This window comes from Acomys russatus, chromosome 10 (genome assembly GCF_903995435.1).
Source record: "Acomys russatus chromosome 10, mAcoRus1.1, whole genome shotgun sequence".
In the NCBI taxonomy this organism is placed as follows: domain Eukaryota; kingdom Metazoa; phylum Chordata; class Mammalia; order Rodentia; family Muridae; genus Acomys; species Acomys russatus.
In genome coordinates this window covers 13,595,593-13,667,216 of record NC_067146.1, presented here as the reverse complement: position 1 = coordinate 13,667,216, position 71,624 = coordinate 13,595,593, and the positions used below count along the sequence as shown (strand labels likewise).

The following is a 71,624-nucleotide window of genomic DNA, read 5'->3' as shown; positions in this document are numbered from 1 at the left end:
CGCAACTGGAATCATGAGCAGCAGTTGATGGTGCCGTGGTCATGTTTGGAGATTGCTTATAATGTGCAATGGGTCAGTTTGTTTTGGTCAGTTCTTGGCTCACAAGTCCCTCCCCAGGGCAGACCACTAAAACTCAGTAGGTCAACAGATCCTCACACCAGAGAGCTCTGATTCCTGTCCTAGGGGGAAGAAAGCTGTCCAGAGGCCTCAGACAGGCCAGCCTTGCTGCCTCTCCCCACCATCTGCAACAGTCATGTCTGTGAAAACACTAAAGGCCTGGGTTCAGGAGCTTCCAGAAGGCCGTGTGTGTGTGTGTGTGTGTGTGTGTGTGTGTGTGTGTGTGTGTGTGTGCGTGCACGCGCAAAAGCTCTGAGCCCTCCCCTAATACCTCATCCCCTGCATGTCTTCATCCGTGTCCTTTATAATATTTGTTTCAGTAAACTGATAAACTTTTCTTTGAGTGTCATGAACCTCTCATGCAAATTAGTGTAACTCAAGGCTGACACTGTGAGAACCCTGACTTACAGGCAGTTGATGGGGAAAATATGGTTTGAAAAACAAAAAACAGCCCTAGGCTTGTGCTTCCCATATGAAGCTAAGGTCGGGGGAGGGTTCTCTGAGACTGAAGCCCTGATGTGAGGATACAACACTTTCTCTAGGTAGATCCTGTCAGAACTGAGCGGCTGTTCAGAGGACATCCCCCTGGTGTCTATTGAAGGGTTGTTTGCTTAGGATGTGGCAGAGCCCCTCCCGCCTCCTGTGTCAGAAGTGATCTGTTCTGTGAGTGTACAGAAGGAGACAAGGAGTTTATGTCCGCTTTCCCTTCTGTGTCTTGAGAATAATAGCTCAAGTCAACAAGTTGACAGGGGACCCAAGGGATATATTTAGAAGTCTGAACAAAACAGGGGATGTGTGCTCCCTTGAAAATCATAAGAATCATTTTTCATTGACACCTTGCAGTTTCATTTTGTTTAGAGTTTGCACCACTGAAGCTGGACGCACATCTACAAAGACGAAGAAAACCAAAGAGGAGCTAACAGTGATGGTATTTTAGAAGCTGGGAAGGAGACTGGCAGGAAGCTACTGGCTTGGCAGAGGGAGAACTCCATATCCAAACAGACAGTGATTGGGTGGGATGCCCTCCCCTGCCACAGGACCCTCAGAGGGCCAAAGAACAGGCAGGGCTAGCTGCTCCTGTGGTGGGGAGTGAGAGGTGGGATCAACTGGATTGGCAGCCAGGAAGCATCGATGCCACTGAGGCAGCCCACCACCGAGCAAGCAGTACCTCACCCTGCTCTGGCAGAAGTCTGAACTAAGAGAAAGCAGCTGTGAGGGTGTGAAAGGGGTACAGCCATTGAGAAGAGTCTTGAGCTAACGCACACTTCACAGGTGCTAAAACCAGTTGGTCTTCATCCCCACTTCCCAAGAAGAAAGAGCAGCTACGAATGTGGGTGTGATGGGGCATGCCTGGAAACCCGGCACTTGGAAGGTGGATGCAAGAGGATCAGGAGTTCACAGTCATCTTCGGCTCTACAATGAGTTTGAGGCTAGCCTGGGCTCTATGAGACAGTGCCTCAAACATACAAACAAGAAAAGAGAAAGATTGTCTGCTTGCAGTAGGGTATACCAGTCTATTTACGCTCACACCATCTCGCTTCCTGCCCCCACCCCCTCCACCCAACCCACATGGCACACACCTGTGCAGCTTCCAGTCTGAGCCATGAGCTGACAACTAATGACCATGAACATCTGAAGAAAAGACCCTACCACACACCAAAACAGTGTGTGAAATATACGTGCGCACGTGCATGCGCAGAGAGAGAGGGGGGGGAGAGGGAGAGGGAGAGGGAGAGGGAGAGGGAGAGGGAGAGGGAGAGGGACAGAGAGAGAGAGAGAGAGAGAGAGAGAGAGAGAGAGAGAGAGAGAGAGAGAGAGAGAGAGAGAGAGAGAGAGATACACTGCAGGCACATGGTTTACCACTGAGCTACAGCCACAGCTGAGTACTCCTGAGCTGAGAGCAGGGTGCGCTTCTGTTTCTCACCGACAGGTGGAGCAGATCCAATGCGGGCGCACACTCGGGAGTTCGGTGCCATGGGAACTAAGGGAGGGGTGGGGAGTCGGTGGGGGATGGGGAGGGGGCGAGGAAGGACATCAGAAAGGCATCAAGGAATGCTGGAGCTGTATGTTGTTCTGCTTCTACTCAGCTCCCCTTTGAGAGAGACACTGACTCTGTGCAGCTGCTAAATCTCAGGCGCTCTGGTTCAGGGGCTCCTGGGAGTCAAATTAGAAGCTCTGTACTTGGGAGAAGCTGAGGAAAATGACAGAGGCCAACATCCTCCAGCAATCTCTGCCGGACCCTTCACTCTGCAAGTTCCCAGTGTCCATATATTTTAATCTTTTAAAAACGTATATTACGTTTTACTCATTTGTGGATGGATGCATGTATGTGTAGGTGTACACATGCCTCAGAATATGTGTGGAAGCCACGGGACAACTTTGGGGAGTCAGTTCTCTTCCTCTACACTGTGGGGGTCCCTAGGGATCCATCTCAGGTAGGCAGGCTTGACAGCAAGCATCTTTACCGTATGAGCCATCCACCAGCCCACGCATTTTAACTTCAGGGAAGTTGTTTTGTGGATAGGGCTGAGGTTTCTGGGTATTGGAACTCTCTACCACGAATCTCATCTACCCGATGCTGTGGCCCAGAGCTAACTGAGATCAATGATTCAGAGGGCTGGCTTCTGCACTACCTGACAGACAGGCCGGAAACACAGAATTGGCACAGACACTCCAAAAGAAAAACAGCATGCTGGGTTTCAGATCCTGTCAGAAGCATGAACATCAGAACAGACGGAGCACAATTTCTAATTAGCCTCATAAACACAGATAAAAAAAAAAGATATTAGTAATAAGAAGCAAAAACATGAAAACAAAAAGATCCAAGCAGCAATGCAATGCTGCCTGTGAACATGTCCTGGTTGGAAATAAAATATTAGATATAAAAAACATAGCTGTTGAAATAAACAAGACAGAGCTGTGGTGTAGGTCAGTGGTAGGCCATTTGCCTAGCACGCACCAAGTGTTGATTTTGAGTCCCAGTACCACAAAAATGAACCAATAGGATAATTACAAGCTAAGGAGCTAATTGGAGGGTCAAATAAGGAAATTCTTTAAAAGAAACGAAAAGGGAAAGAATGGGGGAGCCCTAAGAGAGATGGGAGACAGGAAACCTAGGCCACACCCAAGAGAAGGGAATGGGGTTCACTTTCTGAGAGGTATTGAAGAACATGTAGAGGGTCTGTCTTCTGCACTGACAGTAGAACTTTCTTTTCTTTCCTGACCTCTACGTAGCCCTGGCTAGCCTTCGAACTTTCTATGTAGGCCAGGCTAGCCTTGACTCACAGAGATCTGTCTGCCTCTGCCTCCCAAGTGCTGGGATCAAAAGTGTGCGACACCCATGGCCAGCCCTAGAATTTTCTTGATGTATCCTGCCTGGGACAAATGAATAACAATGTCTAGTCTCAATTTTAGAAAATTCTTAGCTGTTATCTCTTCAGTTCTTTGCTCTTTTTCTCCTCTGAGACTATTATCAAACATAAACCAAACTATGCCATTCCTAGTTTTTATGTCTTACTTTGTGCTGAAATATTGCTATTGTCTTCTATTTCATTAATTCTCTCTAAACCCTGTGTGTGTGTGTTGTTTTGTTTGTTTGTTTGTTTTGAGACAGGGTTTCCTCTGTGTAGTCTTGACTATCTGGAGCTGGAGTTCAAGGCCAGGCTGGCATTGAACTCACAGAAATCCACCTGCCTCTGCCTCCCAAGTGCCAGGATTAAAGGTGTGGGTCACCACCACTGGGCTATGTTTTTTTGTTTGTTTGTTTTGTATTTGTTTTGTTTGTTTGTTTGTTTTTCGAGACAGGGTTTCTCTGTGTAGCGTTGGCTGTCCTAGATTCGCTTTGCAGACCAGGCTGGTCTTGAACTCACAGTGATCTGCCTGCCTCTGCCTCCTGAGTGTTGGGATTAAAGGCATGAACCACCATGCCTGGCTTGTTTTTTCTCTTTTTGAATAAGGCCTTGCAGTAGCCCAGTCTGGCCTTGAACTGTGGCCATCCTGCCTCAGCCTTTCAAATGCTAGAGTTACAAGCATGCATCACCACACCTGGAAAACTGTTAGTGACTTACCTGGTACTCACCACTTCCTCTTTTATTTTAATTCTATTTTTACATTTATAGACTGTATAGGGGTTTTAAAAATATTTTTATGTATGTGCATTCATGTGTGGGTATGTGAACATGAGTGCTCACAGAACCTGAAGAGCGTGTCCCTTGGAGTTACAGGCAGATGTGAGTCACCTAGGGTGGGTGCTGGGAATTGAACCCAGGCCCTCTCCAAGAGCAGCAGATGTTCTTAACCACAGAGCCATCCCCACAACCCCCAGAAGATCTGCATGCTGATACATGTTTGTTGGGTCTTCCTGGCCACTTCCGCAAGTCTTTCAGACCTCACCCACTTCTGGGATGGAATCTTTCTTTTTTTGCTTGCTCCCTATAAGGTTATGTTATGCTTAACTCTGACGATGCCTCTGTCTACCGTCCTTGAGGGCCTGTCTCTGTTGCTAGCTATCTTCCCTGGCTCCCTCAGTGAGTTGTTTCCTAATGGTTTTGGTGATTAATGGGTGTGAGTTCCCGTTGGTAGCTGTTAATTTGTGGAAGTATCTGGCTGTTATTAGAAAGACTTTGTTCAAAAAAAGACCCCTCTTCCATTTTCAAGGTGTCAGGTTTTATGCTAACCTGAATGCTTGATCTCCGGTGTACCTGTCCATTGCAGGGGTCTCCTTGGTGCTACCTCAAAGCTTAGTTGTTGTTTTGTTTGTTGGTTTTTATGATTTATTTTTATCTTTAGGTGTGTGTGTGTGTGCGCGTGCGTGTGCGTGTGTGTTTGAGTGCAGGTGTCCTCAGAGGCCAGAGATGTTAATCCCCTGGGGCTGGACTTACAGCTCTGTGTGAGCTGTAAGGACATGGGTGGTAGGAACCAAATCCAGGTCCTCTGCAAGAGCAGAAAGAGCTCTCAGCCACCGCACCATCTCTCCGGTCCATCAAAGGCTCAGCTTGCAAAGTTTGCCCCACTGCATTTGTGAGTGTGGACATTTACACACAGGGCAAGAGCATCCCAGTGGTGTGGTTATGACTTCCTCAGTATCAGCACACTCGGTCCCTCAGAGGTTTCATTTACTTGCTGCCATTGCAGATGTGCAAGCAGAACCGTGTTTCCTGCAGGTTAGACATGAGCATGGCAAGACTTGTCAGTGTGGCTTAGCGGCTACTTCCAGAAGCGGAAGAACCGAGAGTCCTCGGTGGAAGAAATACGCCCTCGTGGGAGAATCTAGCAAGGTTTCTGAGAGACGTTAAGAAAACCAATGTACACAGCCAGTGATTACCAGTTAGAAAACATCAGAAAAAAAAATCATTGTGGCAATGGACATTAAGGTACCTGGGACTAAATCTAACATAACCTCCAAAGCTTTTTTTTTTTTTTTTTTTTATGCAGCAAAAATCACAAGACACTGAAGAATATAGGAGATCTGGATAAACAGGGTGTTTTAAATGCCCATGGGACATATTCCTGGGTTGGAAGATACTGTTGTAAGAAAAAAGTCAGCTCATCTCAATTTAATCTATAAATTTAAAGCAATACAAATAAAAATTCCCTCCAAATATTTGCAGAACTTCACTTTCTTATTCTAATATTAATATTGGAAGAGCAGGAAGGCAGGGAAACAGTGGCGAAGCTTCGGAGGCAGAATGAGGCTTTCCCTGCCAAGGAAGAAGATGCATTACTGTGCTATTAGGGAAGGGACAGAAAAGTAGCTGGTGGATTAAAATAGGCTTCTGCCTGGGAAATAAGCCCACTCAATTTGGAAACTTAGTGTCTGAGAGAGGCCCCATTACATTCATGGGGGGGAAAGAAAGACTGCTTAATAAATGATGCTGAGCCAAATTGTTTCTTCTATGGGGTAATAAATCTCCATAGAGACCACATCGAATTTTGCATGGATTAAATATGAAAAGCCAAACTTTCCGTTTCCTAGAAGACGAGAAAAACACAAAACAAAACAAACTTTTGTGGTCTCAAGTTGGAAGGAGAAGAATTTTTGAAGCAGAATACAAAACTTCCCAGTTCTAAAAAAATAAATAACAAAGTTGCCATCCTTTAAAATCAAGAACTGCCAGGCCCAACTACCAGATGCACAGCATTTGTAAAGCCCCCACCCAGTTCACTCTGCAGCACTGAAAAAAAAAAAAAAAGAAAGAAAGAAAGAATTTGGTGCAACAAAAGACACTATCAAGTTTGTAACATTTACTATTTCTCTATTCGTTTATTTACCTATTGTCCTGTGGGCAGGTGCACAGGCCACAACACCTGGGAGTGGAGGTCAGAGACAACTTGTAGGAGATGGTTCCCTCTTTCTACCATGTGGGTCCTGGGCCTCCAACTCAGGTCTTCAAGCTTGGCAGCAAGTGTATATTTACTGGCTGAGCCAGCTCCCTGGCCCTAAAGACACTATAAATACAGTCAAAGACAAGACACAAACTAGTGGGAAAAAAATGCAGCACTGTGTATTGGCATCTATAATATACTGAACAGTTTACCAAACAAAACTTTTAAATGACACAGTTAGAAAAAAAAATTTTGTTTGTTTGTTTGTTTGTTTTGTTTTTTTCGAGACAGAGTTTCTCTGTGTAGCCTTGGCTGTCCTGGACTCACTTTGTAGACCAGGCTGGCCTCGAACAGCGATCTGCCTGCCTCTGCCTCCCGAGTGCTGGGATTAAAGGCGTGCGCCACCACGCCCGGCTCCAAATTTTTTTAATGGTGCAAATGGGCTTTGGCAGAAAGGAAATCGCTAGTGGCTGGTTAACCAACTGAAAAAGTCCTCGACTTCAATAGTAATAAATAAAAAAATCACGTGTTACGTACCCACCAAAATACCATTGCTGGGCATTAGGCATTTAACACTAATAAATGTTTGCACTTTTAGAAGCAAAAGACTGTAAATATTTTTAAAGACCGATTTGACAAAATCTAGCAGAACCATGGGCCTGACCCCCAGCCATTCTTTTCACTGCCGCAGTCCACGGAGAAGGTGCCATACGCACAGAGACCCCGCACAGGATGCTCTCAGACCACGGAGAAGGTGCCACACGCAGAGACCCCGCACAGGATGCTCTCAGACCACGGAGAAGGTACCATAGGCACAGAGACCCCACACCGGATGCTCTCAGACCACGGAGAAGGTGCCACACGCAGAGACCCCGCACAGGAATGCTCGCCATTACCCTAGCACTGCTTGCAATAACGAACAACCAGAGTCACAGGAGGATGGATAAATCATGGTAGATCCAGCTGAAAGGATACAGTGGAGCTTTCGGAGTGAATGAACAGTGGCCCCGTATATCAACGCAGACGTCTGACTCCACAGCGCCTGAAGAATGTATGCTGTGCAGTGCCATTTATAAAAAGTTTCAAGCCATGCAAATGGCTCTTTATATTGTTTATGGCTGTGATTACTATACGTATAAAACATGGATGGGAAGCAAACACAACAGAACGTTAAAAATTGATAATGCCGATAAAGCGGGCGCATGGGGTGTTTTATTATATTATTCTTCTTACTTGTCCCGAGTTTTTTTTTTTTTTTTTAAGTATTTCATTTAAAGAAAGCACCCTAAAGCTATGCGGAAAATGGAATAAAAGGGAGAAATACCTATGGGTGGCTTTTGCAGTAGAGTGTACAAGTGGTGGATGCTGTAGGAGGGAGGCACGGTGTGTAAGTTCCCTTTTGTTACTGCGACGGATCTGAGGCAGAGTAGGCTTGCGAAGAGAAGAGGTCTGTTTAGACACAGTCTTGGAGGCTGTCAGTCAAACAGCGTGATGCAGGCCCTGGGAAGGTTCAAGTCCCTCAGAGGCACCGCCTCGCCTCACGGTGGGTAGCGAAGGCAGGGGCACGCATAAAGGAGGCAGGAGGCCAGGGAAGTAGTCGGGGATTTAGCTCATTTTTATAACACTCTTGTAGGAAGCCAGGGGCTCCACGATTCTTAATCACTTCTGAGGACTACAGCTTGCTCGCTCCCAAAGATGTGCCCACGTGTGTGTGTGTGTGTGTGTGTGTGTGTGTGTGTGTGTGTGTGTGTGTGTGTGTACACTCAAACAGCTGCAGAGAAAGTTTGGTCCTTAGGTATCAGTTTCTTGCTACTTTATCTTGGTGTTGTCTTATACAACTCCATAAATGAGAAAGCTAAGTTAAAAAGTCTCAGCACATGACCATTTCAAGTATCCTCATCCTGGAGGAGAGCCTGGAAATCAGCCTGGTGGCTTTGTTGGTTATTTGTTGACAGCTACACTGCTGTCAACTCCATGTTGACAGCTGGTCAATCCCATGCAAAGACAGCACAGCGGAAAGCCATGTCCCTCCAGGAAAGCTGACTAAACTCACCACAGGGCCTCCTTGGCATGCCTGATCCCTTAGGCCTTTGAGAAGCTGGTGCCTGGACACCTCCTATGACCCAGAAGCAAAACAAGGGTGTTCTTTTAAAGTGCAGTGAGGGGCCTGGAGAGATGGCTCAGTGGTTAAGCAACCACATGGTGGCTCACAACCATCTATAATGAGATCTGGTTCCCTCTTCTGGCTGCAGGTGCACATGCAGGCAGAGCACTGTATACATCATAATAAATAATAAATCTTAAAAAAAAACTGAAGTGCAATGAAAAGTTAAGACCCTTTAAAGCAAATGCCTAGAGCGTGAGCACAGTCGCAGCCACCCCTTCCGCTCCTCAAGTCTCGTGGACCCGCGAGTGGTGAATGGCAACATTAGTACCGACATGTGTCAATCTCGAGAAAGAATCATGTGTGGAAAAAGAGAGGTCCTGAATGATGTGTACAGCATTGGGCGGATTATGTAAAGAAAAATTGTGAATTAAAGCCATACATTTCCTGTCGATACATTACATACATAATTTTTTTGGAGGGTGGGGGACAAGGTCTCATGTAGCTAAGACTGGCCTAGAGCTCTTTTTTTTTTTTAAAGATCTATTTATTATTTATACAGTATTCAGCCTGCATGTGTGCCTGCAGGCCAGAAGAGGGCACCAGATCTCATTATAGATGGTTGTGAGCCACCTTGTGAATGCTGGAGATTGAACTCAGGACCTTTGAAAGAACAGCCAGTGTTCTTAACCTCTGAGCCATCTCTCCAACCCTGGCCTTGAACTCTTAATCTTACTACTTCAACCTCCCAAGTGCTGGGTCTACAGCAGTGCAGTTCTACACCTTTTTGTACCATAATTAAAAGGTTTGTTTTAACAGGTCTTACTGTGTATTCCTGGCTAGCCTGGATCTCACTATGTAATGTAGACTAGGCTGGCCTCAAACTCAGAGAGATCCACCTACCTCTGCCTCCTAAGTGTTGGGGAAAAGGATGTGCCACCGTCAATAGTTTATCTTTTAAGAGGGCAATTTTGATGCTTTCCTTTCTAGAGTTACCAGTGAAATGGGAGATGGGTCCCAAAGCTGATGACAGGGGAAAGGTCCTTCCTCTGCGGCCTCCAAGGCTGTTAATCACTTGTTACCGAACAGGTTTATTTATTATGGGCTAGCTGTTGAGGCAAGGGACGCGGTACTATTTAATGCATACACTTTTCATGTATAAACATAAGATATAAAGCAGAAAAAAGAAGAAGAAGAATGCCAATATGTTGTCTGGAGGTGATTTCTTGGGTATAAAATATATAGACAATGTCATCATTCTGTTTGTGTGCTCCTGGTGGTAAGGATGGAATTTGAAGTTCCTTTTCCCAGCTTGCCATTCCGGGAGATATGAGATCAAATGAGGCCCACACCACCTATCGGAGATCCCGTAACTACTTGCTGATCTCAGAAAAGGTAAATGGGGGTGGGGATCTGGTGACAACTGCTCTAGGGAAAAAAAATCTCGCTGCGAAGTGGAGCAGATGCCAGTCTCTTGCTGTGCTGGACAGGGTCACGTGGAAGGCTGAGGGCAGCGTAGGGGTGGGGTCAACGACTGCCAAGAAGCCAAGCTTTAGAATAAGTCCTACTTGAGGTCTAAATCTCAGGCACATCTTACATCGCTCGAGCACCCGTTTTTCTCTTCTGTATGGTATAGGGAATAATGCTCACCTCGAGGAGGCATCAGTAACCATGGAACCAGACCTGGTATCAGTTGGTTCTCCGGGCACTGGCCTCCTCCACCACCACATTAAAAATTCAAGATGCTGTCTTCCTTTCTTGGGATGTGCGGGGCGGGGAAGAGTAACGCTGAGAGGGAACAGATATGTTGCACAAATATGGGTCATTCTGTCAGGTGCTTGCCGGGACAGGCTAACTGCAGGGGTGACGAGAGGGGCCAGTGCCTGCGTTCTGGTGGTGGCACCATGTCAGGATCGGTGGACCCCAGCCCCGCATCCGCCTTCCCCCCTTGCCCTGCCCAAATACTCCTCAGCATCCACTGAATACTGGGGCTTCAAATAACCCTCCTCACAAAGAGATGGCCTTTCTGGGGCTATCTCTGAGTACTTTCCAGAGCCTCATCTTTTCTCAGGAAACTGCCCCCTCAGGAGCCCCTTTCTCCCTCCTCATTTATCTCATAATAACACTTGATGGCTCATTAACTCCAGAACATAAATCAACCTAATACTAGTTCCCTCTCTGGGGACGCTTAGGCCTCCAACCCACCCAGCGCAGTGAAGGGAAGATGGGCTGAACTTCAGCCGAGGAGACAAGAAAGGCAGATGTCGGTGTAGCAGGTGTGTCCCTGGTTTGTAGCAGAGGCGCTTTTCTCCAAAGACCTGATACACCAGGCACTGAAAACAAATGCTTATTTTAACAAAGTTCAATGTGTTTATTGCAGGGATTATCTGAACCTTTCAATTCTATGCACTGTGCAAATCCGACTGACTGAGAACTGTAGACAGATTCCTAATCTTGCTAGACCACTAGGGCTCTGGTTCTGGGAAAACTGGCAAGTCTCTCCTGAAATGGGAGTCTAAGGAATGCCATTCCTGCTACTGGATTCTGGGTGAGCAGGCTGTGTGTGTGTGTGTGTGTGTGTGTGTGTGTGTGTGTGTGTGTGTGGTGGTGTGTGTGTGTGTGTGCACACATACGTTTGTGGAGGTCAGAGGTTTGTGGAACTTGGTTCTTTGCTTCCAGCCTATGGACCCTGGGGATCAAGGTCAGGTCATCAGGTTTGGTGGCAAGCCCCTTTACCTGCAAATCCACCTCGTATGTGTCCTAGTTGATGAAACTTTTGGAGATAATTGTGGACTCACATTCATTTGTAAGAAACGTTACATAGAAAATTCTACCCTTCATCTTCTTTTCCCCGTGGTAAAACTATGGTTACACTGTTACAATCAGGCCGTGGTGGTGGTGGTGGTGGTGGTGGTGGTGGTGGTGGTGGTGGTGCTGGCGGCGGCGGGGGCAGTGGCAATGACAGCAGTGTTGTTGTTGTTGGTGGCAGCAGTGGTGGTGGTGGCCATGGCGGTATCCATAGTGGTGGTGGTAGTGTTAGTGGTGGTGGCAGCAGCAGCAGTGACAGCAGTATTGTTGTTGTTGTTGGTGGTGGCAGTGGTGGTGGCAGTGGCAGTGGTGGTGGCAGTGGCAGTGGTGAGCGCAGATGTGAATCCAGCCTCCTGCTTCGGCTCCCACACCTTACCAGTGATGGACGGACCCTGCAGTAATGTAAGCCAAAATAAACACTCTCCCTTTAAATTCGCCTCTGTCACAGAGTGTCTCACAGCAACAAGAGGGGAACTCACACACATGAGTTCACGTGGACGCCATGACCAAGATGCAGAGCACTCCAGCCCAAGTGTGATCTTTGCAAGAAACAGAAGCCTGCCCCCAGTGGCTAAGGCTGCTGCCACAGGACAGTGGGGGCTAGCTGGGAGTTTTAGAACCTAGCTAATGCAGCCACTTCCCCACACAGCCTGAGGAGTCGCCATGACCTGGTTGGAGCTGGAGCTGGAACATGGAAGATGGAGTGCTGAGGTGCTGAATTAGAGGGGACTCCTTGTCCTGTCTGCAGTGAAGCTCTGCTGGCTCTTGTCTGCCTAAGGAAATAGTCTGCCACTGACGCAGGCAGAAGATTGGCCAGAGGTCATCTGCCTGAGGCATTATCACATACCCTGGAAACAACAGGCTCTAGGGGGGAAAAATCCAGGTGTGGGGACATCCTAGTGGCATCCTCCAGGTCTTTCTAGACACAGATAGAAGTAGAGTGACCAGTCAGATTTCTTACCGGAGACCAGATCCTTTCCAGCCATCCCCTCATAACAAATGGCACCATCGCAGTCACCTCCACCTCCACTTGGGCCCAGGCTCACATCTTGCTTATCAGCACTGCCTGGGATCCAGCCCCATGGCTCTGGTGAACCACGCACCAGCCTTCAACATCTGACAGAGTTCTGGCAAGCCCCCCCCCACCCTGCCCCCCCACCCCGGTAACCGCTCCCAAGGCCTGAGGGCTATGAATCAGGACTTCAGTACAGGGTCCTACCCAGCATGCCCTGTGGGCCAAACCAGCTGCTGCCTGGTTTTGTATAAGTCACACAATATATATATATATATATAGGTATGTATGTATGTATGTATGTATGTATGTATTGGAGGAAAGGCAGAAGAATAACACTTTATGACATCAAATATTATGGGATTCGGATTTGTATCATCCATAAGTGGAATTTTATTAGCTGCAGTCACAGTCATCCCTTACGTATTGACTGAATCTGCTTCGACACAGATGAGTGGTTGCAGCAGAGACCTTGGGGCTTGCAAAGCCTGTAACACTTTCCTGATGTGCCTTTGCAGCTAGGCTTTGCTGACTCATGACCCACATTCTGCCGAGGTGGCCTCCTCTCCTCCCAGAGTTCCCCAGCCTTCCTCAGTTCCAAGTATAGGCCCAGTCCATCTCTCCGACCACCGCCTCTCACTTTAGGTCACTTCCATGTGCCTGCCTGCCTGCCTGCCCCTGCCGTGCTGGCAGTAGGTCTCCTTTTTTCTTCCCACCCCACTTACAGAGTAGCAAACCCTTTCCCTCCCAGGCTTCTGCATGGCTGCTTGTCTGTCTAGAATGTTCTGCTCTATGCATAGCTGCCACTTTTTGATGCAGGTACAATAGTGAGCCTTCATTGTCAACTCGAACGAATTTAGACTCACCCAAGAGACTGGTGAGGTACATCCCGCATGTGCCTATGAGTGTGTTTCCTGAGCACGTCAACTGAGGAAAGGACACTTAGCCTAAATGTGAGCAGGAGCCCCGCCAGCACCCCTCCCCCCAAGATGAAGTAAACAGAGAGAGCAGGCAGGCGGAGCACCAGCATAACCTGCCTCACCATCAGCCCTGTTTCCCTGATGTGAACCATCCTGCTACGCCCTGCCTGCCATGACGGATTGCCTGCCATGATGGACTGAGCCCAGCAGCAGAGCCAGGAGCGAAAATGAACACTTCTCACTTCTTTTTTTTTTTTTTAACCTTGATTTTTAAAATTAATTTATTCATATTACATCTCAATTGTTAGCCCATCCCTTGTGTCCTCCTATTCCTCCCTCCCTCCTGCTTCCCCCCAATCCCCTCCCCTATGCCTGCACTTCTGACTTCTTTACGTTGTTCTGAGGTACTGTGGCCAAGCAGTGCAAAGGCAGAGCAGGCTCTGCTCAAGCGCTGTCCCTGTAAAGAGGTCACCTACTTCGTCGCTTCCGACCTCATCCCCATTTATTCTCTTCACTACACTGGGGTTGGTGTTGCTGTTGTTGCTTTGTCTATGCTTAGCCTCCCAGGTGTCTGACGTAGTGTCTGTGACACTCAACCGCGCATATACTAAATGCTCAGTGAACGTTTGTGAATAAATGAGCAAGCCCTTCTTTTGCACCAAGAGTCATGTGTCCCTTTGACAGCAGGGTGACTTCTGCCTCCTAGGTCAGCACAGGCCCTGTGAATTCCTTCCAGTGTTATTTTTTCTTCTTGGTCTCTTTGATGCTACTAATCACTGAACTTTTCCAAAGATGCTGTCTGCCCTGAGACCGTTTCGACAGGACCATGAAGACAGCTTGTCCTTAGAGAGTTTAGGGAAGACTTACCTCCCTCTCCCAGCAGGTGAAGGGCTCCTCCTTCAAGTGTCCAGGACACTGATCTAGTAAATAGATTAGGGGTGTCAGCATCCAAGTTTAGTGATTGGTACAAATATAAAAAACTTTAAGGAAACACCTTCAGCTAATAGACACAGCCTGCAGCTCTCAGGCAGTAAGGCTGATGTGGCAATATAGGAGAAGTCCATGGCTGGACTGACTGATTAGAGCATGTTGGGAAAAGAAAGTCCCCAAGTAACAATGCTTGAAAACAACACAGGGTTGTTCCTGCCAGAGTTGTTAACATGGGGGCCTCTCAGGCATCCAGGATGGTGGAACACAGGTCATCTTGAATGTTGCTGGTGGCTATGGCAGAAAGAGAAAGGGGGGGGGAGAGGGAGGGAGGGAGAAAGAGAGAGAGAGAGAGAAGGAGAGAGAGAGAGGGAGAGAGAGAGAGAGGGAGAGAGAGAGAGGGAGAGAGAGAGAGAGACTTGGCCATCAGCAGATCAGAGAAGGCTTCTGCAAACCACCCAGACTCATCACATGAGCTCAGTCCCAGGTCACAGAAATGGGGGAGCAATCTGTTCCTGAGCCTAGAAGGGGCTGTGAGTAGCAGTTACAATGTAAAGACACCGTATAGGTGGGCAGTGAGGGGTGGGTTAGGAGAGGAGAGCACTAGGAAGATGAGAGCTGAGAAAGGAAGGCCCCTGTAGGCCGGTAGAGGCGCAGCAGGACCAGTGGCTCTGGCCTTGTTTGCCTGAGCTGCAGGTCCCGTGTCTGTGATTGTGGTGTTTGAAAAGCTTTACTCACAGCTCTTCAGACACTCCTTCCCCTTCCAGCACCAACTGCACCTTGTGACTGGGAAGTCAGCAATCCTCCTCAGGTGGAATTACGCTGCAGGCTCCCGCTTCAGCGAGCAGAGCCGCACACACTCCCCCGGGGACACGCCTAGGCAAGGTGTGAACACGGAAACAAATGTGGATCCTCACAGCCTGTCATGCACTGCAAGCAGTAAAGACTGTGGATCAGTAAAAAGAATTCAGGTTTCTACTCCGGCTGCCCTAAGATGTGTTTCCAGCCTTCCTGACGGCCAGTGCTGTCTTCCTTTGAAATGGTGTGCCACCACATCTGTCATGACAGAAATGTCCTCTGTGTGCCACACGTGAGTCCCAGGCTCTGAAAATGTAGCCAATGATATGAGGGCAGAAATCTTTTTATTTGTGTGTGTGGCACGTATGTGTTTGTGTGCATGTGTGTGTACACACACGGACACACACACATACGCGCGTGCGCACGCGCGTGAGTGCATGCGTACACATGCACACACTAGCACTGTTGCTAAGGATAAAACCTCGGTCCTCATGAATGCTAAGCAAGCTCTTTATCCCTGACCACCTCCTCCCCCCTTTATCTGAACCTTAAATGATTTACGCTTAGGTAGCCACGAGCAGTTAGTGGCTTTAACAGTGGAAAGTGCAGTTTTGGAGTGAAAAAAAGGAAAAATCATAGCTTTGTTTGTACTTGGCTATCTTTGCCACACAAAAAAAGATCTTTCTTTAAGCCATGTAGAAAGAGTAATATTAATGTTGGTTATGGTGTGTTTGACCCAGCACCCGCTTTGAGCCCCTTTGTTCTGCCTCACTCAGAGCCTGCTAGGCGGGGAAGGCGTTGACACTGCCCTCTGTGCAAACACGGCCTCTGGTTGATTAGTTCACAGAATGCCACAACACAGGATAGTTTGTCACAGTGGGCATGCCACAGGAGCGGGCTGATATGGTGACACCTGTGAAGCTGTTCCCTGCAGACCTTGGGTTGGTTTCGGTAGCGCGGGGCACGGAACCCAGGCCCGGTGCCTGAACTGCGTTCTCAGCCCTACCTCCTCCAGGCTGTTCAGCCAGTCAGCATTGAGAAGGGGCAAATAGGAGGAAGGTACTCCATTGAGAGAGCTGGATTCCTGTGCAAATCAGTAACTCACCATCCGTAGCCTTCAACAATCAGTCCAATCCAACGAGCTCTTCCCTTTAAAGGGAACGGAGAGTTGTCTGGTTTCAGGCATTCCTTAGTCCTTGTGTGTGGCAGGCAGGGTGGGGCTGGCACACCTGCCCTCTTTTTCTTTTCTTTCTGTGTTTCAGAAGAAGTCGAAAGCCAAGGATGTAGTATGGTGGCCCAGTTCTGGTCATGCATAAGGCCTCAACCCCCACACGCACAAATTAAACCAGGGTTGCGGAGGTGGCTAAGCTGGGGAAGTGCGTGCTACAAACACATTAGGATCCACGTTAAAACAAAACAAACAAAAGCTTCGCATGGTGAGACATGCTTTGAATCCCAGCACCGTTGGGGAGGCAGACACAGGAAAACTCTTAGGGCTTGCTGGTCACCCGATCTTATTTACTTAACAGGTTCCAGGCCAGGTAAGAAACCCTGTCTCAAAAAAAAAAAAAAAAAAAAAAAAAAAAAAAAAAAAGAAAAAAGAAAGGATGGTCCTTGAGAAACAACAGTTAAGGGGTAGTCCTCTGGCCTTTACACACACACACACACACACACACACACACAGACTCATACCTACACAAGAGGTTAAAATAAAACCCTTCCAATTCAAGGCAGCTCACCCCTGCACTATGACTTTCAGATACTCTTCTGTGTGGAAGCTGTGCCCTGCAGCCTTGTCGCAGCATCCTTGGCTAGGACCAGAAACAAGCTGTACCCACCCACCGCTAGTCAAGATAACCTCAAATGCCACCCCACCCCCGCAGATGTTGCTGAACACGCCCGGGGGAGTGGGAGCAGGAAAGAAGACCCTCCCTCTGCCCCCCTCCCCGCGTGATCCCCCTCCCTGAGAACCAGTTGTGTAACTGAGTCCCAAGTCCACCTCCTCTGGCCTCCTCAGGAGGAAAAGACAAAAGCAGCAGTTTTATTCCTAGCAACATCACAGTTCGCCCTCCTTCTCTTCTCCATCCTAAATAAAGATGGCTTTTTTAGTCTCATTCCTAGACTCTGATTCACAGATATCGATGGAGGCATCTAAAGATGAGACTAGAACCATTTGGCTGGGAGCAACTGTGTTCCCTTAACTTACCTATTTATAGAGATGTTGTGGGGGAGGGCAGACACAGCTGAGCAACCCGCAGCCCTGGAAACTTCCTGACCGAGGCAGGGCCTGTATTGGAAAGAGCCCCTGGGCTTCAGGACCAAGCTAAGCCAGCCTGCTTCCCCGTACACTGACTGAGTCAGGCCTTGTAGGCCAGCAAACTGCTAACTTACCAAGTGAGGTGAGGGGGTTTGTTTCTCCCCACCCGAGCATTCCACCTTTTTAGGGATCTTTGCATTTGGTCTTTGTCAGGGACACACTGAGCGTAATAAAAAAAATTGTCATTTCCTCAAAAACACACATTTTGTCAGTATTTTCCGTATATCCATCCAGTTTTTTTTTTTTACATTTGTTGTATTTTATTTGTGTGCTTGTGTGTGTGTGTGTGTGTGTGTGTGTGTGTGTGTGTGTGTGTGTGTTTGGCAGGTGGCCAGAAGCCTCAGATCCCTGGGAGTTGGAGTTGCAGGTGGTTAGGAGCTGATTGACGTGGTGTTGAAAACCAAACTAAGGCCCTCCCAAGAGCGCTGGCCCAGCTCTTCGGCCCTCTACCTAGTTTCTTTTTCTTTCTTTTCTTTTTTCTTTTTTGTTTGTTTGTTTTGTTTTGTTTTCAAGACAGGGTTTTTCTGTGTAGCCTTGGCTGTCCTGGATACTCTTGTAGACCAGGGTGGCCTCGAACTCACAGAGATCCACCTGCCTCTGCCTCCCCAGAGTGCTGGAATTATAGGTGTGTGCCACCACACCTGGCCTACCTAGTTTCTTGAATCAGAAACCAGAGTGTCATCCTTGAATCCACACCCACCCCTCTTCACCATCTCCCCTCACGAAACAGTCAGTAATTTATGGATTGAACGCCAGATTTATTATTGCCCTTCTTCTTCTTCTTCTTTTTCTTCTTCCTCCTCCTCCTCTTCTTTCTTCTTCCTTCAGCCATTTTGCATTTTGAAAATAGATATGCTTAACCCACCTGCACCCTATCACCTTAGCTATGAAGATTACGTTATTTACTGCTAAGCCAATGTTCACCAGACCTTGATTATTGAAAATCCCAAAATTAAGTTGCTGTGAGTTCGAGGCCAGCCTGGTCTACAAGGCGAGTCCAGGACAGCCAGGCTACACAAAGAAACCATGTTTGGAAAAAAAAAAGGTGCCAAAATTATGGTGACAACAGAGCCTGATTTATAATGAGTCCTCACTGAAAGCATCCCTCTCCACATTTGTCCTCCCATTCTGTCTCCCAGGCCCAGAATAAATGTCCCTTGTCCTATGTTCTCTTGATACCAGCTCCCGGCAGATCTTTTTAAAGTCTGCTGCCCACATATGTGAGAGTTCATGGTACACCAGGCTACACTTTGCGGCTACAAAGACAATCTGCTGTGTATCCGCCTTCCAGAAGCTTGCAAGGAGGATAAGCTCACAATCAACTGTAAATGTCTAAAACTACAGTGGAGTGAGTGAGGCTTGAGGTGACGTGTAGGTACTACAAAGAGACATCTAATAGTCCTTGTGGGTTGGCGGTGAGGTGATGTGTGGCTGGGACTGGGAAGCTTGAGTAGGAGGCGGGGGACAGGCGGGGGACAGGCCAGGCGTGGAGAAGAGACCAGCAAGTAAGGAGCAGTTGAGCAGAGCCGGATCAAGCTGCTAAGGGGCGTGGCCAACAGCAGCGTCTAGAGAGGGAGGCAGACGCCATTCCTGGAAGATACTGGGTACTGGGCTAAGATCCCTCCCCCACTGCCTCCTCCTCATGGACCTTGTTTGCCCTCATTAAGCCGCTACATTTGCCTTGCATCTCCTCTAGGCTACCCCAAGTTCCCTCAGAAACTCGCGTCAGGGTTCCATACTCCTATGCACAGGGAAGGGATTACACAGGTGTGTGCGACAGAAGCCAGAGATCTCAGGGCTGCTTTGGAATCCGACCTTATAACCCATCACTCTGCACTCAGGTTTCCAGCTCAATTTATTTAAAAATAAAGTTTTCCCTCAGTGGAACTCCATGATTCAAATTCATCATTTAAGGAAATAAGGGGGAGGGCAAGGGGACTATTAGTTCTTCCCTGACAACTGACTCCTGGTATTTGAATTCCTCCTCTCTTTCATAGAAACAGGTTCCACTTTGATCACAATGGGTATCATAGAAGTTCTAGCAGATACAAACCTGCTTAGAAAACAGAGATCAGATTTTCCTGGCTTTCCTAGCAAATAAGTGCAGCTATGAGAGTATTTCTTCGGCAAAAGAGTATAAATAAACAACGAGAGTAGCTGTAGGAACCTTCTCAAGAGACCCTGGATCTTGCCTTTTTTTTTTTTTTTTTTTTTTCAGAGTCTCATGTATGCCAGACAATGTAGGCAAAGATGACCTTGAACGGTTGATCCTCCTGCCTCTGTCAAACTATGGGAATACAGGTGTATGGCACCATATATCATGTGTGCAGGGGACAAGATCAACCCCGGGGGCATCACGGATACTACACAGGTACGCTGTCAATGGAACAACGCCTTCAGCCCTGTTTAGCCATTTCTCTCCTTTCCTTTCTCCATTTCTGGATGCTGGACCCCAAGTACCAGGATGTAATTCCATGAGACTACAGATGGCAGGAGCCTGGACCTCCACAGCCTTTGTGGGACCAAGAACACCATAACGTTTGTGAACTGCTTACATCTCCACTTTGTTGTTGTTGATTTGGTTTTTCTTGTTGTTGTTTTCAAAACAGGGTTTCTCTGTGTAGCCCTGGCTGTCCTGGAACTCACCCTGTAGACCAGGCTGGCCTTGAACTCAGAGATCCCTTTGCCTCTGCCTCCAGAGTGCCAGAATCAAAGGTGTGCGCCACCACCGCCCAGCTGCCATCCTTTAAATGGTAGAGAAATAAACGGATTATGTTTAAGCCGCTGAAACACAGTTGAATAGAATCCCAGCCAACACAGGTGCTATCCTTAGTCTCCTGGTCCTGAAAGCTCATTAACGCTCTTTCCTCCACCTGTCTAAGGTCTTACATCCACTCAGGTACTAAAATCCCAGTTACCTTTCCTTTGTGCTTCCTCTCAAACGCTTCCTTTTTTTTTTTTTTTTTTTTCAATTTCTCCAGCCCCTTTTAGCTTCCTTCCCTTCACTCCAGACTGCACACACCCCAGACTGCTGAATAGCATCATGTCACCATGTCATTCCTCACCCTCAAACCCCCAAACATGGGCTTCACTTATGCTTAACAGGACAACTTCGTAAATCCTCACCTGGACACTTTAGTTTCTCCTTCCTCTGATAACTGTCACCAATACTCAAGTCCCCAGTATACAGGCCATTTTCTCTGAACTTTTATACCTGTGCTTTTTGCTGAAGTCCTCAGCCCTGGCTATATATTAGGACCATCTGGGAAGTCATTTAACAGGATCGATGCCTAATGCCTCAGTACAAAAGCATTATTTCATGGCACCACAAATGGCCCTGAAAGATGCTGGTAGTATTACTGCCACCATTCTACAGGAGAGGAAGGAAGAGACAGGAAGTTCAGGGCATCATTCTGGCCAGTGAGTCGGGAGCCAGATTCCAACAGTGAAGCTTCTCTCCTTTCCAAGTCTCGACTCCTTGAACTATATTGCAAATTACAAATAATTTCCAATAGTGTGGTACAAAACTGTCAACAAATCACTAAGTACAAGTGAAATATTGAATACTGTCAATCCCCGGGCCTCACCCCAAGCTGATGAATGCGTAATTTCCTGGGAATCTGAATAGATTCTCATTCACTTTAAGCTGAGCCACATTAGCTCCCAGGGACCCTGATGAGAAGTCAGGTCGAGAACTGCTCTACCAAGACGCTCCCATAGCGTTCTTCCCGTTCCCTTAGCCCCTTTGTGTCCTTGCCTTTGGGGGTTCGGTCCATACCATCCCCCTGCAGACCTGACCTACTTTTCCCAGCCTGCCTAAGCCTTCCCTCTCCCAAATGCAGGTGGCACAACTTGTCCACCCCAGCTAAGCTGGCACCCACACCACTCCTTGCTTTGGACCTGGCTCCTCTTGGCTTTATGCCTCTGGATCCTTGGCAGACTCTGCACATTTCATCACTAGCTGCTCAGCTACCTCCACCTCCGCTCCAACGGCAACAAGTGCAGTTGCCCCACTATCAGAAAGCGAGGCTACAGCTCAGGGTCTTGCCAAGTGCTGTTCTTGAATCAGCGGGCCCATCCTAAGCAGCCCTGAAGCTCGGAGAATGTGGCTATCGAATAGGGGCTCCAGAGGAGTGAAATGCGGGCGGGGGGGGGGCTGGATATGAGCTGGGCTTCCAGGATCTCAGGTGTAGACATGAGAGTCACAAAAATAAGGATGGAGATGACATCCATTTGGACCAGTGCGCAGATAGACGCTAAAAGCAAAACCTGAACAGAGCCTGGGATGATATGATTTGGTGGTGGTGGTCAAGGACCAGGAAGTGAGGAAGGAGCAATTTAAGCAGAGGTGGTACTGGGCCATCTGAGGCTGCTAAAGATCAAAGGACAGAGTGGAGCGTCTCCTGGATGGATGGGAAGAACCCGGGAGCCATGACACCCCTCCATAAGAGGCTGTCAGACAGCGGAGGATGAGGGTTTGTGTCTTGGTTACGTTTCTATTGCCGTGACAAAAGCCCATGACCAAGGTAATTTGTAAAAGAACATGTTTAATTTAGGGCCCAAGGTTCCAGAGGCTTGGAGTCTATAGCCACCACGGTGAGGTGCACGGCAGCAGGCAAGCATGCTGCTGGAGCAGTAGCCGAGGGTGCACACCTTGATCCGTTGAGCACGAGGCGGAGAGAGCTAGCTGAGAGAGGTGTGAGGTTTTTAAAACATCAAAGCTAAACTGTATGGCGGTAGTGGTCAAGGTGGTCCCAGCACTCAGAGGCAGAGGCAAGCATATCTCTGAGTCTGAGGCCAGCCTGGTCTGTAGAGTGAGTTCCAGGACAGGCAGAGAAACCATCTCTAAAAACCAAAATGAATGAATGAATGAGTGAATGAAAGAAAAGAAAGAAAGAAAGAAAGAAAGAAAGAAAGAAAGAAAGAAAGAAACTATGAAGCATCCTTCCCTCCCAGTGACACACCTCCTCCAACAAGGCCACACCTCCTAATCCTTCCTAAACAGTTCTACCATCTGTGGACCAAGCATTCAAATATATGAGCCTGTGGGGGCCCTTGTCATTTGTGCCACCACTCTGCACATGGAGGGCTGGTTGGGAGGGAGCGGCCTATGGTTATTGAGAGCCAGCTAACTATTTCAAATCTCAAGAGAGTTGACGACTGCGTCACCTGCAGTCCTGTAGCTCTGAACCAATCACCACCAAAGCTGAGGCTGTCAGCTTGTCTCCTCACCTCTGCAGATGGGTCAAAGAGTCTGGAGTTTTGGGTGGAGGGGACCGGTCATTCCTTATCCTGATTCAGGCCGTGCTGAGGCCAGTTCTAACTCCAGGTCAGGGCCTTTTTCTTCTCGACTCTATGCTTATGTTACTCACTTTGCCTTTGTAGGTCCAAAAACTAGGCCTTGGGACGGCAGATCTCTGTGAGTTTGGGGGCAGCTTGTTCTACCCAGTGAGTTCCAGGCTATACGGGGAGACCCAGTGAGACCTTCCCTCAAAACCAGAAACAAAACAAAAGCAAAGTGCTAAGAACAAGGCCTGGGAGGAGCTGAGGGGAGCAGGAGGGCCCTTTACCCGGCTTCCCTGCTTCCCACAGAAAGCCCAGGACTTGTGGGGGGGCTTGTGCCCTCCAGCTCTTACTCGAGTTATTCTGACTCTGTCTTTCATACGAATGTGAACTGAGCTCATCAGAGCCCCAGAAGCAAATACTCCAAATAGTGTTCTGATCTGAAATCTTTCTGCTTCTGCAGCCATGGAGCCAACCCAGTCAGTGACTGGTGGCCTCTATGTTCCAAACCACCTCTTAGGTGTCCCCAGTGCATTTTAATGCCCGCCATGTGTGCACACACGCCCAGAATCTTAACTTCCTAATCCCTGTCTTCTTTATCCTCCAACCAGCCCAGTTACCTGGGAAGGCCTGACTGAGGCCCTTTGACGTAGGCCTCTAAAATGTCAGGAGAGGCCCTAGTAGCGCTTCAGAGGCAAAGTGAGGTGTGGAAATCCTCCATCCTCACCTTGGAGGCTCAGAAGTGTTAAAGTAGAAGACCCATTAGGCCTCTAGAGACTTGCAGTGGAAACTAAGACAGTCTTGGGGCAATGTGGCCAGGAGACACTGGGCAAAAGAAAAAACTCGTCATAGGCCCGTGTGTGGGACAGCTAGCAGCTGCCCCCAGACACTGCTGTGGGCCTGTGTGGGGGCAGTCTTGTCTGTGACTGTAAACACTGGCTTTCCCACACAACAGCTCACTGGTCAGACTGTGGGCTGCTTCCTTTTTCACCTTTACATCGTCTGTACTCACAGCCAGACACTCTATGCAGTTTCCCTCAGGTGGAGGGAGAGTGGGGAAGACGCTGTCCTGGAACAACCCTTCCAGGGGCTGGGTAGCCTGAGACGTATCTGTGACGGTCTCTCTCAGCACTGGGCTGCAGAGGTATCATCAGTGTAACAATCCCCTGGGCCTGAGTAGGGCCCCAGACCTTAGCTCAACTGACTCCATGATAGAAGTGACTTTTAGGCTGTACAACTCAGCACACAGTACCACTTACCACAAGTAAAACAAAGGCCTACAACCATCAAAGGCCATAGTTCCAGGAGAAAAATCTCTAAATGTGCAAATGTGCTAGCCTTGCTTTTTGGCTCTCATAGTTTTTTTTGTTGCTGTTGTTTTGTTTTGTTTTTTGTTGTTGTTGTTTTGTTTTTGGGTTTTTGTTTTGTTTTGTTTGCTTCTGGCTAATTATTCTTGCTAACTGAAGCATACTGATCCAGAACATGTTTGTTGTGCTTAAAAGCCCACCCTGAGAAAGGCTCAGTGCTACACTGGGGTCCTGAACACCCAGTGGAGCCACTGGCTAATAAAGACCTCCTATTGGCTTACAACACAGTGATTGAGGGATCTTCTCTGGTGGAAGCCCAGAGCAATCAGCAGCACCACTGGCTTTCTCAGCCAATGTGGTGTGCACAGATAGGGTGCTTCTCTTGCAAAGCTCAGGTAGGCAGCCATTGCCTGAGCACTCACTGTGTGCCTGCTGGCATAGCTAAACCACATAGAATGTGAGGAGGTGTAAATCAGGGCCACAATGAAGTCACTGAATTGGACCATTTCATGGCCAGAAAGAAAGGTTTACTGGGGATCAAACTGCCAAGGCTATCTCTTGGTGGGGGCGGGGCAGAGAGAAGCAGCATGGCGGGGGGGGGGGGGGGGGGGGGGGGGGGCCAGGGCAGAGAGAAGCAACATGGCAGAAAAGCAGAAAAGCACATGGATTTTATATGAGAGAGGGTAGGGTAGAGTCTTTGAGCTGATGCAGGCTGTTTGGATTGGCCAGGAACTAGATGCCCTTGCCCAAGGTAGGTGACCTGCTAAAGGAAACCTGCCTTATGAGAGATGATTACCTTTTCTGGTGAACAGAGAAGCCCACCCTTAGGCGTCGGTTTACCCAATAATAATCCTCTGTTTACCTGGCCAAAGTCCTTCTGTTAGGACATTTTCACTGGCACTGCCATTTGCCAGGCAGGGGTGGGGGTGAGGCAGGGGTCGGGGTGAGGCAGCAGGCTTTATACCTAACAGGTAAGACCTCTGAGGAGATTTACCCAGAAAGCTGTGCTCCTTACTCAGAGAATGGCCATTCAAATGGTGAAAAGCAGGAGCTCCTTGCTGGTGGTCAGAGACTAATAACATGAAGTCCTAGAACCATGGGGGCTGATCGGAGGCCTGCAACAAGGATCCCAGATTTGTTCTGAGTTTTGGGGAGCAGGTATATGGAAACAGACATTCAAAAGAGGGCCTACCGGTCTCTGTTCACAAACACATGGTGGTTGTTGTGCCAGGCCCTGTGCCAGAAGGAGAAAACAGGAGGGGAGTACCACATGTGACCTGCAGTGGTCCAGGTGGGGAGCTAGGCAGGCAGATGAAGGCCACAGCTTAATGGGGCAGAAGTGCTGGTAAGGGAAGGGCGGTGCATAGATGTCCACACTACTTAGGCTTGGTCCAAGTCCTGCTGGAAAATAAGCATGAAGGGTGGGAGAAAGCCAGATCGCCACATACAACCACCACCACCACCAGCACACACCACTGCCACCACCATCACCACCACACACCACCACATACAACCACCACCACCACCACCAGCACACACCACCACCACGACCACCACCACCACCACCGCTGCCACCACCATCACCAGCACACACAACCACACACAACCACCTCCACCACCACCACACACAACCACCACCAGCACACACCACCACCACACACAACCACCACCAGCACACACCACCACCACCACCACCACCACCACCACAACCACCACCACCAGCACACACAACCACACACAACCACCACCACCACCACCACCACTACTGCTTGGCTGAACTTGATTCTGAAACTGTTAGATCGGTTTTTGCTGGGGCATGGGGCACGCAGACAGAGGCTGTGGGTACTATGGAAGAGAGCCTACAGTATCATCTTTGAAGGAGACAGGGAAGTGGGGAAGGTAGGTTCACTCATAGCTGAGAGAATCGATTGTTGGGAAGGAGCAGGAAAAAGGTGCACCCTTTCTTCAGCACATTCTTGTATCTTCCCCTGCATTTGCAATCCAGCCCTGTGGCCAGGAGTGAGAGTTAATATTTACTTCCGACTTCACTGGCTTAGAATCACCCAGGAAATACACTGCGGGGTGTGACTTGAGGGCATTTTCAGAGAGGTTTATCGGAGCTGTAAGACACACCCTGAGTATGACTGGTACCATCCCATGAAATGGGTTGCAGACAGAATAAAAAGTGGGGGAAACCCTGGAGAGATGTCTCCATGGTTAAGAGCACTGGCTGCTCCTCTCGAGGACCAGGGTTCAATTCCCAGCAACCACACGACAGCTCACAACTGTCTGTAACTCCAGTTCCAGGGCTATCCATTGCACCAGGCATGCACATAGTGTTTCTTTCTGTGCACACAGGCAAAATTACCATACACATAAAAAGAAAAATCTTAAACCAGGCGGTGGTGGTGCACGCCTTTAATCCCAGCACTTGGGAGGCAGAGGCAGGCAGATTGCCGTAAGTTCAAAGCCAGCCTGGTCTACAAAGTGAGTCCAGGACAGGCAAGGCTACACAGAGAAACCTTGTCTTGAAAAACCAAAAAAAAAAAAGATAGTAAAGACAGTAGTCAGTAGTGCATTGGCCACCATCACCATCTGCTTCCTGACTTGTGACCCCTCCCACTGCCGTATTTCCCACAGGACTACGTTTCTTCAAACTGAGCCCAAATAAGCCCCTCCTTTCCTACATTGCTTTTGTCAGAGCAATGAAAAAGGTAACTAAAACACAGAGACTCGTGGCCTCATTTCACAGTCAAGGGCACCCTGGCTCAGGGACATAAAAGGGACATGAAAAGATGGACTCACAGCTCCCCAGGGACCAGACCAGGCCTGTCTATTCCAAATCCTGTCCTTCTCTGGTTCCTACCCCATAGAGACAGGAAGGCCTTTTTTTTTTTTTTTTTTTGGTCTGTCTCTGTGGCTAATAAGGAGCTAAGGCCAAGAGGAAGCTACCTGGACACAGGTGATATGTGCAAATCCAGAGGGACAGGTGGGCTCTGGACTCAGGGACAGGCAGACAGGAGCCATGGGGCACAAGATGCGCACTTCTCCTCTGGTAAGTGTGAGCAGAGGTGAGGAGGCAACAGTAGAGCGGAGGGAAACAGAGACCTAAGGGTGCTCTCTGCTAGGCCTCCCGAGAGGCCCCTGAGAAAGGGGAATGCCCCGCCCTACTCCCCACCTAGTTCCACCGGCAGGACCCGCAGCAAACTCCCAAGGGATTTGCGAGCTGGCCTTTTGCTCCAGCAGATCTCTCTGCGGTTCAGCTTGCGATCTCTTGGCGGACAGCCCTAGGCTAGGGCATGCTATTTTGTTCTGGTGGAACTAGACTAAATCAAGGGCTCAGACTGGGAAGTGCAGACGCTAAGAACCTGTGAGGTCAGGGCTCCCTCTTAGACAACCTGCTCTGCCACTCCCAGCTTCCTTCTCCTTGCCTGTCCCAGAAGTGGAATGTGAAGGAAGCAGCACTCAGAGGAGTGGGTCGCTTTGTGGCCCAAAGGATTCCGGGATTTACAACAGCTACTGTGTTTCCAGACTTTCCCAAATCATTCGACCTTCTAAAAGGAGGCGCCCTCTTTGACCACATGCCGGTGTAGCTCAGCCCTATCCCTCGCCCAAGGGTAGAGCGAACCTCAGGCGGTAGGATGGATCTCTGCAGGGTGTCCTTGCTTCTTGGAGGAATACCTCGTGCTCTGGCCCCAGAGATGCACTGGACCCTAGCGGGGAAGGAAAGTGGGCCGAACAGCCTGAGCTGCGGAGTAGTGGGTGTTAGGAGGAAGCTAATCTTTCAACCCCAGTAGAAGGTTAAATCCTGACTCAGGGTTAGGGTTAGGGATCCGAGGCACCTAGACTCCGACACACACCACAGCAGGTCCATGAAAGAGCCTGAACGCGGACCCGCCCACCCGAGGGTAGATAGATGCAGATGTGGCTCGCACACGCGCGCGCGCGCGTGTGTGTATGTGTGTGTGTGTGTGTGTGTGTGTGCAAGGCGAGAGTCTCGTCGTCCCCCGCACTCTCTCTTTCTCTCTGGGATTCTATAATTTGCCTTCCTTTGTTCTCAAAATAGTACGTGAGCGCTGCCGGCGCTGCTCTCGGGAGGGGTGGGGGCTGCTGCGCGCTCACTTGCGCGCAGAGTTAGCTGCAGGGTTACAAACAGTCTCTCCTGCTCCCCCGGCCTGAATTAATGTGTTACTATTTTGGGCGAGCCAGTGTTTCCAGGGGAAACCTAATGACGCAATGACGTCAATGCAGGTCAGCAGCAGACTCTCCAGGAGGGCGGGCGGGCTCCCGGCTTTCAGGCTCCGCGCAGTCTGCGGGCGGGAGGGTGCCGGCGAGGTGGTGAGGGCGGCGGGTGCGGGGGCACAGCCGCCCTGGCCAAATCCCGAGACCGGAGGACATCCCCCTCCCAGCGCTCTCACACGGGCAACTTCCCGCTGCCCTGGACGGAGTTTCTCCGTTGCTCACGGACATCCAGGAGGCGGTGTGGAGGGCAAGCAGGGTAACCCCCACTCTTAACCCACATCTGTCCAAGGGGAGCCCGAGGAGTCAGCAGGTCCGGACTCGCTGAGGAGGCTCCACGCGGGGCCTCCCATGCACAGGTACGCGCTGGTCCTCTGGGTGTCTTCAGTTTGGGAGGGAGGCACACTTCCGTCCACTCTCCTCTACTGTCCTGGCACCGTAAATGGGCGTTTAGGGAAGGAAGAGGGGTGTCTTAGGAGCTACTCTTATGCCTGTCGCACCCCCTCTTTCTGAGCCTAAGAGCCGATTGCTCCACTTCAGCATTTTCCCTGGTTTCAGGCTAGAATTAGGGCTCCCTTACTGGTTGTGCCTCTCTTGGGGTCACCCTCTAGGGCCCAGACACAAAGCAGGAGGGACGTCCAGGCCACACGGGCCAAGGTGATGTTAGTCTGGAGAGGCACGTGGGTGGCCTGGTGGGAGCCAGTGCTGGTGTTTGGAGAAGGTGAACAGGACTGCTTGGGTGTGTTTGATGCGTCCATACAGTGTATATGGACCTACCCCCCCGGGGGTGTCTATGTGCAAATGTGTCTGTGCCACCCGTGTACATGGGAACACCTGGCGTATCCTTCCTTGCTATGCATTCGTGACATCTTCCCTGAGTGCTGGAGCTTTTTCCCTGCTGGTCCCCGACTGTTGGCCCAGATTGCACCTTGCTCCCAGGGGGATCGTGGCCCGCTTTCCCCAAGCTGACCACAGCTTCAGATTGCTGCATACTTCTCAAAGCTCAGCCTGCTTTTTTGCTCCAACACGCTCATGCACTTTCTTTGAGGATAAGTAGAAGAGGGAATCCCCTTCTACCCGCCCCCTCTGACTTGTGGCGGGCGGAAGCACAGCATCCTCCGGCTCCTCCTTTTAGGCCGGGGCTCTCCGGTTTCAGCACCTCGCCGTGGACAGCTCCAGGCCAGCACCTGCGTAGCCTTTGCCTCTTTCCTTGCCTACTCTGGGATTCAGGCCTGGGAGTGAGCGAAGGCCCTGGCCCCAGCCTACTACTCCTGACCTGGGCCTTCTCGGCTTCTATCTAGCTCCAGAACCGAATTCTAGATCCTTCTCCCAACCTCTCAATATACACATCATACAGGAGTCTTAGGTCAGACAGCTAGGGACTCCCACTCTGTGGTGAGCTCTCCTTTCTCACTTAAATCAGTTAAGTGAATACAGAGAGATTTCCACTTTCTAAAAGGCAAGCCTTCTGAAGGCAGAAGGATGGGAATGGGGGGGGAGTCCTCAAGACACCCCCTCCCCACTCTCGCATCCTCCTCTTGTCTCTCTTCCCAATTGAGCTTGGGTCTGAAGTCACCACTCCCTTCCAGTGTCCAGAGGGTTTAGCCGATGCCATGTTTCAGGAGGTCTGTATGGAATAATATTCGAGGAGGTTCTTGTAAGAGTGTGCCCTGGGCTTCCCAGGAAGTCTCCAGGGAGAATTTGTGTGTGTGTGTGTGTGTGTGTGTGTGTGTGTGTGTGTGTGTGTGTGTGTGACAGAGTTCTATGCAATTCACACGTACTAGGTAGTGACCACTCAGCAAATGAGACAGCAGCACACACTTGTTCCAGCACAAGTGGACCCTGGTAAAGCAACTGCTCGAGGCTCACTGTGTTCCTGGGTTTCATGACCAGTAAGGTCCTAGACACACCTCAGTCTCTTCTCCTCAGGAATCTCCTTGCCATGCCAGCTCCTCCAGGAAGAGCTAAAAGGGCCCTGCGGGACACCCTAGTTGGCCCAGGGACTGGCAGAAGAAAGCAGGAGGGAAGAAGTCAGCTCTTTCCATTCTGTTCCACCTTGTTCCAAAAGCCTGAGCTTCAGACAGTCCTCTTCATTAGATATCCTCTCTGGGCAGGAAAGATTAGCCCAACATTGTCAGATCTGACCCAGGGCAGATCCCGGTGTTGTCTTTGTACTGCCAAGGCCAGCAGTGCCTTGGGGAGGCCTGGCCTTGGGGAGCTGGACACCCCTCCGCAGAAGCTCTAGGGCCTGGAGGGGCCATGCACACTGTCAGCAGGAAATGGCCTTTCCTCTGAAACACCCATTGTTGTGTTTGCTGCTAAGCTACCAGGAGAGAGGCAAGGAAAAGCCCCCTGGCTGGGGAGGAGGAAAGGGCTGGAAGCCATCCTAGTCCAGTGGCTCTTTTGTCTCACAGCTCAGCCCCTGTGAAATCTTCAGTGTTTCCTCGGGTTCTGGGAGTACAAGGGGAATGGCTGTTCTCCGAAGTGAGTTCATTTCACGACAGAAAAGCTATGTGTGACCAGGTTAAAGAGGTGGCAGTGTGGACACACATGCAAACAGTAAGAAGGTGTGTCTTCCACTAAAGGTCAACGAACCTCCCCGCCCCCCACCCCAGGCTTTTAGCCGAAACTAACACTTCCAGGAGTGCTAACCTACTGTTGTGTGTCTAGGCCCATTTCTGGCCATTTGTCAGGTTTTGCTAGCTCCCTAGCTTCCTCCCTCTATGTTCAGCTGGGCAACATCTATCTAGGGCCTCAAGGAAAGAGTGGCCGTGGTCAGGCAGGTACAAGGAAGTATGACCTGTGATGCTCTGTCTTCTCTGGCTATTCAGAACAGGGACCTCAGGGGAGGAGCCAGGGAAGGTGGCTGGCCTTGTGCTGGAAGCTAGCACATGGTGTTAGACTGGGTGGCTGAAAGACTCCTACGGCTCTTCTTGCCTGACCGTGGGCATCACAAATCAGAGCAGCTTCTGGTCCTCGTGGCCAGGTGCATGACAGCAAACTGAACTGATGGAACGCTAGTCCCAGCACAGGCCCCAGAGGTTCCCTTTCAGCCCTGTGCTGACTGATGAACCTCTGGTTCTCCATCTGCATGGGGGGGATTGAGTGATGGCACCCACAGCTTAGGAGCTGGCTTGCCCTGAGGGTGCCTGACCAACATTGTATTAACACTTGAGATCTGGCTGGAAGAGCTCACTGCTTTGTTCCCCAAAGACGCCTGGGATCCTGAGAGGCTGGAGCAGCCTGGAGCTCGAGGAAGGCTGACCCAGGTCAGGGGGTAGCTTTTCACCTGCCTAATGAGGATCTCTTTTCACCAGGTCTCGACTTCTCTCGGTAGGAGAAGCTTGGGCCCCATCAATCAGAAACTGTAGTCTCACCTCTCCCTGGGTCAGAGAGCATCCATGGAGGCATATAGAAGAAACAGCTGGCTCCAGGCTGGCCAAAGCCACACAAACCCCTCCCTGGCCCTATCTGGCATGCCCCAGCTTCCTAAATAATGGATGGGGTAAGGACCTCCACACCAAAATGGCAGTTTGTTCTTGGGGCCAAGAAGCTTGGGGTTTTCTTACCTGAAGGAGTGCATACAACCCTCCTGACCGCCACACTGTATTCCAGCTAGATCCCTGAGCCCAAGGGGACTAAGCCAATGTCTTCCTTGTCTACTTCTCTGTGGGGAGCCTCCCATGAAGCACATGGGTCCTGTGCGCCCAGCTTTTCGATTCTGCACCTGCAGTTCCGAGGCCTCCCTTAGCCACTCTAAGGGCGAAGCTGACTGCGAGAGCTTCATTTCAGCGTAGAGAAGCAGTGCTTACACACAACGCTTCGGCTTCCCTCAGAGTGGTGGCTCTCAACCTGTGGGCTGCCATCCCTTTACGGGGTAGAACAACCCCTCCCTTCATAGGGGTCACCTAACACCATCGAAAACCACAGATATCACAGTAAGATTCATGACAATAGCAGAATTAGGGTTATACACTAGCGTCAAGAAATAATTTTATGGTTGGGGTTCACCACAACATGGCAGCATTAGGAAGGCTGAGAACCACTGCCCCAAAGGTTTCAAGTTCAGGGCTGACACCCAACACTGGAAGAGTAGTTGTGAGACTCACTTGGCCCCAGATCTCTTGCCTGTATAACCTTGGGCTAGCCATTTCATTCCCAGAGTGAAACAGGTGAAGCGTTTATCAATCAATGCCTTTCATGGGGCCATCAAATGGTGACATATGATGAAGGCAAGTATGCTGCAATCACATATGTTTGGCAGTAGTGTGTTAGTCAAATGTTCATAGCCTGGGCTTGAAATATGGTGTATTCCATGCAGGGCCACATGAGGAGAGCACTCAGGACTACATCGGGGCCGAGTAAACTAAAAGGGTTTGTGAGAGTCATGCTGTGTGGTAGCGATGAGCGTCTATAGCAGAACTCGGTGGACGTGCTCAGATCACTTCACCCACTGGTGGAGAGGCAAGACTCTTTGACTGAGAATCAGGTAGCCAGCTACTGGCCTGGCTATGAGGAGACCTGGCGAGGTGGGGAACGTTTCTCACAGGGTGAGACATGTCTGGAGAAAACAAGGAAACTCACTGTTGTTAGTACTCTCTGGCGCTTAGATGTCAAGGTGGTTCTTGAAAAGTTCAGCTGCCGAGTACAATGCTGTATTCATTCTCCTCCTCATGCTATATCCCTACAAGAAGGTCACGCTTCTTCTGAGGGATTTGAGGCTAAGTATGAGACTCGATCACCCAGCTCGGGCTGTGACCTAGGTCTCCTGACAGAGGTGTGCTCTCTCTCTGTAATGTCTGCAGAGAGGCATTCCCAGAGCAGGCACAGTGAGAAACAGTCTCCAGATGTCCCAGAACCCTCTGCAGCTTTTGCTTGATTGAATTTGGGGTGCCATGGTAGAAAACCTAAAGCACTTTTGACACCTCTGCTACCAAATCGTAGAGCTAGTGAGCTGATTTACATTTTAAGGCACCAAAATTTCTTTCTTTCCTTCTTTCTTTCCTTCATTCTTTTTTTTTTAAAGATTTATTTATTTTTACATATATGAGTGTTCTGTCCTCATGCACACTAGAAGAGGGAGTCAGATCCTATTACAGATGGTTGTGAGCCACTATGTGTTGCTGGGAATTGAACTCAGGACTTCTGGAAGAACAGATAGCGATCTTAACCACTGAGCCATCTCTCCAGCCTCAACACCAACATTTCAATTGCGATGGTCAGGGTGGATTCAAGAGCTTGATCCTGGGTCCTGGGTCCTGGGTCCTGGGTCCTGGGTCCTGGGTCCTGGGTCCCTGGACCTGGGTTCCAGCCAACCTCAGTCTGTTCCCTGAAGTGTGGCTTCGAGCAGACATATTCTTCTCTGGCAGTAACTGAGGGAGGGCAGATGAGCATGGAGGCTCCTCTAGTCCGATGGTGTTATGAATCTTTAAGAACTTTGTTCTGTGGGATAAAAAAAAATCCCCATCTAATCCAGGCGTAGTGGCGCATACTTGTAATCCCAGCACTCAGGGAGTCAGAGGCAGACGGCTCTCTGTAAGTTCGAGGCCGGTCCGGTCTACAAGGTGAGCCCAGGACAGCCAAGGTTATACATAGAAACCCTGTCTCAAAAAACCAAAACCAACCAACCAACCAAACCAACCCCCCCCCTCGAAAAAATCATCCCAATCTATAGAGAAAGTGGGTTCCAGTACAAGTGTGGTCCTGTTGGGTCCTATCGACTCAGTCTTTTGTGGAGAATAAATGGTGGCATAGTGGATGTGTGAGTCAAGACCTTCCCACCCTCATCTGCCTTAGGGAAGTGACGGGACATGGCTGGCCAAGGTTAGTTTCCAGAAATTCCTCCAGGGACAGAAAAGTACATGTTATTGGTTTGTTTGTTTATTTGTTTGTTTGTTTTTGTTTTTGTTTTTTCATCTTGGCTCCTGACTCCTGAAGGTTTGACCTCTAACTCAGCTCAGTCAGCAGGGCCCTTCTAGGTCTTTCTCTATGACCCTGAGCACTTGCTGTGCCTTTTAGTTTGCTGCTTTCCTTCCTATAGGATTTAGCAACAACAACCAAAAAACAAAACAAAACAAAACAAAACAAAACTGCTAAAGCTTTAATTGCAGAAAAATCCAGTCTTAAAAGAAAAAGTCTCAAAAGTAGCTATAATCTGTCCACCCTGGAATCAGCCATCTTCCCCACCCCTACCTCGTCCTTGGCCCCTTTACCTTGAGGTTCAGGGTTTCTACTGCCTACAGGCAGCATGAGTGTGTTAACAAAGCAAAAAAAATAAATAAAAATAAAAAATAAAATAACGGTGACAGCTGCAGAGGAAGCTGAGGTTGGAGCTCATGCATCTGGGAGCCATAAGCCAGGTTTAAAGCAAAGGCCTCTGTGTTTGCTTTGTGGTCTACCTTCTCATGAGCGAGGCTGTGGTGCGCGAGGATGTGAAAGACCTGCAGGCTATTAGGGTCAGGTGGCTGCGTGGCACTGTGTGCTACCAGCAGCGGGTGAACTCTAGCTCTATGTAGGGCTGAGCAGGCCACCATGTGTGTAGTCTCCAGGGTCCAGGCCAGCCTGCTTTAAAGGACTCATGTTTGATTCCGCCTCTCAGTCTGAAGCAAATCCATGTCCTCCTGACTCCCCCTTCGGTGGCCTGGCTGCTAATAAACAATCTGCTTCCTGGCTGGTCTTCTAGCCGTATGCTCACAAAGGCGAGGAAGTTCTCCCATAGGCAGTCAGCCTGGCTGGCTGAACTCAAGGGGTCACAACTTATTAGTGAGGTGAAGACAGGCCCTGTGTAGACTCTTCCACATGCCAACAGGGTCTTGAGGACTTTCCGGAAAAATCAGCTCAAATTAAAGTAGAGCAGGAAGGATGTGTGGTTGTTTGATGTCCACGTTGGAGTGAGTTGAAATTGGCTTTTCTATGGTTATATAGCACTTAACAGGAAAGTGAGGGCTCAAGATTGACGTCACACCCACACTTTCTTCTGCACTGGTGTTCCCCAATGCCTGTGGCCTTTCCTTGGAAGCACAGCCTGAAGACAATGGCTTCCACCCTACTGGGGGACATTGGAAAACTCACCTGGGGAGCTCATGAGATGCTCAGGCCCACCCCAGAGACCCTGGTTTAACTACTGTGGGTGTGGTCCAGGCATTAACAGTGATTCAATTAGATCTCCTCAGGCAATTCTAATGAGCACCCAGGACTTAGGGTCCTCCACCACTGAAAGATAACCTGGGGCAGAGCCTTCCAGACCACACACCTGGACATTCACTTTCAACTCCCTCCTCTAGATGTTCTAATTAATTAATTAATTAAGTTTTGGTCTTGTGTTTCTTGAGGCAGGGTATTTCAGGCTGGCTTTGAATTTTCTATGTAGCTGAGAACTCCTGATCATCCTGCCTGTACCTTGTAAGTGCTGGGGGTAATGCAAGCCTACCAGGTGCTACCACAAGCAGTTTTATTCAGTACTAGGGAATCGAACTCAGGGCTTTATGCAAGCACTTTAGCAGGTGAGCTTGATCTCATCAGTAAAACGCTTAGGACTTTAGAAAGCTCTTCAGGTGACTGACCTTATTCAGCAAGGTTTGAAAGCATCAGCCTGGGATGGGACCTTGCTCCCTCTAAGGGTGATCAGCTAGCAGGCAGCATCAAGAGGCCCCAGCAGCCTGCTGAAAATGCAGACTTTTAGGCCCCACCTCAGTCTGCTGAATTAGCATTACGGTTTAGCAAGACTTCTATGTAATTTCCAAACACCTTAAAAATTGTCTCGAAAAACCAAAAACACAAAACAACAACAAAAAAATTGGCATAATGAGCTTTTTGGTTGGTATGGCTGATGCTGGCCTTTAATTCCAGCTCTCGGTGGGCAGAAGCAGAGGGCTTCTGTGAGTTTGAGGTTAGCTTGGTCAGAGCTATACAGTGAGACTGTGCCTCAAAATAGATAGATAGATAGATAGATAGATATTAACTAATTAATTAATGAAAAAGGCCTATGATAGAATAAAAACCAGATAAGGGCTCCCGTCCGTCCCCCCCCCCCCCCCCGGCTTATTCATTCTCTCTCTCTCTCTCTCTCTCTCTCTCTCTCTCTCTCTCTCTCAATCCCTCTGTTGACTCATCAGTCTGGTCATTCTGATGATGACCTTTGAGCACTTCTACATGCTGGTGCCATTCTGGGCATCACTTATTCAAAGAAAAATGGGGTGAAGGGGGCACATAGATGTGGATTATAACACAGAGGTGAAGCTAGTGCCTGCAGAAGTGTGAGAGGAATCCAGGAATACAGGGGAACACAGGAACGTGCCCTTCTCTGTCCTGGGAGCAAAGGAATCCTGCAGGGTCTGATGCACTCAGGATGACTCCATGTGAGAGGGGCAGGACAGGCTGATAGGCAGTGTGCTAGACCCTTCAGAGGAATCACGGCTTTAGCTGTGGACAATGAAAATTAATGGAAGTTTCTGGCAAGAAAAAGGGAGAACATTGTGAGTCTTTTGTTCTCCAAGGTGAAAAAAAAAAAAAATCCAGAAAAGTACATGAAGGCCCAGGGAGGAAGTGGGCAGTAAGGTGCTAGAAAAGACGGGGGAGCGTGATGGGAGACCCCTTGGATTTAGGAGCAGGTAGCATCTCTGGTCTAAGTATCAGAAGCTGAGTAAGACTTGCAGTAGTTCACACATGCGTGGAGGTGGCACCGTTCAGTGAGATAAAGGCATGTGAAGCTGAGGCTGGCTGCGCAGCCAGTCGTGTGGAACCATAACCAAGGAAGGAAGGGGATGTGGATCTGAGAGCCCGCAGTGTCCAGGGGCTGCTGAAACCATGGGAGTGAGGAGCCCAGTTTAAAGAGGAGGACCCACAGCACACAGAACTTCACTGTGTACAGAGAAGGAGAGTGGGGAGGGGAAGGGGTGGGGGAGGGAGAGAGAAAGGAAGGGGCGGGAGGGGAAGGGAGAAGGAGAGAGAGGAAGGGGAGGGAGGGGAAGGGGAGAGGGAGAGAGAGGAATGGGAGGAAGGGGAAGGGAAGGGGAGGAATGGGGAGAGAGAGGGAGGAGAGAGGGAGAAGGAGAAGGAGAGGGAGAGAGAGGATTGGAGCAGGGAGGGAGGAGCCAGCAAAGACAGCATGAGAGAATGGGTCAGAAAATGAAAACAAAACCAGAGACTCTAGGTGGGTACAGAGAGCATAATTCAGGAATCAAATGCTACAGAGCATCTAAGTAGGAGATGAAGGCTGGAAACAGGAGCTAATGCTTAGGCCATTAGTGACCCTGATGGACCATATAGTAGAGAGAGAGAGAGCAGATTGCATCAGTAGAAGCTGCTAAGAGAGAAGATGCAAGTGCAGTTGTTGCTTCAGGGTGGATGGGAAGAGGAAACAATGGACCGGTTGTTTCCAAGAGAGGTAAGACACAGAGGACTTCGTTTCCTGTTTGGGTTAGAGGAAATGAGCAGGTTTCTGAGCCGAGAGGATGAGTCAAAAAAAAAAAAAAAAAAAAAAAAAAAATGGCCAAGGATGAGGAGGCAGAGAAGGGAAGTGCTAGTCATGCTGAGAGCAGAGTTTATCTGGGAGAGGAGGAGTGTTAAAGTGGTACTCACTGTTATCTCCTGTATCCCTTGGGGAGAGGCTTGCTCATCTTCTGCCAATCAAGAGAACAGTGGGCTAAAGCTCCTGGGAGCGGGATGGGGGAGTGAGTCAGCCGGGCTCATCTGCTGTGGCCCCCCAACAGCCTGCAGCATGTTACATTGTTTCCAGGCACAGAGGTTCAGGAAAGGTGACTGGTTTCCTTCAGGTTTGGGCAATGGCCATGGAGAAGCAAGAAGGAAGGGCATTAAGGAGCCGGAGGAGAGCACCACTCACACATGGATGCTGTTGCCTTTGGCTGATGAAGGTCAAAGGCAGGGGCGGTCACAGCCTATCCAAGGTGAAGGAAGAGTAATGGGACTTACTGGCCCCTTGGCTGTGTGTAAGGAGCTGTTTGGAGAAAGGGAAGTCTTTCAGGTTCCTGGCGCTACAACTGCTTCTCTGTTCCAGACTTCAGGTGGCCCTAGGGACAGGAGATCTCTGCTCTTACCTCTGGTGTTTGCTCTTTCAGCCCTTGGAAGACTCTCAGGGTCTCAGGGTTGGAGGGAGCCTTAGTACTCGCTTAGTGCAAGGCGCCTCAAGCAGTGGTGAGCCCTGGAGGAATTTTGAAGTGATTAGAGACACGCAATTGGCATTTAGGAGGAGGAGGAGGAGACCAGGCATGCCTGGCTGTGTACAGTGCACAAAACAGGCTTGCACAAACAGCCTCGATGGACCCCTCATCTGCCAGAGCTTTCATCCATTTCCCCAAGCAGTAAAACACAGTTCACAACAATCTGTGAGCGGAATTTGCACGTTTATACCCTTGAGCCCTCTAGAACCACTTCTGTATATAAGTTAAGAAGAGATTATACTTTTTACAAGCTGAAATGTCTGCTCTGTCATTGTGAGTTGTAATCTAAGTCGATTTAATTTTATGTATCAATTAGGGAGTTAAATTGATTTTTTCCCCCTCTAATTTCTTATTTCTTGAAAGTGGGCTTTTCTGTTATTTAATTTCAGGATAGCAAAGAACTATTATCAGAGGTTTGCTTCAGAAGGGGTGTTCAGTTCTGGCAGAGTTGCAAGAGAGAGGACCTAGCCCCAATCGTTCAACAAGAGCTGAATTCCCTCCGCAGCAACTCTCCTTGCTGCTTGCTTAAACAGCTCCGGGGTGGGGATTCATTACCTGCCTAGGCTGTGAGCCCATCACCAGGGAGCTGCATAGGAAGAACAGAACTGTCGCTCAGGGCCTCCTGTCTTGACACTCCTGGGTGTGTCAAGGCTATACAGCAAGGGACAATTCTCTTAGAGGAGATTTTTCCTGCTACTTGGCGGATGTTGCTAGCTCCACACACTTCCACCTGTCCACCCAACATTTCTGTCCAGACAGAACCTTTCTCTCTGTGACATGATTCCGGTGTCCCTTCTTCTGCAGACCAGTCTTCTGTACTAAGCAGGAAGGATTTGGAGAAAACCAGATAGTTTAGCTCACGGTGGGTAGTTTATAGACTCTGGACCAACTTTTGCCATCCACTGCACAGTGCACCAAGTGTACTCTGGGAGTACAGAGGCATCCTTTATCCCCCAGGAGCTTAGCTGGGAGTGAAAGCCCATAAAATGACAGGTTAACACACACACACACACACACACACACACACACACACACACACACCACTGACTCCTTGCCCTCTTCAGACTGTTCTAGAATTATAGGCGCGGGGGGGAGGGGTGCGTACCATGGAATTATGAAGAAAGGCCAGGCACAGAGGGAAGCTCCCATTAAATTCTACAAGCCTAAAAGCAGGGGGTGGTATTACACAGCCATGTAGAAGAGGGAGGAAGCATTAGCTTAGCGTGCCCAGAGAAGGAGTGGGGGAAGGAAAAAGAAAGAATTTTCTTCTTTTTGGAGATTCCCCCCCAGAGGTGGTCTGCAAAGGGCATGGGGTGAGAAAAGCATCAATGAGAGCTGCAATCAAAACACGGGGGTTGCTTGACAGGCCACAGCCTTGTTTAATCAAACTGTTCTTATCCAGAGTTCTATCTTTCAGGTAGGGGGCTAGAAGTTTCTTTCTGGGACACCTCCAGGCCCCTAAATATGACAAATGGCTGTCAACCAAATAGATCTACTGAGAAACTCACGTACATGTACATCTCTCAAATAACCAATGTCTAATTTTTACATATTTAAGTGTATGTGTCCATGCCTGAGTGTGTGTGTGTGTGTGTGTTGTGTGTACCATATGTGTGCAAATGTCCTTGGAGATCAGAAGAGGGCATTGAGTCTCCTGGAACTGGAGTTACAGGTAGCTGTGAGCTGCCATATGGATGCCAGGAACCTAACCCTGGTCTTCTGCAAGAGCACTAGTTAATTTCTTTTGTTTGTTTGTTTGTTTTGTTTTTTGAGACAAGGTTTCTCTGTGTAGCCTTGGCTGTCTTGGACTTACTTTGTAGACCAGGCTGGCCTCGAATTCACAGTGATCCGCCTGCCTCTGCCTCCCGAGTGCTGGGATTAAAGGCGTGTGCCACCACCGCCCGGCTTAGTAGGTAGGTACTCTTAACCACTGAGCCATCTCTCCCTTACAACGTCTTATTTTTACGTATATGAATAGATGCAGCCCCATAGGCTTTAACCCCAGGGGTAGCCTTCAACAAGGCTGAAGCTGAAGGAGAGAAAAAGAAAAGGAAGACCCAGAGGAAACAGAAATAATGTGAAGTACAGAAAGACCTAAAAACAAAGCATGCAAGGCTCACATTCAGATCCACAGGGGCAGCAGTGAAAGGGAAAACTCCAAGGAGGGAAATACTTTTGGAAATGAAAACATTTTTAAGTGGCTGCCAAAAGAAAATGTGCAGTAAAATTGAAGGAGAGGGAAGTAGCTTTCCCAGAAAGCAGAGCTGTAAAAATCCAATAGAATTGCAGACTGCAGCTAAGGAGAAGCCCCAGGAAGCAGGCTAACAAGACATATGGAAAAGATACCATAGACGAAGGGAGAATCAATCGGGAGGTTCATACTGGACTAATAGGCATCCCAGAAAGAGACAACAGGGAAAATTGAAAGGAAACGATCAAATAAATAATAGAGGAAAATTCTCAGGCCTGAAACTTGAGGGTCTGTAAAGTGCCTGCTGAGTCGATCCAGCGAAAAAAGAACATCTATCTGCAGCAGTGTGTGCCGGCCTCAAATTCCAGAGACAAAGAAAAAAAAAAAAAAAAAAAAAAAAGCTCAGAGAAAATATATAAAATTCCAATACACATTAAAATGCCATGAGAAGTTTTCTTGGCTCCAGAATGCGAGAAGAGCAGGCCTTTATAGTTTAGAGACAACATAATCTGAGTTCACCAGCCACAGAAATGACCATGAAGCCTTGGGGTAGAGCAAAGGCATTTTTCAGCTACGTAAGGACCCGCTGGCCTACTTAAGAAAGTTATTACCAACACTTTCACAGTGGGCCTGGAGCACAAGTCTGTCATTTCAGCTGCTCTGGAGGTTGAGACAAGAGGGCAAGTTAAAGATTTGTCTGGGGTGCATAGTGAGTTCTAGGCCAGCCCAGGAAATTTAGTGTGAGCCTGTCTCAAAGAAAAAAAAAAAAAAAAAAAGGAAAAAGAGGACCAAGGCTTTAGCTCAGCTGTGGAGGTCTTGCCTTCTATGTGGAAGAGAAAACTAAATCAAAAATGGCAGATAGAAGTCTCCAGAATCAGTGCCTCTACCCTAGAGAGCATCTGAGAGAGGTCCCAGGGCCACTTCAGCTTGACAGCTGTGGCACATGCTGAGGAGCTGCCACCCAATTTGTAGTCGTAGGACAGAAGGGTTATGACAGGGACTGTCCAGAATAAAATGGATTCTCTGAGAAATACAGGAGGGATCAGACCAGCTGCTTAAAGGAGGTCATGGTAAAAGTATGGGGAAGTCACGGAGAAATTCCAAAGCTCTGCAAACACAAACATTAGTTCTTGTTAGAAATACAGGCCATTAGAGAGCGCTTAGATCAGTAACAGCTGTCGCTCTAAGTGGAGATGTTTTATTCTAAGTCCTTTTTTTTTTAATTTATTTTTATTTCATGTGCATTTGCTACATCTGCGTGATATGTGCTACAGATAAGGGTGTTGAATGCCCCGAAGCAGGAGTTACAGACAGCCGTGAGCTGCCATGTGGGTGCTGGGAATTGAACTAGGGTCCTCTGGAAGAGCAGCCAGTGCTCTTAACCGCTGAACCATGTCTTCAGCCCTTATTTTAATCTAATGGGTGTCTGGATCTGTCTAGTCAACCGACACAGCAGAGATGGTCTTAAAAACACTTGCAGACACATGAGAATTTTTTTAATTTAATTAATATATTCAGATTACAACTCAACTGTTATTCTATCACTTGTATCCTCCCATGTATCCTCCTGTTCCTCCCTCCTTCCTGCTTTCACCCTATTTCCCTCCCCTAGGTCTATGACCGAAGGGGACCTCCTCTCCCACTATATGGTCACAGGCTATCAGATCTCATCTTGGTATCTTGCTTATTCTTTCTTTGAGTGCCACCAGGCCTCCCCACCAAGAGGAGGTGGTCAATATGGGGCATCAGAATTCATGTCAGAGTCAGTCCCTGCTCTCCACACAACTGTGGAGAACGTCCTGTGCATTGGCTAGATCAGAGTAGGGGTTCGACCACATGAGAAAATTTAAATGTAAATTAGTTAGTGGCTGGAGAGGTGACTCAAAGGTTAACAGCACTATTTTTCCAGAGGGCCAGGGTTCAATTCCCAGCACCCACATGGCAGCTCACAGCTGCTTAAAACTTCAGTCCTAGAAGATCCAACACTCTTTTCTGGCCTCTGTGGGCAAAAATAAAAGTGACCTAAGAATTCTTAAGAATGTTAAATTAGTTAAATGTGTGGCTCACCAGGGGCTCTGCTCACGGGCTGCATGGCTGCCCATGCAAGATGCTGTAGGCCTCCGCAGTGTGGTGACAGCAGGGAGGTGAGGCCAGCTCCTCTAGGTGGTCTTTGAGAAGGTGAAAAAAGATGTATTTTTAATTCCATAAATGTGTGTGTGTGTGTGTGTGTGTGTGTGTGTGTTCGTTTGTGTCCCAGGAAAATTATGATCAGGTAGAACTCCTATAGCAATTGTAAACCTCACCATGGTAGTAATGGGGAGTCACCAATGAGGCGTTGTTGTTTGTTGTTTGTTTGTTTGTTTGTTTGTTTGATGCAGGGTCTCACTGTGTAGCCCTGGCTGTCCTGGAACTCACTATGTAGACCAGGCTGGCCTTGGACTCACAGAGATCCTCTTGCTTTACTTCCTAAGTGGGGAAGATTAAAGGTGTGCACCACCATGCCCAGCTCAACAGTGAGTTTTAAGAAGAAAGGTGGCTAGGGTTGAATTTTCTGTTTGGAAAAATGCCTTGGCCACAGTAAATCTGGAAGCTGGTTCTAAAAGGCTCTGGAATGCAGAAGGAAAACTTTTTGGTCTCTGCACCAGTCAGGCATAGATCATGGCCAGTTGTGGGGTTGGAAGAAGCACATTTAAGCAGACACTTGACAGCAAATGTGAATGTGTGGCAGGACAGGTGTCAGACAGGGTGGCCTGGGAAGAGGGAGGGTGCTTGTCTGGAGAGGTCTGGAGAGGACGGTGACCCTCAGCGATGTCAGGGGGTGGGATGGATGGGTCATGGCCTGCAGGGGGGCCTAGGCCGGGAAGCCACCACCAACGGGGGCAGCTGAGGCGAGGGCCCAAAGAGCTTCCCATGGGCAAAGAATCTGGACCAGGAAAAAAAGTAAATCTGGATTTTTACCATTTAAAAAGCAAGTTAAACAGCCGGGCGTGGTGGCGCATGCCTTTAATCCCAGCACTCGGGAGGCAGAGGCAGGCGGATCGCTGTGAGTTCGAGGCCAGCCTGGTCTACAAAGTGAGTCCAGGATGGCCAAGGCTACACAGAGAAACCCTGTCTCGAAAAACCAAAAAATAAATAATTAATTAATTAAAAATAAAAAGCAAGTTAAGCCAGAAACAGTGGTGCATAGCTAAACCCCAGGAGGCTAAGACAGGGAGGCACCTGAGTCAGGCACTTGAGTTGCTTGCACTGAGTGACCTTGTCTCAAAATGAAATGAAATGATGAAACAGGGCAGACTCAGACTGCTGCGTGTAAAACTGAGCGTCTTTTCATGACTCACCAGCCACTTTCATTTCTTCTACTGTGAAATGCCTATCTTGTGTTTGTATTATTTTTCCATTTCTATTATTTATTTCAAACCAGACTCATCAGCTAGCTTAATGATAAAACTGTGGACTGATTCCCACCAGAGTAAGGCGCAGTTAGATGAAGTAGTAATTAAAGCAGTTAAATAAGAAGGGGAAATGGAGCGCCAAATTACAGAACAGGAAGCAAAATTGTATCTTTAGTGTTAAATGACCTGATTGCATAAGTCGAAAATACAAGAAAGTGACAGGAAAAAAATTGCAGCTAGTAAGAGTTCTATGAGATTGGTGATGTGAAAATTAATAGCATTCCTTTCCTTCCTCGAACAACAAGAAGTTTAACGTTACAATGGAAGGGGAAAAGTGATTGTGACAGCGATAAAGACATTCGGATCGTATGAAGAATTCACAACGCCACCGAGGATCACAACAGGAGCCACAAAATAGAAATAAAAGTCTCACTCTTTACTTGGAAATTGCTTATACAAAGTATTACAATAACGTTCATTCTCTTTAAATCATGCCTGATATTTAATTAACTAGATATCTTTTATTCCTGGAATCTGACAAGTTTATTCTTAAGTATTTGTGGAAAAAAAAACACTCACAGATACCCAGGAAATCTCCTCGGTCACCTCGGAAGAGATCAGCTCTGCTCTTTGTGTAAACATAATTAAGGTAAAGAAGTCCTGAAAACATTCCATCAGAGCAGCAGAGCAGATGAAGCACTCAGATGGGAACCAGGTTAACACAGGAAGTTAGCATCTCCTGAAATGGCACCTCAGCAGAGAGGTAAGGCAGGCTGTGCAGCACTTAAGGCTACAACAGCTGGGGGCTCCTCCGTCAATCTTTACATCAAAGAGGGGAAAATGTTTAAAAGTTAAAAGTGAAGTCACAAAAGTACTAGAAGAAAACACAGAACACTTTATATATACTTGAACATGTGTATGTGTAAGTGTGAAATATATGCATATGTACATATGTGTGTATATGCATATACACATGTATATATACTCTTTACACACACGCGTGTGTGTGTGTGTGTGTGTGTGTGTGTGTGTGTGTGTGTGTGTATTCTTGATTCTTTTTTGAAGCAGGGTCTCACTCTGTAGCCAGGGCTGGATTTGAGCTGGTGGTAGCCCTCTTGTCCTCCTGCCTTAGCATCCCAAGTGCTAGCATCACACATGGGCCACCATACCTAGTGTGCTCTTTCATTTATATATGAAATATCCTTATATGTGTATGAATAGCTACATAATAATAGCATGTATGGGTTGCTAGGTAACTCAGCAGGTAAAGGCACCTGTTGCCAAGTCCGACAACCTGAGTGTGTGCTCTGGGAGGAAAGACCCAATTCCTTTATTATTCTCTGATCTTCATCATCAACTTCCTTTGTCACAAATGAAAGAAAAACATCTTTTGTCTTTCTGAGTCTGGCTTCTTTAATATGATCATCTCCAGTTGTCATTTTCCTACAAGGACGTGAGCTCATTCTTCTTTAAGGCTGAAATAAATTCCACGGTGTCTCTGGCCACACTGACCGTATCCACTGTGTCTCTAGGCCACGCTGACCGTATCCACTGTGTCTCTAGGCCACGCTGACCGTATCCACTGTGTCTCTAGGCCACGCTGTCCGGATCCACTGTGTCTCTAGGCCACAGTGACCGTATCCACTGTGTCTCTAGGCCACGCTGACCGTATCCACTGTGTCTCTAGGCCACGCTGACCGTATCCACTGTGTCTCTAGGCCACGCTGACCGTATCCACTGTGTCTCTAGGCCACGCTGACCGTATCCACTGTGTCTCTAGGCCACAGTGACCATATCCACTGTGTCTCTAGGCCACGCTGACCGTATCCACTGTGTCTCTAGGCCACAGTGACCGTATCCACTGTGTCTCTAGGCCACGCTGACCGTATCCACTGTGTCTCTAGGCCACGCTGACCGTATCCACTGTGTCTCTAGGCCACGCTGACCGTATCCACTGTTTCTCTAGGCCATGCTGACCGTATCCACTGTGTCTCTAGGCCACGCTGACCGTATCCACTGTGTCTCTGGCCACGCTGACCATATCCTTTGCTCTGCTTTTGGATATTTAAGTTAGTTCTAGAACTTGGGTATTGTGAACAGGGCTGCAATAAACTGGTAAGCAAGTCTCTAGTGAAATACTGACTTGACATCCTCTGGGTAAAAACCCAGGGACGCCTGGCTCATACGGAAGATGCAGACTGACTTCCGGGTAGCTGGCCTAGTCTACATTTCCTGCCAGCAGTCCACATCCTCACCAGCATTTGTTGTTATTTATTTTCTAAGTGACTGCCTTTCTTACTAGGGTGAGATGGAATTTCACTGTGGTTTTGCTTTGTGTTTCTCTGATGGTTGGTGAGGTGGACCACTTTCTCGCGTGTTCATTGGCCATTTGTGCTTCATCTTTTGAGAGCTTCCTGTTCATTTCACTAGCCCATTTATTGATTGGGTTCTTTGATTTCTTTTTAAAAACATGTTAAACATACAGTACATTGTCATTAAGTATATTCAAAATGTTTTACACTAATCATCAGAACACTTTTTATCCTGTATCTGGATACAAATATTTTGTCAAATGAGTGATTTTCTTATATTTTCTGTTATTTTTTATGAGTTGTCCTTTTAACTATTGATAGCTCATTTTGATACTTTTTTTTTTTTTTTTTTTTTTTTTTTTTTTTGAGGCAAGGTTTTATGTATCCTAGAATGGGCTCAAGCACAGTATATACCCAAGGCTGGCCTCGAACTCCTGATCCTCTTATTTTTCCACCTCTCAAATGCTGGGATTAAAGGTATGCAACACCATTCCTAGATTGTTTGGTTTCTTGTTGATTAGGGTTTTTTCCCCTTTCTTAATATAGTCTAGATATTGAACAGAATAGAAAACCTAGATATAAACCCATACAGCTATGACCACCTGGTTTTTGGCTAAGATGCCAAAATACACATTGGAGAGTTTTGTTTGTTTGTTTGTTTTTCAAAGACAGCCTCTTCAACAAATATGCTGGGGGAAATGGATACTGACATGTAGCAGAATGAAGCTAGATGCCTATCTATCTCTCATCTATCTATCTCTCATCTATCTATCTCTCATCTGTCTATCTACCATCTACCATCTATCGTCTATCTATCATCTATCTATCTATTATCTACCATCTATCTATCTATCTATCTATCTATCTATCTATCTATCTATCTACTATCCATCTATCTATCTTCCTGAGAAAAAATTCATTCCAAAAAAACCACAACCTCAACATAAGACCTGAAGACTTGGGTCTGGAGAGACAGTTCAGCAGTAGAGAGCACTTATTGTCCTTGCAGAGGGCCTGGGTTCAGTTCCTGTCACCCACATAACAGCTCATAACTGTCTGCTGTTCCAGTTTCAGAGATTCTGATGTCTTCTTCTGGCACTGCATACACACAGGATACACAGGTGCACATACAGGCAAAACACCGTACACACAAAACAAAATTAAACAAATCTCCTTTTTAAAGGCCTAAAATTCCTAGAGGAAAAATCAAGGGAAGTGTTTCAAGATATAGGTACAGTGGCTGGAGAGAAGGCTCACAGGTTAAGAGCACCAGTTACTCTTCCAGAAGTCTCAAGTTCAATTCCCAGCAACCACGTGGTGGCTCACAACCATCTATTATGATCTGGTGCCCTCTTCTGGCATGCAAGCAGACCTGTAGACAGAGGACTGTATACATAATAAATAAATAAATCTTAAAAAAAAAAAAAAAAGGATGGCGGGCATAGTGGCACATGCCTTTAATCCCAGCACTCGGGAGGCAGAAACAGGCAGATTACTCTGAGTTGGAGGCCAGCCTGGTCTACAAAGTGAGTCCAGGACAGCCAAGGCTACACAGAGAAACCCTGTCTCGAAAAACCAAAAAAAAAAAAAAAAAAAAAAAAGGCTAAAGGTCCGTGGGAACTTGTTGGGTTAGAGATACAGCCAAGTGCGGAGCACCTGCCTAGTAAGTAGGAGGCCCTGGTCCCTGGCCCCGCCCCACACCATATTTTAAGGATATTTATCTTATGTCATGTTGGGAATATTTTCCTAGCTAGGATTGTGATCTGTATATTTAAAGCTTCAAGTACCTATAGCGAAGGCTGAAGAGTGATACAAAGTCTCACATTTCCACCACCCAATGTCAGCAACCATTCTTAGCAGTGGGTTTTGTTTAAGCTCCTCTCCCCCGAACCCTCCCCCTCCATTATTTTGAAGCAAATCCCAGGCGTCATATCAACTTTTTCCCGCAAATGTCTTTTTTTTTCCCCTGAAAACATTTCTGCTGTGCGGTATCTTTGACACAGAGAAAGGATCTGTACTGCAGTAAATCAAATCAGAAGCGCAGTCTTCCTGTTAACCAAGCCCCACTTCTTCAACAGCGCGTTCGATCCCCCTCCAACTCCAAAGGCCAATTGGATTTTCTGGCCTGCTCCTTTGATCCGGTTTCTTTGACATTGAGACCTCACTGCGGCAATTACTATGGGCTTAAGATATATACGTTTTCATATTTGATGTGACAAGCGTGCCAGGCTCCCATTCAGCCCTTTTCCCTCGGAGTTTTATGAATTCCCTCTCTGATCGCTGTCCAGATAACGACAGGTTCCTTAAATACAACTCGACTCAAAACTCAGTTGAGACGCTGCTTGGCGCGATGGAGTATGTAGGTGAGCCAGGGGAACCGGACGCTTTTACAACGTGCACTCTTCTTGACTCAAAACAAGGCCTGGCTCCCGACTGACTCCGGTTATTACAGCAATGGCGAGCTTTTCATTTGGAGAAGCAGCACTCTGGTTGGCATTCTTCCCTGACCCTGTGGTTGTTTGTTTACTTGTCATGGTGTGGTGGTCCTACCACCCGATGCCCATCACGTGAGCTGTGCCCTCCTGAAGTGTTATATTTTGTTTGGTATCCAGAGTGCAAGTTTGTGTTTTCCCATTAGCTGGTTGTTGCTAATAAAATTTTTCAATATTTCCTTTGAAACCATCTACAGTTTTCCAACTCAACAATTGGCATAATTTTCACTTGATCTTCAAGTTTCAATGGAGACAACAGATTTCTAACTCTCCCTGGTGAATAACAATATTGCTTTTTTCTTTCTCTTTACTGATCATATTAACTAGAACTTCCAAATAAAGCCATGCTTTGTGATCTTGTCAATCGAGGACCCTCTGTGCGTTACAGGGCAATGCTGCTCAGTCTTTTTGGTTTTTAAAGAGTTGCAAGCATTCTAGAAGCACATTTCCCATACATACCAGGAATCTTTAAAATATGCCTACCCTTCAGCTCAGTTCAATTTTTAAAAAATTGTTTCTTATGTGTGTATGCGCATCCGTATATACTTCTATCACAGAACAGATAACATATTTAATAACTAATACGCTTGGCTCCCGATTAGATCCATTCTTTATCTGGCTTTAACTTAGGCTTGTATTTCTAGAGATGGGCTTTCTCAAGTGTCTTGGCATTCTCTCAAATGACCATAGCATTTGCATCCAATCCTGAGGTGGACTCAGTGTATCTCCTGACACTCGCAGACTTCACATGCTGGGAACAAACTGCATGTGGGTTGTTAATTTCTGTTACTCTCCTGTTGCCTTCTGATGGTGACGTTTTATTTACTGTTGCCAAAATCTTAGCTGAGAAGGTGAGGAGAGAGAGAGAGCAGAGGGGGAGAGAGAGAGAGAGAGAGAGAGAGAGAGAGAGAGAGAGAGAGAGAGAGAGAGCAGGGGGGGGCAAGAACTTGGGGAAATGAAAGAATGGCGTCTCGAAGTGTCAAGGAAACCAGCATTTGACAACAGGGCATAGGAAGAGGAGCAGCCCATGACATGAGTCTCAGAGACAGCTAGTACAGTGACAGGGACTAGACCCAAGGGGTCCAGGAAGATGCTGGAGTTGGAGACTTCAGTGGCCACCAGGGTCAAAGTTGCCTCCCAGTTTGGAGGAAAATTACAGGCAAGTCACAGTTGTAAGTGGTTCAGAGAAGTGAGGCCACTAGGGCTTATTGTGAGATAATGAGGCCCTCCTGAGGTTAAAGAGCACAATTTTACTTTTATTTATTTATTTTTTTTTTTTAAGAGAGGGTGTTTGTTTGTTTGTTTTTAGCTCAGGCTGGCCTTGAACCTGTTATATGGCTGAGGATGACCTTGAACTTATGATCTTCCGGCCTCTGTTTCCTGAGTACTAGAATTATAGGCGTGCACCAGTGTGCGTGTACATGCAGTGCTGGGGGCTTCATGCATGCCAGATGGGTACTCTTAGAACTGAGCTACATGTCCAGGCCTCTCCAGATACCATGCTTTTTTGTTTGTTTCTTTGGTGGATTGGTGTTTTGAATTGTTGTTTCTACAGTGCTTGGGATTGTTTGGTGTGTCGGCAGGTGCTGTACCACTGAGCCACATCCTTCCTCAGCCTTTCATTGTTTGTTGGTTGTATTTCGGTTTCCGTTTTTTGTTTTTTTTTTTTAACCAGCTCTCATTGTGTGCCTCTGGAACTCACTCTGCAGACAAGGCTGGCCTAGAACATGTGGTGACTCTCCAGCTTTGCTCTCAAGTATGCTGGGATTTTAGGCACATGCTGCTTTGAGCCCAAACACAAGGACACATTTTTTGTTTGCATCATTTTGCAAGCTTGTGTTTTGCATACATATATATATTCTGATTAAGTTCTGAAAGTAGAAAGGAACTGATAGACTGAGGTGGGTGAGGGTTTTGATGGGTGAGTGTGGACGACAGACACCGAGGCCAGGTAGGCACGCAGGTTTCACACACTGACAAAGAGCAGCAGGGACATGAGCGACATGCAGACCTCTCCCAAAGAGGCTATCATATTCTGTCTTTGTTTTATATTTCTGCCTTGAGGCAAAAGTTTCCATTTTTTGCCCTGTCACAAAATAAATAGAGTGCACCCTGGCTTCGGCTAGATCACTTATGTAAGGAGCTTCACACTCTGACACTTCTTGACAGCTACAAAAAGTTGATGGAGTTGGGAGGTTCCTTTGGTACACCAGGAAATGTGCCAGAGGAGGAGAGGAGCTGCCACTGGCTGCAGGAGCCCTTGCTTGCTCTTGGGAAGCTTGGGGGCACTGAGGAGACACATGAGAGGGCGGCTCGGTGCCTTTGTTTTAATCACTTCCTCCAAGCAAGCGAGAGCGAGCGTTACCTCTGTTGCCTTTTCCCTCTCCACAGCGTGAGCACCACCGAGGGTCCGTGCTAGCCTCATTTTCTTCTGCCGCTGCAGGCAGTCTTTCTGCCTCCTTCTCCTTGATTAGAAACTTCTAGATAAAATGTTCTCCAAGGGTGTTAGTGCTGTCTTCTCTGTGCCCTTCCTCAAGCCCTGCTGGAGCCTGACCTTCTTGGACTGTTCTCGCGGGGGTCCAGTGCAGAGCCCCTCAGCTAGCCCCCCTCTCGTCCTTCTCCCCACCCCAAGACCTCAGTTTCATCCTCCCATCTTCCTTCTCCCCTCCCAACTTCCCTTGCTCTTCCTTCTGCTTCCCTCCCTTTTCCTTCCCATGTCCTATCCTCTTCCTCCGTCTTGCTCTACCTGGCCCCCATTAGTTTCATCTAGCCCCTCCCAGCTGGTTACCAGGCAGCTTTGCTCTCTGGCCCCTCCTACTCCAGTGCTTTCTTGAACTCAGTTCCTCAGACACACCCTCACACCCCCACACCCCACAACCTTAATTAAAATGCTCTGAGAACCCCCACTCTTTCAGCATCTTAGCCAGACTCAACCCCCCCCCCCATCCTCCAGTCATCTCCAAATGCAAATTTAGGAAGTCCTTTGGCCCTCAAGCTGGCTTCTTCTTGTGCTTTCTCTTGAACCAAGGCTCTGCTCTCCCAGGAGGCCTCCCTGTTATATCCCCACCCAAGCTGCCTAACTATCTCACCCTTGAACTGTGCTTTTCTTCTCTTGTGGGAGGGACAGCAAGCCCCAGTGATCTTCCTGTCTCTGCCCTTACAGATTTGAGGTTACGGCCACCACCATATCAGTATTTTACATGAGTCCTGAAGACTTGAACTTAATTCCTCATGTGTATACAGCACTCACTCTCTTTTATGCGGTGAGCCGTCTCCCTGGTACAGTTTATGTTGTTTTTGATTGGCGCATAGTTGAACATGCTTGTGGATGCAGGGTGATTTTTTTTTTTTTTTAATGTATGTATACATGGTGTAATGATCAGATCAGGGCAGTTAGCATATCCATCACTCCCAACACTTATCATGTCTTTGTTGTTATATTTCAAAGTAGCTGGGACTGGGGGGTTTGAATGATTGTGGTGCTTTCCTGGTCCTTTTTAATAGTTACACATCATTACCTAAAAATAATCACAAAGCTATTTTTTCCCCTTATGACAAATAATCTGTGCTCATGGTAGAAAATTTGAGGAACAGAGTTAAATACAGAAGAAACAATAGGAAACATCACGGTTTCTCCAGCCAGGGGTAAAATGCGGTTAACAGGAACGCAGCCATACTGTCTTTCAAAAACATAAATCTGGGCTGGAGAGATGGCTCAGCCGCTAAAGGCTCACAATCAAACAACATAAATCTGAAAGCTTCGCTCACAACATCTACTTAAGCTGTTTGATAACTTGATTTTTAAGTTTTTAATAATAAACACATCTATCTACTTCAGTAGGTACCTAGGTGTCTTATTCTAAAGGTAGGAGTGATTTATGTTTTGGACAAAAACTTTTAAGCCAATCAGAGAAGAGGAACTTGGAAGACTTGGCCTTCCAGAAATCCCCAAGTGCTTTAGTGCTGCCCTGCCTGTGACAGCACGGCACAGGGTGGGCACAGACAGGAGAGGGGAACTGGCTGCATGCGAACTTGACCCTTGGCAAGGAGGGGTACTGCTGATATGTTGATTCAGATGGAATTCTGTGATAAAAGGGGTGGAACTGGTTCTCTATGGAGGGGGAATGAACCCGCTGTCACAGCTCCCACCTCCAACATTTCACTTAAAAGGCAAAACTAGGCAAATTTTAGAAGATAACAGAGTGTATGAACTTGGACAGGAAAGATACTCTAAGCCAGAAACACATACAGAACAACCATGTTAAAAACAAAGGCCTGTGCTGGACGTGGTGGCTCACACCTTTAATCCCAGCACCTAAGAGGCAGAGGCAGGCAGAGCTCTGTGAATTTGAAGCCAGATTGGTCTATATAGCAAGTTTCAGGACAGCTGGAACTATATAGTGAGTCCTTGTCTCGAGAAAAACAGAAACAAAACAAACAAACAAACAAACAACAACAACAAAAAAACCTCTGCTCATAAAATGAATCACAGCGAGGCAGTGGTGGCGCACGCCTTTAATCCCAGCACTCGGGAGGCAGAGGCAGGCGGATCGCTGTGAGTTCAAGGCCAGCCTGGTCTACAAAGTGAGTCCAGGACAGTCAAGGCTACACAGAGAAACCCTGTCTTGGAAAACAACAACAACAACAGCAAAATGAATTAATTAATTAAAAAACAAATAAAATGAATTGCAAGAAGAAGGAAAAACTAAGCCACACACAGGAAGAAAATGTCAACAACCCATTAAGTTAATGAAGGTCAAGTGGAGTTCGTAGCAAAAGGCCTTCTACAAATAAAATTCAAAAGGAAGACTGGGCAAAAGACATGGAAGATTCTAGTCATTTACCCACCTCTCTTCTCACAAGCTTATGTCCAACGACACACACAGACAATACCAGGCCTCAGAAATAAGCAAACCGTAGGCTGATCCTACCGACACACACCTGTCATTCCGGCACTTGGGAGGCAAGGGGGTGGGGGATGGCCAAGTTTTAGACAAGATCAGCCTACAGAGGATGACCCTATCTCAAAAATGGGGGATAAAAGCCCATCATGAAGTGATTTAGCACAACCAGATTGAGAAACACAGACATAAAGCCTGGTAAAGGTCAGAGAGTCCTGAGAGGGTACTAGAATGTCTGTGGAACCCTTGTTGAAAAACTGAGAACTGAGCGAAACCCAGGGCCAAGAGAAGAGCAGAGGGCCCGGGGTATCATGTGAGTCTGATGAACACTAAGCAGGCCGGTGGGGGCAGAGCAGCGTGGCCACCAGGAACTTGCAGGAGCAGAGGGGCTTTGGGGCTAATTATAAAGATGACAGCAATCCAGCTACCAAGAGCACACCACGGGACAGGGCTGAGAGGAAAAGTCCATTTGCCCTCCTTACCTTGGCATAGTGCCCTCCCTGTAGGAGGTCACCACACTTTTCCCAAGAGGGGCTAGGCGGCCTGGAGTGCTGCAGCCATCCAGTATCCCTGCCCAACGGCATCTCGCTTGATCAGTACAGCTTGGATATTCTACCCTCTTCGTGTTTTTAATTCAGACTCCCTGGTTTTGCTCTGCCACAGTATAGTCTGTGCACAAGACAGTCCCCTTGTCCAGTCTGATACGTTTAGTGTTCCTGTGCTCACACATAAACCCCCTCACACTGGCAGTACAGTTTTACTCCATCTTGTCCTAGTTTGCTTCTCTGTTGCTGTGATAAAACACGGACCAAAGCCAGCCCGGGAGGAAGCAGTTTATTTGGCTTGCAGCTTATAAACCATCACCACCAAAGCCAGGACCCAAGCTCCTGGCAGGAACTGAGGTAGTGCTGTGGAGGAATGCTGCTTACTGGCTTGCTTCCAGACTCATGTTCAGCTACCTTCCTTATGCATCCCAGGACCACTGGCTCAGGGATGGCATCACTCACACCAACCAACAATCAAGACAAACGTCCCCAACGGACATGGACACTTGCCAATCTGACACAAGCACTTGCTCCGTTGAAGTCCCCTTCTCTCTCATAACTCTAGTTTGTATGTCATGTTAACAAAAACTAACCATCACAAATCAACCCCCCCTACACACACACTAACAATTTTCTTTATGTCTTTTTATAAACTAGGCCTTCTCTCAACCCTGGCCTTAGGCCACCACTGATCCTTCTGTAGCTGTGGCCTCACCTGCTAAGTAGCCTCACATAGTAGATTGAATTATGCTGTTCGCAGTGTTTCCTGCCTGGCCCTTTCCACACAGCACAGTGTTCTTAAGAGTTCTCATGCCCAATACAGCTATCAGTGCACGGCCATTAGAATTCACTTCCTTAACCATCAAGTCAGCCCACTTGCCATGGACTGCTTTTCAGACAGTGTAAGCATTTACCGTGCGGTCATGGCTGCTCCTTAGCCTTTTTGATGTTGTTGCCATACCTTTGACTTCTTTTAAAATTTAGTTATTTACTTTCATGCGTGTGTGTGTGTGTGTGTGGTGTGTGTGTGTGTGTGTGTGTGTGTGTGTGTGTGTGTGTGCGCACGCGCATGCACGCCTTCATGAGTTTATGTGCACCACATGCGTTTTCTGCAAGCCATAAGTGGGCATTGGACCCCTGGAACTTACAGACGGTTGTTTTGGAAACCAAACTCAGATCCCAGGAGAGCGGAATAGTGCTCTCAACCACTGGGATAGCTCTTCAGCCCCATATATCTGACTAGTATACATGCTATATATCCAACAATGTTCTTTTGATAGTTGCCTTTAAAACAATTAACAAAGGAAAAAGAATGGCCTTTACATTTGCCCACGTACTTAACTTCAAGTGTTCCTCATTCCTGTAGGTCCCCAGTGTCTAACTGGCAAGAGCTCTACTCAGCTTGAAGAACTTTATTCAGTGTGCATGTGGAGATCTGCTAACAATGAACTCTCTCAGTTTTTATGTTTCTGAAAGTTTAATCCTTCATCTTAAAAAAAAAAAAACAACATTTTCAGCAAGTGTGTAATTCAGCGTTGGCAGGTTGTTTAAGGGAGGGGCGTTTGTTTTCCTTCAACACTGAAAAGATGTTCCACTGCCTACTCCTCACTGTGTCCTCTGAGAAGTCAGCTGCAGTCTGCAGTGTTAAGGTGTCCCTGCCCCTCTGGTTCTCTGTTTTCAGGATACTGATGAGGTTCTCCCTCCCTCCTTCCCTCCCTCCCCCTCCCCCTCCCTCTCTCTCTCTCTCTCTCTCTCTCTCTCTCTCTCTCTCTCTCTCTCTCTCTCTCTCTCTCTCTCTCTCCGGCTTATACTTTCTTGAGCATCTTGGATCTGTAGATCAATGCTCTTCACCAAGCTCTGAGAATGTTCAGTCACTATTCTTTTCTGTTTAATTTTCTCTTTCCTCTCCTTCTGATTTTCCAGGTACACGTGCTAAATTATACAGTATTGTCCTATGTGTCAGGGAATCTCTGCTCACCTGAAAAAAAATCTTTCTATGTGTTTGTTTTCTGTGTTTGTTTTATTCTTTGGTTTTTCAAGACAGGGTTTCTCTGTGTAGCCTTGGCTGTCCTGGGCTCACTTTGCAGACCAGGGTAGCCTTGAACTCACAGCGATCCACCTGCCTCTGCCTCCTGAGTGCTGGGATTAAAGGTGTGTGCCACCACTGCCCAGCTTCGATGTGGTACTTAAGTCGGATCTACAGACTCAACTATGATACTAAGTTTTAAATTCTAGATACTGTAGTGTAAAGTTCTAGGATGTCTATTAGATTTTTTTTCCGTTCTATTTTTTTATTTTATGTGCATGAATGTTTTGCCTACTTGTATGCACGTGTACCGTGTGTGTGTTCCATGCCTGTGGAGATCCAAAGAGGATGTCAGGTCTCCTGGTACTAGAGTTACAGATGGTTGTGCAGTCCTGGCTGTCCTGGAACTCTTTCTGTAGACCAGGCTGGCCTCAAACTTAGATCTGCCTGCCTCCGCCTTCTGAATGCTGAGACTAAAGGTGTGCGCCACCATACCTGACCCAGCCTCCCATTTAAAAATAAACCCATTTGTTTGTGTGTGTGTGTATATGTGTGTGTGTGTGTATGTGTGTGTATGTATGTATATGTGTGTGTGTGTGTCTATATGTACAACTTGTGGGAGTTGGTTCTCTCCTACCACCATGTGTGTCCTGGGGATTGAACTCTGGTGGTCAGGCTTGGTGGGAAGTGCCTTACTCCATGGAGCCGCCATCTTAGCCCTACTGGGTCATTTTTATGGTTTCTATTTTTCTGTGGAAATTCCGTATGCACATGTATGTGTCCTCTTCTTGTAAGTCCCTACACTTTGTAAGGCATTTTTAAACATCTGTGTTTACTAGTTGTAACATGTCTCTTACTTTGAGGGCTTGTTTCTGTTGTTTTACAGTTGTAAGTTGATTATTCTTAACCATGGTTCATACTTTCCCATTTCTTCGCATGGCTAAAATACTGTCATGATCTTCTGGACATAGTGAATGAATGTACTATAACAAATATGTTTTATACTTTCTTCCTTAAAATATATAGAACATTGCTCTGTCAGACCCTGGCCCTGGAAGGCTGAATATCTTCTCTTTCTTTTGCTCCTACAGTATGGCATTTACCTAGGCATCCAGTTGTTGCTCAAAAGGTGATGCCTTCTGAGAGTCGCTCCTGAACGCTTGCTCCTCCTGAGGTCTTACTGCCCCTCTGGGTTGGAAACTTACCTCAGCCCTTGAATGAATTTGGCAACCCTGTTCCATTCTCCCATCACAGCAGCAGGTATGGTGGTGCACATCTTTAATGCCAGAACTTGGAAGGCAGAGGGAGATCTCTGTGAGTTCGAGGACAGCCTGGTCTATAGAGTTCCAAGACAGCCTTGCATAGTGAGATCCTGTCTCAAAAATAAACAAAATAATAATAACAATATTAATAGTAATTATTATTATTATTATTATTATATTATTATTAATATATTAAGCAGCAGGGCTTTATGAAGTCTTGCTCTATGCATAGCAACCCATCCTTCATCCACTTGCCCATCAGGGCTCCTGTGGAGCTCACAGTCTCCCTCTTATAGCTCTGGAGGCTACAAGTAGAAAGCCACACAGGTTGTCACTGGGTGTGGGGCCACATACAATGGATGCAAGCACTCACGAGGCAGATGCAGGTGGGTCTCTGTGAGTTCCAGCCCAGCGAGGGCTACACAGTAAGACCCTATGTCAGTACTCATTAAAACAACAACAATAACCCATAGATTGTGGCCTGGGACAGAGGCTCAGTTGGGAAAGTACTTGCTACAGTCATGTGAGAACCTGAGTTTGATCCCCAAACCCCCTCCCCAAAGGTGGGTGAGTGCACACCATAATCCCAGCCCTGGGAAGGCAGAGATCCTCAAAGGTTGCTGGCTGGCCTGTCTTGATGCATTGGCAAGTTCTGGATTCAGTGAGAGGTTTTTACCTCAAAAACTAAGGTGGAAGCCACATAGTGGTCGCACAAGCCTGTAATCCCAGCACTTAGAAGTAGAGGCAGACTGATCTCTGTGCGTTCAGGGCCAGCCCGGTCTACACAGTGAGTTTTAGGACAGCCAGGGCTATACAGACAAACCCTGTCTCAAAAACAAAACAAAAGAACCCCAAAACAACAACCAAAGGAACAAAAAGTAAGGTTGGGAGTGAGAGAGGAAGACACATGACATCAACCTCTGACATGCGTACACACACACACACACACACACACACACACACACACACACACAGATTGGATGAGGAAGGGGAGAGGAGAGGCATGAGGACTGTACTCAATGTACAGTACATAGTTGTGTGAAAGCACCCTTATGTAACATGGCATCACGAGTAATGTACAATGTATATATACAATGAATTTTTTAAAATAAAAGAACACATATGGGAATAGTGCCCCCCACTGAGAACCCTATTTTAACCTAACCATTTGTCTTAAAGGCCTTTTCTCTAAAGACAGTCACATCCAGAGGTATTGGGAGTTAGAATTTACATGAGGCTGGGCATGGGGAGAATTCATCCCTACAAGTTACCCTGACCCTCCAGCCTTGCCAGTAGCCCTGCATTCTGATCTCAGGCACCTCGGTAGAAGTCTAAGGCAAACTTGCCTGCCTCACCTTGTGTGGTTCCCTAGCCTCCGCAGTCACAGTCCTGTGCGGCCTGTGACCCCATGGCAGGAGAGGGCTGCTTCCAATATTTTGTTGCTCAGGTCAGGAAGGCAAGTGCTGCACTAGTGACTAGTGGCTGGTGGTGTGAGACCAACTCCAGCTTTTGCCTGCTCTGCTCTGGCTCAGTCCTCACCACATCTGTGAGTCCAGGTTTTCTTCCCTGGTGCCACAGTCATGATGCCGTGGTGCCATGACATTCAGCAAAAGGCTGGTACACACTGGCTGTGTTTGTATTCTGTCTCCCTCCCAGGGAAGCTCTGGCCTCCCTGTTCTAATCATTAAATAGGAATTGGCTGAGGGAAAACCTTTTCCCTTCACTTTTCTTGCTGCCTGTTCCTCCCTTGGCTTTATTTATTGTCCTCAGAAGAAAGTCAAGTTTCTAGGGAGATTAATTTGAGGGAAATAAAAATAGAAACATAGGTGGGGCCAGAAGAGAAAAGACAGACCTAGAGAAAAGGTGGTCATCAGGACAGGAAGGGAGGGAGGCAAAGAGAAGGCACAGATGGGTTATCTTCAGGGCTTTATATGAACCTGTTGCCTTGGTTCTCAAGTCCAAACAAAACCTTTGTAGAGTCAGAATCCTGGATTTCCACCTGGGCACCCAGGACTAGATCCTGGCCCGCTCACAGAGACCTGAAGTGGGTGCTCCTAGGCTGAGGGTAGGAGGGTGTCATGGCAGACTTTCTGGGTCCTGATGTTATTGTCTGGCTCCGGCCTGCTACCAGGTTAGGAATCATAGCTCAGGAAGCTGTGGTGATCACTAGCCTAAGATGAGGTCACTGTTCAGAGGGTGTGATGGTTACTACTGAGTGACAACTTCCTGAAGAGAAAAACATCTGGGGGTACGTGCAAGGGTTAATTTATGGGGAAAATCAACCCTAATTATGGGTGGCATTACACCATGGACCAGGGAGCTAGACCAGATAAAAAAGGTAACCCAGCTTTCTTCCCACTGTGCTTCTTGACTGCAGTCTTGGCGGCGCATCCAGCCACCTCACCGTGGTGAACTGTATACCCTTAAACTGTGAGCCAGAATCAACCCTTCCTTCCTTAGGTTGCATTGCAGTTGTTTGCTTGTGTGTTTGTTTTACATTTATCTATTGCACGCATTTGTGCACCTACACCTGTGCACAGTGTGCATGTTGAGGTCAGAGGACAACTTTCGGAAGTCAGTCTTTCCCTTCCACCATGCAGATTGTAGGGTTGAACTAAGGCTGTCAGGTTTGGAGGCAGATGCCTTTACCGAGTGAGCTGCCTTGCTGACCAGACAGTGACTTTTGTTGTGTGTTCCATCCCAGCAATAAGAAGAGTGGGCAGCACGCAGAGCACAGCCTAGAGAGTGAGCTCCTCTGAGAGAAATCCTTCCTAGTTAAGCTGTAAAACCTGCTCCAGCCCCACTGCTCTCTGTTTGCATCTGTTAGAACCAGCTTCAGGTTACTTGTCTGAAGTGTGGAGCCTTGAGACCATCTCTGAGGACCCCCTCCAGGTGCAGTATGGTCACCAGCTGTGCGGTTTTGTGCTTTGTGTCTCCTCACCTCAGAGCTTACAGGGTACTGCCCTCCCTCCTCTGTACTTGAAATGAAAGAGCATCTGACCTTCTGGAAAGTCCTTTTGCTTGAAGTCTCCAAATCCATGGGTCTCAGGACATCCAGGAGAAAATGTCCATGCTCCCCTCTTGATGTGGACAATCCCAGTGAGGGCTGACAGCCTTCAGGATTTAAGGCCCCTCCCCCACCTCACAGCGCAATTCCCTGATGTGAGTTTATGTAGGTGGAATGAGAATTGGGAGGGAGAGAGTTGACTTTCATTGTCATCAGAAAGAAAGGAACTCTGAAGATACCAATAGGATGGCGTTCTATAAATGGCACTGTCTCAATTCATCAACGTTCGGTGTACACAGTCGTTATTTTTATCTAAATTATTTTCAGAACAAGGATAAGATTCATATGCTAAATTAAACAACTGTTACTCTATTTAGTTTCATTTTTATGGCTAATGAAACCATGAAGACAATGAGAACTTGTAATAGGTCTGGAAAATATTATTACTGAGCTGATAAAAAGGAATATAAATACTGGCCTATAAATTAGAGAGGAACACTCGAGTAAAATATATTTCTATTTTAACATGAACTAAGGAAAATAAATACTCAACAGAGAAAATTGCAAGGAACAACTTGTTGCCAGGCAGGCGACAAATCAAGAAAAATGAAGCTAAGCTGGAGAAAGATGAGTCACCCACCAGGTGACGAAATCGCGATATGAAATTACACAGTGTCTTGTCCGATTTCTGTTGCTGTAACAGAATGTCTGAAAACAGATCATTTATAAAGAAGATCCATTTACTTTGCCTCATAGTTCTGCAAGGTCAAGAGCAAGATGCTACCATCTTTTCGGCTTCCCACGGTTCAGTAGAAAGCGCAAGTGGGTGAGTGTGTGGAGAGCAGGGAGGAGACATAGAGGGGGACTTGCTTTATAATCTGGCTCTCAAGAGAAAGACAGGAATCTTCTGTTAAATGACCTCCTCCTCCCAACACAGCTACCAAACTTCCACAGAGCTTTTGGTGGCAGCAAAACCATATCCTTGTCGTCGCGGAGCGAATATTATATGCCCGCTGGTAGAACCGGTCTCCTGGAGTTCTCTGGCAAGGGTCACTCAATCACAATTATAGCAGAAAGGCGTGTCCCTCAAAGAGAGAGCCTTGGGGCCAATTGCTGCCTGTAGAACCCACTTCCGCTTGCAAGGACCACGGACAGTATGACTCTCTGTTGCCCGCAGCGTGGTTCGTAAGACAAGACATGGGTCCAAACCAGCAGCCTAGACAAGGTTCTGCTGTATCCCCCATGCCCAACATTGCTCACTTGGTTAATGACACTGAGGCCTGGGTCACACGCCACACTGCCTCTACTCTTGGTCCTGTCTGACGTCTGTGGCTTGTCTGTTGACAATTACTGCTCTCTCTTGGTCACATTTCTGGCTACTCCCTGATCTCCCTCTGCCTGGTCCCCTTTTTTCTGCCTCCTGCTTACCAGGAAACAGTGGACAAAAAGCACCCACCCTTGAGCACGGAGCCTGTGCCTTTGCTTTGTCCTTGTCGCCTGGTGGTGAAGGACACATTCTCCTGCAGATGCTGGACAAACACCCTTTCTGTCCATCCAGCTCTTAGACTAGTCACTGACCCTCGACCCAGAGATCCTGCCACCTGACTGTAAGGGAGGGCTCAGAGAAACCACCTAGCTGGACCACTCTATGGATGGAAAGAAAGGCGTATTGGGGATCAAATTGCCAAGGCTATCTCTCACAGTGGCATTATGGGCAGGGATAAACAAAATGGCAAACAAACAAACAAAAAAAAGTAAGTGGATTTTATATGACAGTCACCAGGGTGGTGGTCTTTGAGCTGGTACAGGCTGTACGGATTGACTAGGAACTATATCCTTTGCAGGTTGGCTTCAGGGAGGACCCTGATAAACAGACACTGTCTTAGAGATCTACTTTTCTGGGAAACAGGAACCGACCTTTAGCCAGAGTCCTTCTCTTTAGGACTTTGTCACCAGCACAGCCATTTTGAGGGTCTGCTTTGAACCTAGTACAGACTAGCCTTGTTTCTTCCCTTTTTTGTTTCTTGCCTGCCTTGCCATCCATCCTTCCTCGCTCAATCTGCATTTCCTTTCATCCCATCAACACTAGTTTTGAATGCTGTGTATATAGCTGCTAATAAGTCAAACAAGACTTCTATCCTCGGGGATCTAGTCCAGTGGGACAGACAAACATTAGGTCCACCAACAAAGAACCACAGCCACGCATGTATATTTGCAAGGGGAGATGAAGTGCAGAGAGGGAGCATGCGGCAGCGGTGTGCAGTGGACTAACAGGGTCAGTTTAATTTGGGTGCTCTTAGCGGGAGTGATAATTAAGCTTCCTGCTGCAGGCTGTGCTGGAGTTATCCAGGGAAGTGGGAGGGACACTGTTCCAGGCAGAGGGGACAGGAAGGGCAAAGCCCCCAAGGCGAGCTTGGAGTGTTCAAGGGTCTGGAGGCATGCCAATAAGGCCAGAGCGTCCAGAGAGAGGGGTTGTGGACAGAAGGCGGGCGATCAGACTGATTTACTTTTAAGAGTGGCAAGGAACCACTTAAGGATTTGTTAGGTGGTAGAGGAAGAAAAGCAGATTTGCATTTAAATTTTGGGGCATTGGAGGAACAAGAGCTCCTGTGGAGTGGACCAGTAGGAAGCCACTAGTCCAGTCCAGGAGATCACAAGGGCACCAGGTCTTCCTCAGGGCAGGGTGTAGGGGGCTAGGGGGGAGGGCGGGGACAAATGGGCAGCTTCAAACGACATTTAGGAGTTTGACCTTGACTTTCTAGAAATGAGGAATAAAAAAATGAAGATGCCTTGGTGGCAGGAGCAGTGGCAGCACAGTACGCAAAAGCATTTCTGTTTTATAATTAAGTGTGGTTAGTGCTTTGCTACAGAGGCATGGAGTCACCCAAGGTCACTCACACAGTGCTGAGAGCTAGGAGTGAAACCCCTGGGCTCAGCCTCTGCTTGGCGTCTGTCCTTCCCTTGTCTAGGCTAAAGCCTGACCCTGAGGACCTTCCTAGGGTCGGGCTGCCCCCTTCCTTGCTGTCCTCGGCCACCTTGTCATCTTAGGTGGGGAGACAGTGCTGAGAAAATCATCCTGGAAGAATAGAGGTGTCCATAGCACAGTGACCCCTGCCCCCTCAAACGCATGCCTCCCTCCCTATTCCAGTTTCTATTTCTGCCTCCTTCTGTCACTGTTACCCGTCACGTACCATCCTCATTATCAAATCCTCCACCCTGAGAACTGACAGTGACATTGCTTATCCCTGTACATCCTGCGTCCCTAACACCCTCCCCATTGAATTGAGCTGCATATGGTAGATCATCTGGCCACCTTACTCTCCTCCTGGGGCAGTACCCCCTACCGTCTTCACTGGGACCCCTCTCCCCACCTAGCAGAAAACCTGTACCCCCATCCTTTCTTGTCTATTATATCGTAAGCTTGCTGCAACCCAGTCTCTTCCACCCACATAAGCCAATCTGCACCTCATTGCTTGCTGCTCATCAGATCATTACAAAGCTAGTTCCTACATCAGCCTGCCCCAGTTCAGTTCCCTGCTCAAAACCCTTCAGAGACGGCCCATGGCCCACTGGAAGAGCTGCAAACCTGTGGGCTGGCGGGAACACCAAGCTTTGGTGGCAGAAGTCTCTTTCCTCTCCCTCTCTGTGTCCTCCAGTTTCTCTCCACCTGCATGTCTCCAACCACCTCAAACTTTCCCACACTGCCCAAACATAACCTCTTCGGAGAAGCTTCCCAGGATCCCCTCCTTCATCCCATCCATCTTGGGGAGTCTCACCTTCCTGGCCTCCTCCAGCCCTGGGTTTGTCTTCCACCATTTACCTACAGACCTTCGGCCTTGTCCCGTCACTGCTGGTGCAGGAGCTGCGCAGGATGGGAGGGTGGCCCAGCTCCAGCAGAGATGCCTCAGGTGGCTGGACAATGATGCTTTGTTGGAGGTGATCCCAGCACCCAGGGAGACATGTCCACACTGGCCTTCTCATCTGGAAGCCCCTGGCAGGCAAGATCTGTAAGTGGCTCATTTCTCACCCACTGTATTCAGCACAGGGCAAGGTGAGTGCAGGCACTCAGGTGGTATCTACCAAGTGGGCAGCTGGGTGTGAAGGAATTTCACTGCTAGCTGGGACTCTTGGGAAAAGGGCTTAAGGTGCCCAAGGAGAGTTGCTGGAAGCAGGCGGGGTTGGTGGCGCAACAAGGGAGGGTTTGGAACAGGAAAAGGATGAGGTAGGTGATGATTGAAGTTTCTATGGGATAAGTGGAGACTAACAGAGGGGATGGGGAATGGGAGGCTGGCACAGCTGGCTTAGAGGGAGGACGGTGCTCTGGTGAGATTGCTTCTGTCTGAGCAGAAAATGCCAGGCAGAAGAGTGGGGAAGCTAAGGTTGGATGTTGGAGCTACAGTGAAATCCACCCTCCCCATATCACCGTGCCTCACTGCGGCATAAATACTGGATGGGCTCCATTTCCCCTTATGCCTTCTGATCCTCAGGAGAGAGGCCTAAGGAAAGCACGTTACAGAACTTAGACCAATTACCTGTGGCCAGTGTGGGAGAAGCTGGAGCAGAGCGGGGACACTGAGGACCTGTCTCCACATCTTAGCTTGTGGTTTAGGTTTGTCAGGGCTCAGGAGGGAACCCGGAAGGTGAGAGTCTTATTGGGGAACACATTATTGCTAGACATCACAGAGCTACTGTTGGGGTAGGTGGGCTGATAGGTGGGGGTTGGGGACCAAGGGCAGGAAGTAGGAATCAGAACAGCCTCTGGAGGCGGGACTTAGGGACTTCTTTCATTTGTGGCTGGAGAGAAGAAAGCCACAGTTGTCATTGAAGAGCAGCCTGGTGGGGTCCTGCTCCCCTAATCCTGGCACAGAGTAGAGCTGTGTCTCCAGTTTTGGACAGGGGTGCTACCCACGGGAACACACGTTTCTCTCATTTGCACGAAGGTTCTGTTTGGGCTAATGATGTCCTGGCCTTGTCCCCTGAGCCCTTGTCCTCCCAGATGCCTTGTCCTCCACAGCCCCCTTGCTAACACTCCGAAGCCCAAATATGTGAAACAATTATCAAAGCCACGTTCTCCTGTTCTGCCCCCTCCCTCCCTCCTTCCTTCCCTCCTTCTCTCTTTCTCGCTCCCTCTCTCTTCTTATGGAGGACACTTTACACTCAAGCCACACCACACACCTTTGCAACAAGGCCCACTCACATCAGACAACTGTTTTACTTGGCCTATTAATACAAATGTTAATATCATCTTTAAAAATGTCCTTGGAGACACATTCAGTGTCGTGACCAAATAAGTGAACGCTCAAGATCTCAGTCAAGTTAACACATAAAATCAGCCCGCACAGCTTCTTCAAGAAAGCATCAATTTGAGAAGAGAGCTGGGCAGGTTGGGCGGGGGCAGGGGGAGGGGGGAGGATAGGGGGGCAGAGTGGAGGCTGGACCTGGGCTTTGCAGGAGAAGATCTTCCACGTAAAGAGATGCATATACAAAGATCCTGAGGCCAACACATGGGTTGGTTGACACTGTCATGGAAAGCAGGGAATTCCAGTGTGTCTGGAAAGGGAAGGACCAGGGGATAGGAGATGAAGTGAGAAATGCAGCGGGGTGGATGGGATCACTGGTAGCCTCTTAGGTGGAGACTGTGGCCTTTAGTCTGACTGAGATGGGGAGATGCTGAAAAAGAAGAAGGATTTATGCAGGGATGTGGTGGGTCTTTGGATGGTTGGTTGACTGGGTTTCCCCTTGTTTTCCCTTTGATTTGTGAGGAAGGGTTTTATATGTCCCAAATCAACCTTGAACTTTTCACGTAGCTGAAGGTCATCTTGAGGTTTTAACCCTCCTGCCTCCATTCCTCACTAGGACCACAGATGCATGTGTCCCATCGCATCCAGTTTCAATGGTGCAGAGGCCAAAACAATCCCCAGGGCCTCAGGTGTGCCGAACTAGCCCTTTACCAACCGAGCCATGCCTAGGTTTGACCCTTGTCTTTAAAGGGTTGCTCTGGCCTCTTTGTGGAGATGTCTCCAAGATGAGAAACCCCTAGACCAGTGGCTCTCAACCTTCCTAACGGGATGACCTTGTAATACAGTTCCTCCTGCTGTGCTGACCCCTAACCTTAAAATTATTGCATTGCTATATCTTTTTTTTCTTTTTTTGATTTGTTTGTTTTTCCCGTTGCTATTTCATAGCTGCTGGTTTTTTGCTACTGTTACGAATCGTAATGTAAATATTTGATATGCAGGATTATATGATCATCACCATCACCATCATCATCATCATCATCATCATCATCATCATCATCATCATCTGAACCCATAAGGGGTTGTGACCCACTGATTGAGAACCACTGAGCTAGAGGCTTCTAAAGACCCATCAATAGAGGATGCATGAGATGATCTGGGTAGACCTGAAGGATTTTCCCCTTGAGCTGGACTTTCATTTCCTCACGTAGGAACAAGGGCGACCCCCACAGGGGGAAACCCGTGGCACTGGGTGAATGGCCGCGTGAAGTAAAGGACCTGGAGAAACCTGGGGAGGGTATGGGAACGACACAGTCAAAGACAAAAAGAGAGTGATTGTGCGGGGGAGGCAGGGGCTGCCACGCTCCTCTCCCACGATAGCACTTACCAGCCTGCCCGGTGGCCTGGATTCCAAGCCCGCATGACTCAGTGCAAACCCATCAGCAGCGTGTGCATCCCTGCCCTATCCTTGCCTCCTCCTCCTCCCGCTTCATCTGGCACGAGCTGCAGCCAGGTAAGGGAGGCAGGAAGGGGGCTGGGGAACAGGATCCAGAGGTTTCCCAGGGATTGTGCTGTGAGGGGTGAGCCAGGCGAAGCTGGGAGCAGCTAGACCCAGGCTTCTTCTGCCCACAGTGAGACGCCCCGTGCTCCTGGAGCCCCGTCTGCTTTGGAGCTATCTCCCAAAGTGAACATCCATAAGTGGGGGTTGGGGGTTGGGGCACAGCTGTTGGGCAGGGTAGGAGAGGAGTCCCCTCCTGAGAGTGAATGCAGCCCCCCAACAGGAAGGCAGCATAAGCATCTCTCTTACAGAGGCGCCCTCCTAGCCCCACAGCCTTGTCTGTGTCCCTGGTCCTTCTCTGCAGTTTGCCCTGGAGCCAAGTTGTCTCATCCTGCATTCTGCTCTCTTCCCTGGGCAGGCACTGAGCTGGGACGCGGCTGAGAAGCAGTAACCATCCAATGCATAGCACCTTCATGTTCACCCAGCCGGGGACCTCTCTGCTCTCTGTGGCTGGGCCTCAGGGACCTCCAGGTAGGATGGGGAAAGATGTAAGCTATTGAGGGGGACGTGGGGGTGATCCCTCTACATTTCTTCTTCATACCATGAGATCTGCTGATGCTGACCAAGATGTGTGCCTTATGCCCAGAACTGTCCAGCCAGGGACAGCATCTTCTTGGTGAGTCCACAGAGGGGAACTGAGTGTTCTGATGCTGTGGGATCCAGGACACAGAAGATCCCTGGGACGGCTGAATCCCAGTCATAGCAGGAGACTCTAACCTCCTCACAGAGCAGAAGAGGAGACAGATTCATGCTGTTCCACACACCAGGGCAGGCAACGGCCCTGCTCTCCACCAGCCTGCCGGGTAAGAATAAGATTGATATGGGTGGGTAGGAGCAGCCGCTGCTGGAATTCCTGCCACCTGGATGCCTGCATGTGCCCTGAGGCTCTGCCTCTCTCTCCCCCTCCCTCCTTCTTCCACCCTCCCTCCTTCCAGGTCCCGGCTTTGCTTCCCCAACCCCATCTGCAGATGCAAGCCCCAGCCTCAAAGGAGCCGCACCCTCTCTGAAACCTTCCCACAGCTGTCTCCTTTGGATCTTTTTGCGGTCTGGGCTTGCTGTTCTCTCAACCATAGTCAGGAAGCCCTTACCCCAAAAAGTATCTACGGGAGGCGTGATCTGCAGGAGAAACCCTCAAGGGCTCCAGGTGAGTCATGCCAAACCCAAGAATACAACATGGATCTAGAGCACCCTGGCCATACCTTCGTTTTTCTGGGTGACCACAGGTAAAGCCCTAAGACTTAGGTTCTCAACCTCCCGAGTGCTGCGACCCTTTAATACAGTTCCTCATGTTGTGGTGACCCCCCAACCATAAAACTATTTTGTTACTACTCCCATAATTGTAATTGTCTACTGTTATGAGTCATAACACAAACACCTGGTATACAGGATACCCAAAGAGGTCAAAACCCACAAGTTGAGAACCACTGCTCTAAGACTTTCTGCACCCCAGTGACCCCCATACCTTTAATCCTTGCCTGGTAGACAACGTTTAATAGGAGGGGCTCCAGTCAAGGCCAGAGAAGGCCACCTGGGTAGATGCTTCTGGCTACCATGGGCACTCCAGGCAGGACTGTCAATCAATAAGTCCAGCCCTCCTGGGCACTGGGTAGACTTGAGATGCAAAGCAGGCCTGGGTGTTGGAATCCTGTGCAGAGGGAACCATGACTGGGAACACCATGGTTGATGTGGATTGATCCCAGCAGCCGGTGTGGTGGGGAACCGGTGAGCTTCTGCGGCAGGGTGAGGTGCACTGCGTCTACCCTCCCCTTAGCCTGAGTCAGTGGCTGCTACCTCCTTCCTCCTGTGAGTCATTGCTTGACTACTCAAGAGTAGGTACCATTGCTATCCTCTGATTCAGAGCCACCTAGAGGGAGGAGGGAGGGCTGCATGCGCTGGAGAAAAAGGGCCGACTTAGGAGACACCTAAATCATCCTCTTTAGAAGAGACAAGGGTTGAGGCAAAGTCCAGGGGAACTTTCTAAAGGTGAGCACCGTGCTGGGATAAAGAGCAGAGGATCGCCATAGCATAGATTTAAAACCACTGGGCCCTCGGTTTCCAAAGGTGATGACAATTGCAGGTGGCTCCTGCCAGTTTGAGGGAGCCAGATAGAACTCTGAAGTTGTGGTGAGGTCACAGCACGGCAAGGGATGGCCACACATGTGTATCCATCTCATACCCTCCTCCCCATCCCACCTCTGTGCTTCCTGGCCTGGAAAAGGCCAGGCTCTCGTGCCCTTCCTTATCTGGATCTCTCTGCTCTCCACACCCAGGCGCGGAGGTTGGGGGTTGGGATGTGGGGTGGGGTGGGGCAGCCGTGGGAGAGGAGTGCGGTATCAATCTCATCGTTAACAAAGCCCCCAGAAGGTTTTGTCCCTGTGCAGAAGCCGCTGGAGGCAACTCAAAGGCGACTTTGGTGTGTGAACCTCGCTGAGTTCAAGGGTGCCAAGCGATCCTGAGTGGGGCTGGGGGTGCACTGTGGCAGTTCAGGAAGGAGGGCTGAGCTCACAGTTCAGAAGCGAGGACTGGAGGTGTGTAGGGCAAACGCCCCCACCTGGAGACAGGCAGACATCCTCCGAGAAGGGACGTCGACAAGCCACGTTATAGGGCTGACGCATCTTGTGAGACAGGAGCTGGGGACCTGATGCTCCCTGACTTCCCAATTCTGGACCCAATAAATCCGGTTTGCTAGGCCACCCTTCCCAGAGTGCCGGTGGGAACAGTGTACGTGGCTCAAGGGCGGCATCGTGCGGTCATCGTGGGGTAGTTCACCCTACATTCTCTATTGAGTGAGGGTTTTGCCTGACCCTGGAGGACAGCAGTCCTTCCCAGCGGGTTAGGAATTTCTGTGCAGTCCCACCCCAAGGGGCACAGAGCCTGGGGAGGGGTGGGAGTAGGTGGGGAAGGTTGCTAGTGTGAGATGCCCTTCAGTGAGTTTGCTTACACCTTGCTCATCACCTTGGGATAGGTCATCTCTCAAAACCGGTTTCTAGGCTCACCACCTGGACATTTTGACAGACACTTGCTCTTCAGTCGATTACCTCAAGTCATAGTTCTGCTTCCTTGGGGAACTGTTTCCATTAGAGGGCATCCTTCAGAAAAGATTTCAGCTTTCAACATTCGTAGGAAGAACCTGGACTTCTGAGTCAGTAAGATCGGTCTTCCGGTACTAGCTGTGCACTCATGGGAAAGGCCTTCTCCGTGTGTGTTTCCTCATCCACAAAACAGGGCTGATAACACCTTCCTTATGGGGCCGTGCATCCCAACCCTGGCTTAATGCCTGTCAGCTCTAGGGTGGGATCCTCTTGAGCACATGTATATGGCTGTCTTCTGCATGCGTGCGCATATGTGTGTGTGTATGTGTGTGTGTGTGTTAGTAACCAGCCACGGGTGCTTGCCTCTGCCTCAGCATCCAGATAGAAAGAACGTTTGCTGTTTGGTCCTAATGCAGTGGGGAAGGTGGCCACGGGGCGCTGGGCAAAGGTCACCTAGGGGAAGAGACCTGCAGAAGGCAGAGGACGCTGTCCTGCTGTAGCTCCTGAAGTCCCAGCGTGCTGAGGAGCTGGAGGGGTCAGCTGTCCAGCTGGAGAAGCAGAGCCTGGCGCAGGTTGTCCCCATCTGTGGATCGTCGGGACCCTGGGGAGAGGAAGGAAGTGAGCAGAGTGGCACAGAAGGGACCAAGAGAATCAAGAAGGAAGAAGAATGCAGAAAGGCAACATGGGAAATCTCTCCAGGTGGCTGACGTTCCCCGCTCAGAGGGTTAAGGTTCTTCTTGGGCACCTAGGCAGGTAGGTATCCCTCTCCCCGGAAGCTGAAGGCTGGAATTTAACTCAAGCTGGACCTATAGGCCATGCAGACAATGCCGATAAAGAGACCTTACACCAATCTCCTTCCTCTTCCAGACCTCACCATCGCTGTAACCAGAGAGATGTGCAGAACATCTCGGCTACCTACCGGCTCCCTCCCAGGTTCACCCTCCTAACAGGTAGGGCCCCATGTGAACAGGAGCTGTTGCAGCAGGAGGCAGGTTTGTGGGTAGGGGAGGGGGCGCTGCTGAGATCTATCTGGAATCGGGGGTGGGGGGTGGGGGGGTGGGAGGGGGAGGTGGAGAGATGAGCAGATGAGCAGCAGGGAAGAAGCCTACGGGGTTCTCAGCTGGGGCAGAGACATCAAAGGCTGCTGGAGTGATCACTTCCCATTAATGTGACAACATGTGACCCTGCAAACCATCACGACCTCAGCAGCTTCCTTCAGCGGCCCCACCTGTGAGCCCGTCCTGGCCTCTTCAGTCTGCCAAGCCTCTCTGTTGCTCCCCCATGGTGGCCTGGTCCAGCAGTGAAGCTGGCAGTCACATGCAGGGCACTGGATGG

General features: G+C 48.5%; 1 long non-coding RNA gene across 1 annotated transcript; it reads left to right on the top strand.

Annotated features, from left to right (window-relative positions):
- Positions 1–28,196: 28,196 nt before the first annotated feature.
- On the top strand, positions 28,197–65,130 carry LOC127194455 (uncharacterized). Its single transcript, XR_007831254.1, has 3 exons — positions 28,197–28,515; positions 64,289–64,469; positions 64,950–65,130. It is a non-coding gene; the product is annotated as an uncharacterized LOC127194455 (long non-coding RNA).
- The last annotated feature ends 6,494 nt before the right edge of the window (positions 65,131–71,624 follow it).